At 33.0% G+C, this 63,941-nt stretch overlaps 1 protein-coding gene across 4 annotated transcripts; it reads left to right on the forward strand.

Moving 5' to 3' along the window:
- Positions 1-850: 850 nt before the first annotated feature.
- On the forward strand, positions 851-41,884 carry LOC134692703 (zinc finger protein 148-like). 4 transcript variants are annotated; one of them, XM_063553188.1, is made up of 5 exons: positions 851-951; positions 5,525-5,614; positions 21,925-22,817; positions 33,928-34,100; positions 39,716-41,884. In XM_063553188.1, the coding sequence occupies exons 2-5, from the start codon at positions 5,553-5,555 to the stop codon at positions 41,063-41,065; spliced, it is 2,478 nt and encodes an 825-aa protein (XP_063409258.1). In that variant the 5' UTR covers positions 851-951; positions 5,525-5,552; the 3' UTR covers positions 41,066-41,884. The 4 variants fall into 4 exon arrangements, with proteins under 4 accessions (XP_063409258.1, XP_063409259.1, XP_063409261.1 ...); XM_063553189.1 differs by having other exon boundaries at positions 852-947; XM_063553191.1 differs by lacking the exon at positions 851-951 and adding an exon at positions 994-1,211.
- The last annotated feature ends 22,057 nt before the right edge of the window (positions 41,885-63,941 follow it).

A 63,941-nucleotide genomic window follows, 5' to 3' on the forward strand; every position in this document is an offset into this window, starting at 1 on the left:
AATGTGTACCATAAAATCTCCACAAGCCAGTAGCACCGTCTTCTTTTATATCGAAGTTACTATAGACCGCAGGTTGATTTTACCTGTGTCGTTTCTAATGGAAATCAAATTCTGATCGAGACTCTTGTATGGCCCTGAACTATCCTGTTAAAGTTAATAGTTACTATATATAAAAGGAGTTAGGCTGACATCAAAATAATTCTCCTCATTACAAGGTTTTATTGGAAATCGAATACTACATGTTTGCCGCATAAATTATGTCGGAGTCATTTTTTTTTTAATTTCATGTCCTTCCGTATCAAGAAACATCAAGGACTTTAGCAGGTGCGGATGATCCCATTCAAGATTTTGATAGGGGTAGGGGCTGGCAAAGTTTGAAGTGGTACATACAAAAAGTCTATGAAATTTATCATACACTTAAATTTGCGGTTCACATGGGATCTACAGTTACACCTGTCTTTGCCATGATATGAGATTCCATATATTACGGGTAACAATATAAGTTATTCCTAGAATATAGAGGGGGTCAATATAGTCTAACCTTTGACGTTTTTTTTTGTAACTGGGAACTATCACTTGATCATGATGTTAATTTCAATCCGTTTGCACCCAGACTGGTCTCAGATACGCAATAACTTCAAGCGGATAATTACAGAAAAAAAATCATCAATTTTAACTTGTATAGATCTAGCCATTGTTATAAACTATTTACAGAAAAATCAGACGTATATTTAAATACTTCTTTGTGAATCAGAGATTTTCATTTGATTACGTTTTTTTTCCTAACTACAATTTTTTTAAGGTTTAAAAATTTTCACCCTTCAGTAACCTCATTGAATTTTTTTGGGACAGTCTAGGGGCGATAATCCGTTTCTTTGTAAAACAAAACGGTACTTTTTTATGCATTTCCGGCAGTAATGCCATGCAAGTGGAATGGTTAAACAAATGTAGGTAGGTTACATTGCACCTTATAATAAACGTGTGTCATGCTACAATGACTTTTGCATTGTTTACATTAAATATCACATTTCTGACGCATATCAACAAAAAGGAATGCGGTGGTCAAGATTAGACAATAAAAAAATAGTTGACCCGTTCAAGTATTGATTTTCTCAGGCTTTTTTCAGTACACATACAATGACCAGTATTTACATTTCATTGTTAACATGTTTACACAGGATGATAAAATTTATACGTGAGAATGTAAATGTGTAAGTGTTTATATTTTTTTTTATATTTTGCAACTTTTTTAACCACAGTAAAATGTGACTCAGTTACACAAGCACTTGCTGTACAGTACAATGTAAGTTTATCATGTTATTCATCCAATGGACATCTAAAAAATGTGGAATGTACATTCTTGACAAAAACGGGCATTCTAGTCCTAATTTTTTTTAACAGTAATTAACAGTCTTTTTAAGATATTTTTAATATTTGTGCATTTTAGAAAAAAGGGGGGACACATATTTACTCACCATGACTCCAGACGAAAAATATGATAAACTTACAATTTTCCTTCAAATAAGTTGAAAAGGGTAATTTTATAAAAACTGATGTTTTTCTTAAATTTTTATACAGAAGATAACATTTTATTTATCTGTGACATATCCAGGGGGAGGGGTGTTTCCAGGGGTTGGACCCCCCCTTTTTTTAAATACATTTGAATGGGGACATATACTATAGATTGACCCCTCTTTTATCATTGGTTGAGTACCCCCTTTTAAAAATGAGTAGAACAACCTCTGTTTATTTTCAATTATTTTTTTACTTGAAAAATAACTGGGTTTTATTGTCACAATTATTCTTGAAATATAGTACATTTGTACATTTTATGTGCAGACCAAATTGACCAATCAGGAATCAGCACAGTACCAAAGAGCTATGTTATTGGTCAAGGACCAGTTAACCTGTTGCCTAATATACATATAAAAAAATGCTGTAAACTTCTGCCCGTTAAGAGAAAAAATTAAGAAAGTCTCTACATTGAAGCCTGAATGATAATACATGTTATGAATTCAGTAACAGTCAATGATAATAAAAAGCTGTAAACAATTTTCTTGCAAATTCAAATCAGAAGTGCATACAGAAAAAATCTACTGTTTTTTTTATTTTTGTTATTTCAAAGTTAAAAATTCTTGAAAAAGAAATGTCCATGTCTACATTTTTTCTGCTAGAATAGAATCCTATTTTTTTTACATGCATTTAATTCCATTTAACATAGGGGTGAATGCAAAAAAATAGGTTAGTGTAGAAAACAACAGAGAAAATGACTAAAAAAAATGCTCAAAATTTAAAATCCACTGAAAAATCACAAATTTTGCCTGATATTTTTACTTGAGTTATTTCCCTTTATTGATGATATTTATTGAATTTGAATATTTTGGATATTATCTGTTGATAATTAAAAAACAATTGGTTTATAAAAAGAAAAATAATTCTGATTTTTATGAACATGATTGTAAATACATAACATGATTGCCTTGATTTTATTTGAACAAATTTGAAAAAAGCTTTGTATTTGAAAATAAAGAATACAGTTCATGCAGTTTCAGAAGAAAAAAAAATATGATTGAGATATTAGGATGAAAATGTATACAAAATGGAATGTGTTTGGCAATTAATACAATGTATGCTGTTCAGTTTGCATGAATGTTCTAATTCTTTGGGCTACAACTATTGACAACTGCCCTGGGTAATTTAAAAAAGCAGATTTTTATATTTTGAAATGCTTATATATAGGAAAATTGTGTGAATAAATCTTTACATAGTGCAAATTTAAAAGATATTAATTCCAATAAAAAGAAATTTTATGTTAATGCTCTATTACAAGGCACTAAAATGAAGTGATATTTTTGTGAAATTTAGATATTTTTGTAAAATTTCCCACTAAATTATTGTAATTTACAAATATTTTTCAGCATTTATTATCTCATGGATTGATTGAAGAATCATACATACAATTTTGTTAACTTGATTTACTGCATACAAAAAAGAACATGTACAAGTACAAGTCTACTCTTTTAGCCCTTCCAATTCAGATATCAAATCTGGGTGTTGTCAGATGCACAAAAAACTATGAAATGAATATTAATTAGGTTCTCATTGTAGGGGGTGGGGTAAAAAGAGAGGGGGGTCTAATCTCGAATTGTTTGACAAGATTCCATTATCCTGTTTATTATTGAAGTAATAACGCAAATAATTTTACGTGTCCCACCCAACTTTGTTACCCATTTTCACTCAATTATTTGACTTTTATGTGTCGCTCTTTCAAATAATCGGTCCATCCCACATCACTGTTAGCCCCTAATGATAAGTGTATCTGTTCATTGGTAATGATAATATTTTTATCTTTGATACACGTACATGTATGTATATGTATATTGTTTAACTTCTTCAATGAAATGAATCACAGCCTTACACAAAGCAATATTACATTTATTATGCAACATAATTTTGATGTGGGTAGAATATGCTTCTTGGGTAATTAAGCTGTTGCTCACATCTTATTTCTAAAAAAATGTCATTTTAGTTCAAATATGTCAATTTTAACATGTTTATGACAACACATGTACAATTGACATTTCTGCACTAAAACATTGTCATATTTTTATTTATATCATCCTTTTCATCATACCAATAAATTTTACATGCTTGAAAAATTCACTGTTTTTTTTGCAATTTCAGGGCCATATATAATACATGTAGATGAAACATATAAAATGTCTCTTACAAATGTATATATATATTATATCTCCTCCTTTAAAATATTTTTTTTAAAGATTTGTTACATGTTTGTCACATGTGGTTTTCAAATACACTTTTTTTTCAATAAGAAATTTAACCGAAAGAATTAAATTTGATGATCTTTTCTCTGTCACTTTCAGACACATTAAGGTGGTACCTAACACTACAGGGAGGTAACTCTGCAAAGCCAGCTAAACATTTTAATTACGTTGTGTTGTAAAGGGAATATCAAGCTTCCCAATGGTTAAAGTTGGTGTCTGTCAAACTGCTATATAACCAGTGTAATTTTTCTGATAAAATGGTTGGTTCAAAATTTTTGAAATTTTTAATATATTTTTGTTAAAGAGTCAAAGTAAATACATTGTCAAAATTTAATGAAAATTAAACGAGCCAAATTAATTTTAGTAAAAGTGTTGGGTACCACCTTGAAGAATAAGTGAGGGACATTTTTGTTTTCAATCTTGAGTACCTGACTGCTGACATTTTTCTTAGGGGAGACCTAACTAGATAGGGGTGGTGCTTCCTTTGCCCTCATATATCTACCCACTCTGTACGTTAGACTGACAAACTAATAAATCATAATCCAGGTTATGCGTCAAGCTAACATTGGTTTGGTTTTAGAATCAACAGAATACATTTATATGTTAAGCCCCAAAGGAGTATGTTCGACAAGGTCCTAAAATGGCCCCCTTTTTAAGCGTAAATTTCAAATTTAGATTTATTGATCACTGTCACGATAAATTAAAGCTAATACATTGACTAGATAGGATATAAGCCATTTTGTTGAAAAGTTTACGTTTCTGCGTTTCATTATGACGTCACAAGTTGTACTCATATTGATTTTTTTACGAAAAAATCAATGAAAATGGGTAAATTTCCTTAGATTATTGGACAGGAAACATAGAGCACAAACGTCGACAAGAAAGATCTTTATAAATAATGTTTGTACAGAAATTTCACATGTCTTATTTGAATATTTAGCTTGTCGCACCTGCGCTCTATGTTTCCTGGACCTTTATTTGGTTGAAATTTAGCTGATTTTGTCAAATTTCACCAAAATCTCTTATTTTGACCTGTTTGGGATGTGAAAATCATCGTGTTAAGAATTAAACTTTGACAAAAAAAGTTCTGATAAACTTTCTCTCATGTCTTTAAGGCAACTTAAAACATTTCTTGTCTTGTAACTATGAACTTTATTATTGGGGCCAAATATGGCCCTTACCGAACATACTCCTTTATGTTGCGAAAGCAGGGAACAGGAAACCTTTAATTTTGGTGTTGTCAGTAATGGCAGCAATATTTAGGTTTAATCTGTGGTAAAAGTTATTTTAAACATCATAATTTTGTCAACCCTTCATTGAAAGTAGCTTGACCAAAAGAGAGTATGATACATGTAGATATAGAGCCAAATTTTGAAATTTAAATTTAATTTTTTTTCAATATTTTACTGATAAATAGACTTCTTTAACTAAGCTAGAATTGTTAGTTTTCCTGCCAAGGGTCAGTGGGATTTTTTGGGTACTCTGGTTGCCTCAACCTTTAAAAACTATCTATCATGAGATAAGTACAACATGTAAGTGTGCTGAAAGTAGCATTAAGTGCCTTACAATCAATATTACATTCCATTTAAGTCTTATAATATAAAAAAGAAGATGTGGTATGATTGCCAATGAGACAACTGTCCACAAGAGACCAAAATAACACTCTTGTAACAAAATTAAAATAAACCAGTTGTGTATTTATTCATTCCTTGTTGTACATGTAACTCTTGTCTTTTCAGGATGAAGATACAAACCAAATAATCGGTCATGGCAGCCACAAAGAGTTTTCCATCAGAGTCCAGAAACTTTAAGCAGTCAAATGATTTAAGGTACTTTAATTGAGAGAAATAGTTAGTCCAACAGAAATTGACACTATACATAAAATATTTTGTAAACAATCACTTTGAAAAAAGGTGATTGCTAGTGAATCAGGATGATTGCTAGTGAAACAGTGATTGCTAGTGAAATGGTGATTGCTAGTGAATCAGGACGATTGCTTGTGAAACAGGGAGATTGCTGGCTAAACAGGATGATTGCTAGTGAAATAGAGTGATTGCTAGTGAAATAGAGTGATTGCTAGTAAAAAAAAGTGATTGCTAGTAATAAGGTGATTGCCAGTGAAACAGGGTGATTGCTAGTAAAACAGAGTGATTGCTATTGAAATAACGATTGTTAGTAAAAAAAGTGATTGCTAGTAATAAGGTGATTGCTAGTGAAACAAGGTGATTGCTAGTGAAACAGAGTGATTACTAGTGAAACAGGGTTATTGCTAGTGAAACAGAGTGATTGCTAGTGAAACAGGATGATTGCTATTGAAATAGAGTGATTGCTATTGAAATAGAGTGATTGCTAGTGAAAAGGTGATTGCTAGTGAAACAGAGTGATTGCTAGTGAAACAGAGTGATTGCTAGTGAAACAGAGTGATTGCTAGTGAAACTGAGTGATTGCTAGTGAATTTGAGTGATAATTGAGATCTACTAATTTTCACATATATATTTAAAGCCTGTGAAATATAATACAGAGAAATGTTTAGAATTGAAAAACCTTAATCAATATCATTCACTGTGAAAATTCACTATCAGGGGGAAGGGGGGGCACTAACTGCCTAGATGAGCTCCCTTCAGTCAAGTTTTAGCGATGTCCTAAATAATCAATCATTTTTTCCCACTGAAAAAACCTCTTCAATCCACCTCTGAATTAAGTGTCTAAAACAACTTGAAGGATGGTTTGAGCACAATGTATTGGATAAATAAACAATGTTTTGACAATAATATGTCAACTCTTACAGAAAAAAACACTACAGTGTTAAGGTTATGTAATGAAGTATTTGTCACTTACAATTTTTTGCTATATATTTAATTTGTTAAAATAACATTTGGAGGAAAAAATTGAAATGAACAAATGAAGGCATTTATGGTTGGATATTAACAAATGATGTTTTAATTATAAGACACAAAATTGTCTGAAGTGTATTTGTTTATTAGGTTATACTTTTTTTTGTTTTTTTGGGAAGTGAACATAAAAATTGATTTTTTTATACTATATAATTATATACAAAATTTTAGACAAAAATAATGTTAATGTTTTTATAAATATGATAATTGATGACCACAAGATACCCATACCTCACAGTGGGTCTCATTGGGGTCTAAGCGTGATGCGGGATTGCTGATTTTTTTGTAAGCTTGACACTTGAAAGTCAAATTATTGTGTAGTGAAAACGGGAAATGAGGTCTAACGGGACCATGGAAATGACAAAAAAAAATGAGAATTGCTTTCGTACATAGTGTAAGTGGGATACAATAATCTGACAAAACAGTAAGCGGGATTCGGGATCAGAACCCCCCCAATGAGACCCCCCTCACATCTTGTTTTATTTATAATCATTTACAGATTATTTGGATCACCCCTTGTAAATTGGTTCATTTCTTAAACTTCTTAATACTACAGTATGTTGGTGCTTATGTGGATTAATATCTGTCTTGTAAAATTCAAAACATTTTCAAATTTACTACAAGCTGTTCAAATCTGATGCAAGGAAGACAACTCCATTAAATTTTTCCAAAGTTTAATAAGTTAATCTGCACTTTTAGATCATGTCATCTATATAGCTATATCAAATGTATAAAATCTTTGAAAAAAACACTTTTTAAAGTCATTGAAAGTAGGAATAAGTATAAAGAGAAAAAATATACATGTACATTGTCTTAAAGATAAAACGCTGCTATCAATCAGTTGAGGTCCAAAAACTATGCACGTCACAGCGGAAAAGTGCATTTAAAGTATTCATTGCTACATGTAACACATCCCAGATGGTAAAAATAGCTAAATAAGTAATACAGTCAAAGCCTTCTGACCACTAAGAGAAAGTTGTTTGATTGATTGAAGATTGCTTAATGTCACATCAAGGCAAAAAAGGCTATTTACGAAAAGAAGTTAAATTTTATCTTGAGGTATATTATTTATAGGAGAAACTGATCTTTGCCTTTAGATTTTGGTAATTTCAGAACATTTCAGATACTGCAAAAAAAAATTTCTGCTTGACCAATGCATATTTGAGAAATTTTGTTACTTGTTGTTATTAGACTAACAATTTTTTTTTATTAAATTTTATTTATAAATATTTTACATAGACTGGTTCTAAATAGAGAAATTTTAGGTAGTTTAACAGTGCTTGACCAATAGTGCCTGGACTTAAGGTGTCATACCACCAATTAAAAGTCCCTATCTGTTCAACCAAATTTTGCAATTTTCACAGCTTTCTCAATATTTTACCTTAAGTTTAACTTCATAGAAACCAGGTATATCTTGAATTGTACATGTATCAGCTTTCTACATGCCAATTTTCAACAGGTGTTTAAAATCATATAAAAAAGAAAAGGTCTTCCGAATAGAGGTACCACTAAAATTAACCCCTGGTTTTCTGGAAATCTTAAATTGGTATACTATGGAGTGCATTAATCCTCAATTTTGAATGCAAACTCATATACAAGTAAATTTTAGCTCAAAATGGTCCTAATATATTTCTCTTTCACCAAAAGTTTCATTTCTGCCAATTTGTTGGTTAGTTTAGGTAAACAAGGACATCAAATGCACTATTTTTTGTCTGAGTAGGCCTACTTTCACATACGTTCTAAATTGGAGGGAGTAATTGGTGGTGTGACACCTTAAGTTGGTGTTGCCTGCCAAAGGTCTGTAGTTCTTTATGAATACATCTACTTTCTCTACCAATAAAAACTGGCCACCTCGGTGTACATGGTGTAGTAAACAGTTCTGAAAGTGGCATTAAAGATCAGCTATCAACCAACCATTATTTTGGACCATATGGTAACCTATAGATGTCCATTTAGGTTAACTCATAAGGTAGGGTTTATGTACTGTTGATGTGTAGCCTACATTTAGTTCATTGCATATTGATTGGTATTGATGACAAAAGAAGACAGCAACTTAATGTGATTTTGTATTGACATACATATAGAGGGTTGTAATGAGGGTACCTTCATGACATACATATAGAGGGTTGTAATGAGGGTACCTTCATGGTGAATAAGGATAAAAAATCTTGGCAAGTGACAAATAGGTAATTTTGGGTGCATGACAATAAAAATGGCACTTTTTTTTAGACCAATAAAGGTCAAAGCAGAGCCTTGGCTCACACATCCAGCAAGCTATAGAGGGCCCTCAAATTGACTAGTGCCAAACCATTCAAACAGACGGGGGGAATTATCCAATCTATATAAAAATAGCCAATATGTCATTATGAAAAACACTTAATATAAATCTTGCTTTAATCAAATCTATAGAAAGATTTTAATATTTCTGGTACATTGTATTGTTTTCATGAACCATTATAATTTATGAAAATGGTGTTTGTATCTTGCACTGTTATGTTATTCATGACCTACATTTTATGCACCATTGATTTTTATTTGTTCTGCTTAACAAATGGGTCAATAATGCTTTGATTTTTATACCCAGTTATTTTTATACTTTACCTGATTGTGAATAGAATTACATACCTGCCAACTTTTCAAAATGCCCTTGGGGGTTTTGCGTGCAAGATGGGTCTTATAGTCCTGATAAACCTTCAAGGGTCCTTCAAATGTCTTTTTAAGTTGTTTTTTGGCTTCTTCAAACTTTTCAATGCCTATTGCTATTGTAAAATTAACTGTTTTGTTTAAAATTGTATACAAAATTGCTCTTTCAAAATTCCCATTGTGGAGCTTTCATGGAGTAAATCCCCCGCAAATAGTGACAGTTGACAGGTATGTAATTAATTTGTTTTACTGAGTTTCTATGTCTGGTGACAACATCTATTAAATTTAGGTTACAACATAATCTGTCGAGAGTAGTTTTGTTTAGGAAATTTCTGGAAGTGTTTTGCTTTTTTAAGCTGAATCATTACATAGAAGTCATTTTGCAATGGCAGCTGTTTACTAGAATGAGGCTTTCCATAACTGCGTAGTTTATTGAAAATGAAAGGAAAAAAAACCAGGAATCTAGTTTCTCATTCTTGATTTATATAATATAACAATTTCTTCATTGCGGTACATTTGTTTCATTAAACTTTTGATACTATCTAATTTGATAAAATTTTGTTCAATATTTTTCTGCGTGAACAAATCTGTCTATAATGAAGCTTCAAAATAATTTCATCAACCTTAAAAAATGTGATGTTGATTGTCAGACTAACAAGTTTTGAAAGGTGGGTACACAATATTGTTTTTTTTAGTTCGACCTATTAGTGTATCTTAATCTAAATAAACGAAAGCATGTTGGAAAAAAAAATGAGACAGTGGATTTTACCTGTCTGATGCTAGACACAACAAAGATTTTTAGTATTAGGGATATTGTATGCAGATATTAAAAAGCTTTAGTCAGATATTAAAAATACAGTAGCAAGTTAACTCCTTGACAACAAGTACATTGCCATAGGAGGGGCACTTTCTCATAACAATTTTACATTTTTGTGGTGATATAAAATGTTAAGTGAAAAAAAAACTGAATCAGAAATTTTTGACGAAAAAAAAAAATTACATGGTAGACATCTACACTGAGTATGGCGTCCATAAAGGAGACATGATTTTCATTGATATAAGATATTTATTATTTCTGAAAAAATGACAACCAGATAATTTAATGCAGTGACACTTTTATTTACATAATTATTAAATTATCAAAATATTGTTTATGGTAACGTAATGCAGATTATGGAAAAAACAATACTGTACAAAAAAAAATCAAATTGCATTGAGGTATATGTAGGAAAGACAGGATTGACAAAGTTTTATTTCTTTTTTGATAAAAGTGTATTTTTTATGGCAAATTTCAGGGATCAACCATTTACTTTTAAAGGGGGTTGTATATTTTGTCTGAGTCAGAATTTTTTTTATGTTTACTGTCAAATAAATTTAATCCCCCATTTATGAGCATTATGTTTTTCCGTTTGTGCTTCTGGTCGTCTGTCAATCTGTCCCATTTCAGTTTAAAGTTTTTGGTCAAGGAAAAATACACATGTTCCCTATGATATGATCTTTCTAATTTTAATGCCAAATTAGAGTTATGACCCCGATTTCATGGTCAAATTATATTCAATGTTCTTGCCAAACAATAAAAATGGTCACATGATCCTATATAAGAGAACAGAGATGGTGCAGGATTTTGCTTTTATGCCCCATTTATGGGCATTACGTTTTTCCATCTGTGCATCCATACATTTTGTCAGTTTGACTTTCTTCAGCTTCAAGTTAAAGTTTTTGATAGAGGTAGTTTTTGATGAAGTTTAAGTCTAATCAACTTGACACTTAGTACACATGTTCCTTATAATAATGATCTTTCTGATTTTATTGCCAACTTAGTTTTAACCTCAATTTTATAATCCACTGAACATAGAAAATGATAGTATGAGTGGGACATCCATGTAGTATGGACACCTTCTTGTTTTAAAGTTGCTTTTCTGGAGACTGGTTGACAGTTGTCTATCTTTTCAACCAGATGAGGCCATTCATTTGTTAGCAACACCCTTAAAAAATTTACGACTTCTGAAAAAAGCTGAGCCTTTTGATATTAAATTAAAACAGATTTTAAATCTATTTTTGATAAATGTAGATTATATATGATAGGATGGGTAATCATGGACATGCCTTTAGCAGATAGCCAGGGACTAACATTTTTTAGTGACACTATAGATATTTCATGATTTCTGTTGTCTGCAGGGAGACCTTTTTTTCTATCAAGATAATACAATATTGATTGCAATCTAATTAAAAAAAGATATATGGAACTTGCATTTGTAAAAGAAAGTTAACAATGAAAAAGAAGCACCAGCCATGCCTTTTGACATCATCTTAAAACAGAATTTAACCTATTTTTGATAAATGGGGTTTGATAAAAGACTTTGTGTTGAAGGCAGTAACTTAACCTATAATGGTTTACTTTTACAAAGGAGAGTTGTCTCATTGGCACTCATATCTTATCCCTCTATATCTATTTATATTTGGTAGTATGGTTAATTATGGACATGCCTTTTAAAGCAGGGACATATTAATTTATTAGCAGCACATTTAGATATTTTTCTACTCCTCAATAAGCCGAGACTTTTGACATTATATTAAAAACAAGAAATTTAGGAGGGTTTTCTACAACAGCAAAATAAAAGGGGTGGGGGTTGGGGGGGGGGGGGGGGGGTTACAAAGTTCATATGGAAATATGAGTCAAAGTAAACTTTTAAAAATGTCAACATGGGGAACCCTCTTTAAATAGTTGGGTTAGTTTTCATCATACATTTCTTATCAATTTCCAGAATTCAAAATTATTCCAGATTCAAATAATTATTCCTTGTATAAAAAAGATTTACAACCTATTTTTGACAAATGGGGTTTATATTTGGTAGGATGGTTAACAATGCTGTGAAGATAATCATACTAATAATGTTATTCTGATCCAATGATTAATGCACACGTTACAACCCCTCGACATTTTTTCATGTCTGCACAATAATATATGCACATTTGACAACATCTTTACATATTTAATATGATATTTAGTTATAAATTGTACAAGATCATACTTGTATTTTGCTAAAGTATTAAATTACTGTTTTTCTTAACCTTATTTTAGGGGTTTAGTTACTATATTTTTTTTATGAATAATCATGTTTTATAAACTTTTCTCAATATTCTGTTTTCAAAAATGACATAGATTAAAGCCAAGAATTTAAAGAAAGTTTAAGCACTATATAACAAAAATTAGACATACTAAGAAGTTTCAAAACTATCCAAAAAGGAAAGCTGATTGTCTCAAAAAGTTAATACCAAGTTCAAAAGAAGTTTGTGAAAAGGGGGGAGGAGGGACATAAGTCTCATCCACAACCAGTCTGCACCAAAATCTTTTCTGACTAGTAGTAATAGTCCAAAGACTAATATTCTGACATTTTCTTATATGTCTTAACAAAATTTTACTTGTTGGAATAAATTTGATGGGCACTCATACCACATCTTCTTATATTTATTGTGTCAGTTTGAAAGGGTTAGTGGTATTCTGTGGCCAAGTGGTCTGTACATGTATTCTATTTATAGTAATTTATATTCTCATATAATCTCATGGTTCATTGATTAACTTTAAGTTTTTAGTAAGGTCAGTTTTCGTTAACTTCATGTTATAAGTCATGTTATAAGTCATGTTATAAGTCAACTTGACTTTATTTGGTCTGATAATTTCCTCTTGACTTTATTTGGTCTGATGATTGCCTCGTTAAATATCATTTTCATGGTTTGGTGATTAAAGCTAAGTTATTAGGATTAGTTTTGTTGTCTGCTCCTCAGTGACTTTAAGTCAAAGCTATGTAGGTGAACTAGTTTATCTTATTAGGAACTTTTATAGTTTACTGTATGGAGTTGGTTTACTTATTGCTGATCAGTCATAGTGGACGTCATTTTTTTTTAATAATTGTCTTATTGGCATTCAGTGGCAAATCCAGAGGGGTTCCTGCAATTGGAACCCCATTTTTTTTTTTACAATAAATGCATTTGAATGGGGCCAGCCCATATAATTGGAACCCCTCTTTATCCTGGGCTTGATCTGCCCTTGGCAATCATCCTTCTTTTTGATTTATAGGAGCCCAGTTAGAGGATACCAATGAACTTCCTAAATAGATAACCATCTGTGAAAAGGGATATTATATTGAGATTAACATAATGTAAAGATGCTAAAATTAGCAGTGTATCCAAATTGTTCTCATAAAACTTTAAAATTCTATAAGATTTCAATAAGGGATTCAGAAATGTATAGGGATGATGATGATTGTTTGAGTTAATGGTCCAAATTAGGAAAAATAAGGAAAAATTACCCTCTTAATACTCAAAACAGTATCCCTTGCTTTGATATGAGTCATCACCATTAGAGAATTATTCAATAAAATTTAGAAGGGGGCTAATAGTATGAAAAAGTAATTGAAATTTTAAAGTCTAATATAGGGAATATAAAATTTGTCCCTCAATTATTGAAAAATTGCACTGAAGTAATGGGGGATATGATTTGGTTCGTGATCAATCAAATGGGTGTAGTGTACTATTAAAACATTTTGGAAAGTCATAGTTAGGACAGTGGAAGATCCAGAGGGGGGATTCCAGGGGTTGAACCACCACCCCTTATTTTTTAACCATAAATGCATTTGAATGGGGACATATAGTTGGAACCCAGTGTATCCTCGGTTGGGAACCCGCTTTTAAAAATGGCTTGATATGCCCCTGTAGGAGTATTTTTAAAAGGGTAAAACAGAAACACATGAATCTATAAAAGGGAAGTGATTTTTCTCCATGTACATACTTGTCTGAGTTGGACATATTGTATACATAGAGCTAACAAAAGAATCGCACATTTTTTTACCTATATATAACAAAGACAGCTTTTGTGTTTCAGCATTGAAGACATTTTATCTTAGTTTCTTTATTAAACATGTTACTGTTATAAAAAATAATATAGCTTTTGAGACGAGATTTTGTTTAATTAAAGGTTGATTTTTTTTTCGGTCAGTTAAATATTTTCTTTTGAGTTTAAATGCCCATCTAGGAAATAAATTAGATTCTTAAAAGAAAAATCTTGTTTGTTCATAATTTATATGCCAAATCAGACATTAAAAAAATCTGTGATATTGAAAAATTTGTATTTAACTTTAAGGTATTATTTAAATTTATGAAGGTACGTTTCAAATCTGACTCATAGCTATTTACCTAAACTGAATAGAATATGCAAGAAAAAAATTATAAAGGTTATATTATTTTATGTATATTAAACTTTTTATGTGCAAGTTTTAAACATTTTTAATGGATATTCGGAAACTTGCATCACTAAACAATGTCTGCACAATGCATTAGCATATAAATGCAGAAAAAAATCATTATTGATGCAATTTTTCTAAACTAATGAAAAAGACGGTGAAAGAAACATTTTCAAATTGACATCAAGAATAAATTGGTTGTTTAAAATCAATAGAACTTTTGACTGCCTTCTGCACAATTTTTCTTCAATTAAGATGCATTTATCCTTTGTGTGGCCTCTGCCTATTTACAATTTTTCAATGTCTGCAGAAGATTTTTTATTCTCAATTTCATTGTATATTTGCATTCTTGTTGCACATCAAATAAAGAGGTACAACAAGGGGGATAATCAATATTATAAAAAGATTGGTTTATGTTTTGTTTAACTGCTGGGAGGGGGGGCAGGTGGTAAATTAACTAGGTTGTTGTGCAGAAGTTCAATCCTTTGTTTTCTTTGTGTTAAAAAAGTGCAGTGAAAATTTAAATGTTTTTTTAAAGTTTTGTTACAGAATAAATCTACATAAAAAGCTTGTATGTTCGTATATGTTTAAAATCAAGTCCTAGGTTTTGTCAAATGATTTTCAAATGACATTCAGTTTAAATGAATAATGTTGAAAAAATTATTTGAAAAAGGTAAAAATGTAAAAAATTGTCAAGTTGTTATGTAAAATGCAATAAGTCAATTTGACAACCCATTAATTTAAAGTCTACACCCAAGTAAAGAAAGAATAAATCATCACCTTTTTTTTCTGTCGAACTCCTTTTGAAGAACTATTTTTATAAACTTAATTAAAGGAGGATTATTTTTATTTCTTTAATACATGTACTAGCAAAGTATTTAAAATCTCGTAAAGCGAAGAGAAAAAAAAATCAAAGAGAAAAGTACCTTCTAATCAGTCATACCACATAAAGAACTTTTGAAAATTTGAAAAGTTGATTTCTAGAGCCTCTTGTAGGGAGATTATTTTTGCCACACTCTTTATACAAGATTCTTAGGGCTTCGTAGTTGACCTGTTGCAATGCCAGATTACTATAGCACCTCTCCAGTATACCCTCATTTTCAAGTGGCATTCCAAATTGCCTGCACTTCGTCATTGTCACCCTGTTTTTCAGGACCTACCTATTGTATTTAATGTTTTTATTCCCAACCTACAATAGTACATGTAATGGGGCATTATGTTCAGTGCTCTGTGCGTCTGTCTGTTCTTCCGTCCGTTCGTCGGTCTGTCCTGCTTCAGGTTAAAGTTTTTGGTCAAGGTAGTTTTTGATGAAGCTAAGAAGTCCAATCAACTTGAAATTTAGTACACATGTTCCTTATGATATGATCTTTCTTCTTTAAATTCCAATTTAAGTTTTGACCCTAATTTCATGGTCCACTACATACACATGGTAAATGATAGCGTGTGTGGGGCATCTGTGTACTAAGTACACATTCCTGTTATGTTCTCTTTACAAACATGCATGAAATATTTGCCACTGGAAATCAAGCACAACAAACAACTAATAATTCAATCAAAACGCCATTGGCACAATAATTTCAGCATGCAAATTTAGTTCTGTCAAAGACTAAAAAGCAAGTAGCTCCCATCATTCACATTCAATACTAAGACTTAGATTTATGTTTTTTTTTTTTATATATATATAACATTTCTTTGATCAGAATGTCCCATGGCAAATATTTCAATTTTTATGAGAACACAAATATGCTTTATATCAGGAGGCATAACTCTTACTTGGCTGTCTGAAATGGACATGTACCCGGTATATTGTTTTTTAATAGCTGACTATACGGTAAGGGCTTTGCTCATTGTTGAAGGCCGTACGGTGACCTATAGTTGTTGATTTCTGTGTCATTTTGGTCTCTTGTGGACAGTTGTCTCAATCATACCACATCTTCTTTTATATTTATAGCTAGGGCAAAGTTTGAATATCTTGTTTTATTTATAGAGGATAATTCTCAGTTATACTAAGAGTGTGTAAAAGCATGCAACTTTCACAAGCTCAAAGTTTCAATAACAGATTTTGAATTAATTTGTATACATTTTTTCTTGCTCCTGTTATACATTTTTTATTTAGGAATGTTTTTTACTGAATTTTTAAAGAAACAACTTTTTCATTAAAATCTTTTTCAATAAAGATCAAATTAATGCATAAGAATCAAGAAAGGATGTGTGCTTGTTTTTGAGACAGAAGCCAGTTGAAAAACGAATTTGTGATTGAAAACCATGGATGAATTCCACTGCAATGAATAACAAGATTTTGTTTATTTTAATCAATTGTATAAACGGTCAGGTGTTTATGTATTGGGGTATTAATGGTTATTTGTGTAATCTTATTTTTGGGATGTGGATTATTTCTTACATGTTAATTTGGGAATATATAGATATAGGAAGATGTGGTATGAGTGCCAATGAGACAATTCTACATCCAAATAACAATTTAAAAAAAGGTAAACCATTTTGATTGATATCATGGTATCCAATGCAAGAGATTTAGGGATACAATGTTTAAACTATTTTACCACATGTCCCCCCTAAAAAATAACCAAATTAGGGTATTGAACAAGATTCTATCTTTTTTAAAATTAACATGGGAAAAAGACAGTGTGAGTCAAGAGCATGCTATCTTATAGACACATCATACTCTGATTATTTTAGGTGATTAAGTATTTTGTAAGCATTGATCAATATGGTATTGTTTGCGGTATTGAAGAATGGTACTTTTTTCCCCATTTAGTGGTCAACATTGGACATGTTGTTGTGTTATTTTTTTGTCCTCGAAAGAATTTGTATTAGTTGATAGATTTTTTTTAGTTTCTGTTTAATTTCTCCTAATGTATTAGTCTATACTTTTAGTGATGAACATATACTAAAGACAATGACATGATAAAGATGAAATATGGAAGAGATGACATATGAAAAAGATGACATGTGGTATAGGCCATGACATATGATAAAGACCATGACATATGAGATAGATGGTGTATTGCCCATGGTATAGGCCATGACAAATTGTGAAGATGACATATGTTATAGATGACTTATGGTATAGGCCATGACATATAATATAGACCATGACATATGATATAGATGACTTATGGTGTAGATCATGACATATGGTATAGATGACTTATGGTGTAGATCATGACATATGATATAGATGACTTATGGTGTAGATCATGACATATGGTATAGATGACTTATGGTGTAGATCATGACATATGATATAGATGACTTATGGTGTAGATCATGACATATGGTATAGATGACTTATGGTGTAGATCATGACATATGATATAGATGACTTATGGTGTAGATCATGACATATGGTATAGATGACTTATGGTGTAGATCATGACATATGGTATAGATGACTTATGGTGTAGATCATGACATATGGTATAGATGACTTATGGTGTAGATCATGACATATGGTATAGATGACTTATGGTGTAGATCATGACATATGATATAGATGACTTATGGTGTAGATCATGACATATGGTATAGATGACTTATGGTGTAGATGACTTATGGAGTAGATCATGACATATGATATAGATGACTTATGGTGTAGATCATGACATATGGTATAGATGACTTATGGTGTAGATCATGACATATCATATAGATGACTTATGGTGTAGATCATGACATATGGTGTAGATCATGACATATGGTGTAGATCATGACATATCGTATAGATGACTTATGGTGTAGATCATGACATATGGTATAGATGACTTATGGTGTAGATCATGACATATGATATAGATGACTTATGGTGTAGATCATGACATATGGTATAGATGACTTATGGTGTAGATCATGACATATGATATAGATGACTTATGGTGTAGATCATGACATATGATATAGATGACTTATGGTGTAGATCATGACATATGGTATAGATGACTTATGGTGTAGATCATGACATATGGTATAGATGACTTATGGTGTAGATCATGACATATGATATAGATGACTTATGGTGTAGATCATGACATATGGTATAGATGACATATAGTATCAACCTTGACATATGATATAGATGACTTTTATTATAGATGGCATATGGTATATATCATGACATGGCATAGATGACTTCTGTTTTAGATCATGACATAAGGTATAGACCATGATTTATGTTATAGACAATAACATGATATAGATGGCATATGGCATATATGACTTATGGTATAGATCATAACATATGTTATAGACCATGACACATTGTATAGACTATGATTTATGTTGTAGACCATGACATATGTAATAGACCAGGACATGATATAGATGGCATATGGCATATATGACTTATCATATAGATCATGACATAGGGTATAGACAAAATTTGGTATAGATGACATATATGGTATAAATGTCATTTGGATAGACAATAAGAGATGGTATAGACCATGACAAATGATATAGACCATGACATATGATATAGAACATGACATATGATATGGACTAAAATTTATGATGTAGACAATGACATATGTTATAGACAACATATGGTACATATGACATATCCTATAGATGACATATGGTAAAGAATATGACATATGAAATCAACAACACATGGTACTGATGACATCTGGTATAGACCATGGCCATGACATATGGTATAGATGACATATAGTGAATACCATGACATATGATAAAAATGACATATGGTATAGATGACATATAGTGAATACCATGACATATGATAAAGATGACATCTGGTATAGACCATGACAAATGGTATAGATGACATATAGTGAATACCATGACGTATGATAAAGATGACATCTGGTATAGACCATGACAAATGGTATAGATGACATATAGTGAATACCATGACATATGATAAAGATGACATCTGGTATAGACCATGACAAATGGTATAGATGACATATAGTGAATACCATGACATATGATAAAGATGACATATGATACAAACATGATGTCAATGTCATATATGTCCAGGGCATCTGGTATAGATGACATATAGTGAATACCATGACATATGATAAAGATGACATCTGGTATAGACCATGACAAATGGTATAGATGACATAAAGTGAATACCATGACATATGATAAAGATGACATATGGTACAAACATGGTGACAATGTCATATATGTCCAGGGCATCTTTGTTAGAATGGTCTTAAGTTGTTCATCTACTGTATCAGTAGTCTGTCAACACTGAGCCTGTTCGTTCAACCTAGCATAGGTGCTTTGGACTCCCAATCATAATTTACTAAGGTTGGCTGGTTTCCTGCTGAAGGTCAAGGTTCTCTCCTCTCTAAGCCACCAAAATATAGCCAATACTGCTGAAAGTGGAGATTACACACAAAAATCAATCTATTGAAAATCCTATTTTCTGTGATTTCTTGAGAGGGGATAATCTTTGATTTCTTGCGAGTGGATATTGATGTTTAGAATGATTTGAATACACAGCCTTCAGTAATCGAAATCAGAAAAAAGAGAAATAGACAGTTAAAAAATCTTTGTTAGTCTTTAAAATTTGTTGAAAGAACCAGATATTAAAGAACTTTTGTCAGAATAATTTTTTCATGTAAAATTTTTCATTAATTTATTTAAAATTTCAAACTCTTAATTAAAGTTTCCCATCCATCATACGATTTCAACATGCAATTTAATGTTTTAAAATTTCATGGCATATTAATCTTTTAACTATGTTAATTAATCAAAATTATTTTTCTTATGAGATTTCTATTTTTAGAATGGCGAGTGGATTAGCTAATCCTGTAGGGTTCCCCTTTGCCTTTGTGCATTGAATTGATCACTTGGTTATCAGGGATAAAAAATGTATGAAATATTTTTCATGTGTGTAATTTAAGTAGTATTACATAAGATATTGATTTTAAGGATGGAAAGATTACATTTTTTGTCCTCCTTGGTTTCTATGACAACACTACAACTCTACCAAAAATAATATGCACTTTTTTCATCATCACTATTGTTGCAAGTATGCATTTCAATTAAGTTAAAAACCTTTTATTATGCATGTGTAGATGTTAAATCGCTTGGCAAACGGCCAGAAACTGTAAAAAAAAAAATCTGTAATTTATTCCATAGCAGTTACAACAAAATGTCATTCTAGTTCACTTAAAAAAATATAAAATGATAATGCCTAGAGGCTTAAAGGTATTGAGGACATGTTTTCATAACCACGCTTTCACCTTTTTTTCTGATATTGTTTGGTTAACACCCATTTACCCATTAAAATATTGTTTGTGCAAGATAATAGAATTGGGGACGAAAAAAGGTCAGATATTTTTATATTTTTATACAAAAATCAATTATCCAAATTTCAGAGACCTTTAATTATTATATATAAATCTATGTATCGGTTTATTAGCTACATATTTGTTTTAAGTTAAAATGATTTTAATTAAATTTTCGTAACTAACAAATGTACAATCATTATACCAGATATGAGTTATGTAATGTGGGTTTTTTTTCTGTAGTGATTCATCAAAGATTTAATTGAAAAAAAGTTTGCCCTTTATCGAACCCCAATTTTTTTCCAAGCTTCTAAATAAAACTATGTTATTGCTTTTACTTGTTCAGAATAAAAAAAATGTGATTTTTATATCTGCAGAAGTTATAGATCTGTTTTGTGGCCCTTAGGAAGACATTGGTTTTTTTCGGAAAAAGTTATTACATAATCGGATCGTCATTAAATTCAAGTCAGTTTCATTTACTCTTTTCACATTTTATTACACACCATAGAAAAATTGTAGAGGAAATTAAATGGATTTTTTTTTCATTGCAACATTAAAAGCAAGTTGCATTATTCATTTAAGCCAAAACTTTTTTAGTCTAGTTTTTAGTTGGCAATAAGTCAGCAGGCAAAATTACTTTCAGCGGTATTTTTTATTTAATGTGAAACTTTTTATTGTTGAGGATGGACAAAAAAAGTGGAATTAAAAAGTTTTATTCAAAGGAAACGTTTGTTGTGTTACAAGAATGAATGAAATCGGGATTAAATGTTTAACAGGTTAATTTTAGATGACGATAAAAATTCTTTTCTGATAGATTATTGAATACATTGGACATTTGAAGACAGGTAGAGTTAATGTTTTTATACTGTGGATATTTTTCTCAAAACAGTTTATTGCAACAGTGAGCAAGATGTTGAAGGACTAAAACAGTTGTGCCAGTATTTAATACAAGATAATTCAAGAAAAAGTAATAGTTTGAAAAATATAGGGTCAAAATGAATGGTCATTTTGATTTTGATCCTTGGTACAATAACTTTAAAATGTTTATGACTTATTGGTTTATGTCTTCTCGTCACAGGCCAGGATTGAATGGATTAGCAGACGGTCCTATGCTGCCGGAGAGAATGGGAATCGGTGAAGGAATGGAAGAGGAATTACAGAGAAGAATGAGGGGGAGAAACAATAACTTCGAAGAAGAATTACGGAGTAGATTTGGACTTAATAATATTGAAGAGGAGTTACGAAGTAGAATGGGATTAAGTAACAGGGTCGGACAAGAACTTAATGGTAAAATGGCAGGTAATGGCAGTGCTGGGGAAGGAGACCTACATAATAGACTCAGTTTTAATCGTGGTATGGAGGAGGAATTGCGTAGCAGAATGGAAGCGAGTCATAGCATCGAAGAAGAGTTACGAAAGAAAATTGGATTCAGTAGTAGTATTGAAGAGGAACTACGAAGCAGGTTGTTATATAAAAATAGTGGACCAAATTCACAGGGTGATATGTCATTTTACAATGCTGTGGATGAAATGTGTCGTCAACAAAATCACCCGCCAAACCAATCATTCCAGTCAAAAAATGGAGAACGGGACGCTGAAGAGGAAACAGAACCAAACAGCGACCATCTTGATGAGGTCATCGAAGCCGTTGCAAGAAATGATTTCGACTACAATCCAGATGATAATTTTATAAAACCCGAACACAAAAGAAGTTGTAACCAGTTTGAAGACAATTTTCCTATTAAACAAGAACCTATAGACTATGATTTAATGGCAGCAAACTTGACCGCTGGTCTGATGAATCCTGACCGGCGTCATATGTGTGCACACTGCTGTAAAGGTTTCCGGAGTAGACAACAGTTACTGCAGCATAGCCTAGTCCATACGAATCTTAGAAAATATCATTGTAATTATTGTGAACGATCTTTTAAACAGCTCTCTCATCTTCATCAACATCATAGAATTCATACAGGTAATTATAATCATTTTAACAGGTAATTTGTGGAATATTTTAATTACAGTGGCGGATCCAGAGGGGGGACCAGGGATTGGAGCATCCCCCTTTTTTGACGACATATTGGGGACATATAGTTGTAACTCCCCCTTTTAATTTTGGTTGGGAACCTCCAGGTAAAAAATGATCCACCCCTGAATTATTACCAAAAATCATTTGTATAGGGCAAAAGGAAACAGCTTAGAGCATGCAGTGCTTAGAATTAAAGTTAAGCAGACGTCTTCAAGCCCCCAGTTTTCATTGTTTACAGTGGCAAATATTACAGAAATATTACTATAATGATATTTATAACTAGAAAATTGTTAATAACATATCAATTGGCAGATTATGTAATGACTGTTGCAGACTAGCCTAGTTAGAAGTAGAATTGAAAGACAATTATGAGTGTATTGGAAAATTAGAGTCATATATATAAGGTCAGGAAGGGAGAGGGTATATGATATCATAAGAGCCATTATTTGCCTCTTAAGATTGTAGTATTTCCTTTATCATCTTTTCCAAAATACTTCAAATTCTGTTAATAAAAGAGTAGAGTGGTATAGTCTAAATATAAGAGATGTGTGGTTTATATGAACCAGGTTCTGCAAGCCTAAAGATTTAAATCGTCTATGGTCAACGTAAGCTTCTTCTAAAATGAACATATGTCATCACGGTATGTCAAGCTTGTCATTTTTAATACAGGAAATGTGTAGTTGGTTGAATTGGATTTTGTAGGCCAACTACTTCAACAATGGGCTATATCCAGCTCAAGCTCAAAAGTAAAATCACAAAAATCATGACTGAACCCCACGGAAAATTCAAAAGGGAAAGTATCTAATCAAATGGCTAAATCAAAAGCTCAAACACATCAAACGAATCAACAGCAACTATCATACTCCTGACTTGGTACAGGCATTTTTTTATGTAAAAAATGGTGGATTAAATCTGGTTTTATAGGTAGCTAAATGTCACCTTTTCAATTCAATTTCAATACAAAAGTGATGTAGTGAAGTTGGCTAAATCAGATACTGTAAATTTAGAAATTATGGAGTGCATTTTATTTATTATTGTGATTTGTGAAGAATGGACAAAACAGCAAGATAAATTACTTTCAAAATCGTTGGGGACTTAGGTGGCCAAGTGGTCTAAGTATTTCATATAACAGTAATAACTAGCTCGAAAGTAGCAAAGTAGCCTTTTTTTTTTGCATTTTGAGAATGTCAAGCCAAGTATTTCAAATAGTCATCAAATTCAGCTTCTTAGAAATTCAAATGACATGAACCAGCACCTCAGCAGAGGAAATTGGTTTTCTTATTCATTGCATCAGATACCGGAGGCGGATTAAGGGGTGGGGGGGGGGGGGGGGGTGCTAGGGGGCCCGGGCCTCCCCCCTTTTTTGGGAAAAAATTTGGTTGTTTATATAGGGAATCACTGAAGCATGACTGAAGTGGGCCCCCTCTTAGGTCAGTCAGTGGGCCCCCACTTATGAAAATTCCTGGATCCGCCACTAGATACACGATGCCATGGTGCTAAAATTCCCTTAGAACATTGTTTTGTTTTCTGTTTTTTTCTGCTATACTCTTCTCATACATGTATATTTGACCATCCTCAACATGGCATCCTTAATTTCCAGACAAAGCATTATTTTCCAAGTCCTGTTATTAAGTGTAAATTCACGATCCCCGGGAAAAATAAAGGCAGCATCCCAATATCACAAGATGACCTTCCTCCCTCTAAGATTTAAGCTGACCATTTATATCAGTATATATAGGAACAGTCCATTGATGGAACTTGATACATTTGCATACATTGTTGGTTAACCAAATTAAGTACATTTTTATAGATCTGCATCATTGTGCATCAGTTAATCATAATACATGTATTTATTTTATGTTTTCAAACTGAATGAGTTTATGGCTAATAATGGTTATAAAAAATCTATGGTAAAAAACTTGTTATTCATAGCCATAGATAAAATGGTTATTACATTTTCAATACTATTTCTAGTAATAGTGTTTAAGACCTTTTCAAACTTGAATTGTTCCAGTATAGCACCATGATCATTAATTCTTGATTTAAATCTTACAAGTCTGTAAGAAGGACTACTTGTGTTTTAATCATTCTTTACTAACTTTGTCCACTTCATACACACAATATTATAATGCTGAAAGTGGTTTTAAATATTAACGAATCAATCCTGCATAATTGGCCGTTTCAGAATCGAAAGCATCATGGGTAATTTCATTGTTCATACCCCAAAATGAAAATAACGTCAGGTCATTGGTTAAACCATTGTTTATGACATTTTTAACCAATCAGGACATTTTGGTGTACACTTTTGAAAATATTACCCAGGATGCATTAGATTCTGAAACGGCAAATTGCACATGAGGCCATTGTCAATGCTCTCCTCTGTTGCCTTTCTTGTGCCTCTCCCAAATTCACTCCCATGCTTCTCAGTTAATGTTGGTGTTAAGAGTTCACACTTACTGTTCCAAGCTGCATTTCTAGTTTCCCTATACACATTTGTAGGGACTAGGGTCATCAATATGACGTGTGTGCTTGTTCACAAAATATGAAGTTTCTTTTGGTGTGGTTTTCCCAGCACTACTTTCTTTACACAGTGAGGTTGATAGTCTTGTGTGCCTCCTTTGACATACTGGTGGTTGGAAATGGAAAATGACCTAATTCATCCTTAATAATTATTTTTTTTAAAGATACCAGAAATTATTTCCTGAGGAAGGGGTTTATAATTTGTTCTTTGAATTTTGGACATAGTATTTGTGAACTCACTTGGGTTTTCATATTTTCATTTTATATGGCAGCTGTCAGTTGTCCTTGAACTTGTTTATATGGTTCAGTGGCTGCATTTTCAAATTTTATTTTGGCCTTTTATTTCAAATATTACACTGGATGACCAGTTTTTTTATTTTTTTTAAATTTAATTATTTTGAACTTTTCAAAAGTAAGTTATTAAATCAGTATTAAAAATGAAATGTATAATATCATTATATAATTTCGAACATTAATAGCTTATTTTCACATGATTTTGAACAGTTATGATTAAATTTCTTAGAAGTTTTGGATTTTCCAGTATTTGTCATAAGGACTATAAATGCACATCCTTTAACAACAATTTTTTTCAATTTCAAAGGAGATAAATAGAAAAATATGTTTAGTTTGGAAATGACATAAAATCCACTTCAGTGGGAGGCTTTTAGTAGCTGTTACCATGGTAACATACCATGAAATAGGCATCAGTTACCATAAGGACGGTAAATTCGTAAATGTTTGCAATGTTTTGCCACATTGCAATGGAATAGGTTTTACAAACATTTAAAACTTGCAATTTCAATTTTGATTTCTTTTTTTGCATGCAGCTTTTCTTGAAATCTCAATAATTACTCTCAGGAGTGGATCCAGCCATTTTAAAAAAGGGGGGGTCCTAACCCAGGACAAAGGGGGGGTTCCAATTACATGTCCCCATTCAAATGCATTGATCGTCCAAAAAAAAAGGGGGGACCCCCCTCTGGATCCATGCCTGACTCTCAAGTTTATGTATTGAACAAGACTCACAATTATAAAGAGACCAAAAAAATTTTGATTTTGCAGTATAAACCCAGTTAGTTTTCATTGTATTATCTTTTGGATAATTTTTACTTGTTGCATTATACCCAAAGTTTAAATGCAGGGGCTGACTACATCTGTTAGTCTGGCAAAATTTCAGTCAATCTGGCTATGCCCAATAATCACAACTGTTTAACATATATAATGTTGGGCTTTAATTTGGTTAGGTTATATTGTATGAAGTAATTATAGACCTGTCAATCAAATTACATCCGTTTGTTGTTCTGGTAAATGTAATGCAAACAAAGAAAATTTTCGCCAGCATCTACACATGACAACTAGTTTATCAGTCTTATTGCTTTATCATTCAAGAGGAATAAAAAAACAAAAACTTTTTTTCTAAAAATTTGTATAATAACTACAAGTTGGCCTCAATCAATAGCATACAATGTAATGATAAATTTCTTAGGTTATAATTTTGAAGATTTTTACTTTTGTGTTCAGAAATATGAAACTCAGTTTGTGGAAAAAATACTTTTTGCATGTTTACATAATTCTGAAATTGTGAAAGAAAATTAGAAAATTAGATAAGAGAAAAAACCAAGTGAGCAATCAAAAACCAAAATAGTCCAAAAGAAACAAACTAAAAATCTAAGAAATTACAAACACCTGTCCACAAAACACTGTAAAGAGGGAATTAAAGATTGAGGAACATGAACCCTACCAAAAAAATTGTTGTGAATTTAGGTGTTCTGGAAAGGTAATCAATTCCTATGAACTCAGGTGCTCTGGAAAGGTAATCAGTTCATGTGAACTCAGATGCTCTGGAAAGGTAATCAGTTCATGTGAACTCAGGTGCTCTGTGAAGGTAATCAGGTCATATGAACTCATGTGCTCTGGATAGGTAATCAGTACATGTGAACTCAGTGCTCTGAAAAGGTAATCAGTTCCTGTGAACACATGTGCTTTGGAAATGTAATCAGATCCTGTGAACTCAGATGCTCTGGAAAGGTAATCAGGCCCTGTAAACTCTGGTGCTCTGGAAAGGAAATCAGTTCATGTGAACTCAGATGCTCTGGAAAGGTAATCAATTCCTGTGAATTTATGTGTTCTGGAAAGGTAATCAGGCCCTGTAAACTCTGGTGCTCTGGAAAGGAAATCAGTTCATGTGAACTCAGATGCTCTGGAAAGGTAATCAATTCCTGTGAATTTATGTGTTCTGGAAATGTAAGCAGTTCCTATGAACTCAGGTGATCTGGAAAGGTAATCAGAGTTCATGTGAACTCAGGTGCTCCGGAAAAGTAATCAGTTCATGTGAACTCAGGTGCTTCGGAAAAGTAATCAGTTCATGTGAACTGAGGTGCTCCAGAAAGGTAATCAGTTCCTGTGAACTCAGATGCTCTGGAAATGTAATCAGTTCATGTGAACTCAGGTGCTCCGGAAAAGTAATCAGTTCATGTGAACTCAGGTGCTCCAGAAAAGTAATCAGTTCATGTGAACTCAGGTGCTCTGGAAAGGTAATCAGTTCATGTGCACTCAGGTGCTCTGGAAAGGTAATCAGTTCATGTGAAATCAGGTGCTCTGGAAATGTAATTAGTTCCTGTGAACTGAGGTGCTCCGGATAGGTAATTAGTTCCTGTGAACTCAGATGCTCTGGAAAGGTAATCAGTTCCTGTGAACTCAGATGATCTGGAAAGGCAATCTTCTGGCTCAATTTTTGGGAACTGCCATTTCTCATTGCTTAGGAGAAAAGCCTAGATTTTGACTTTAATAAATGGATAATCAGTGATGCAGATTCTCTATCCCAGGCAACCAAATAATGAGAGGTCCATAAAACTTTTGAAGGGATGACTTGAACATTATTTTGAGACCTTTAGGTTGAATAGATATTATGTATGTAAGCAGTAACCCTATGAGAAGAAAATCTTGATCTTCATGGTCTCTGTAATCGGACTTTAAAATTTGTGTTTGAAAAAAGCATTTTAACTGGGAGAGATTATGTTTTAGAGAACTTGTAAAATCATGTTAGGGTTTCTGGAGAAGCAAAGTTCTCTTTTAGGGTGGATCGTGTAATATCTTGGGTATATTGTACATCTTGTTAATTTTTTACATTTCCATTACTTACATATATATTCTCAAATACCGTACTGTAAGAATATAAATTGTTACATATTTTTTTTTTTGAATTATGATAAAATATTCTTTTCAAGTTTCTTCAAATCTTCAAATTTTAATCTCTTGATTGAAAGTGAACAATATTTTAAAAAAGCACACATAAATATAGGTAGGTCAAAAGATTTTTGAAATAAAAAAATTATGCAGAGACTGAATTAAGCTAGGGGGTTTGGTTGGGGTTTACAGAATACATGTAGAGAATGATGGGCCAAAAAATAAATGAAAAGAATATAGAAAACTGGGCCGGAAAATAAGAATTAATGGGGTTTTAAAATATAAAGTATAGAGTTAATTGGCAAAATAAAAAGAAAAGAAGAGAGGAAAACAACAGGAAAATACTATTAGACCCTTCATCCGGACCCTCATAGAAGGTATAAAAATAACATAGATTTAATGATTTGTGATGCAATGTTGAAATATTTTATGCACTTTTAATTTTTTAATCATATTTGATTGATATGGAAACATCCAGTGCTCACTGTCAATTTAGTCTGGTCATGTTTTTCCTTTCAAAACAACTTTTTTTTAAGACAGGAAATTGGTCATTTAGGTAAATGTGAAACACACTTATTTTTTTATGTACTTTTATGAAAAGAAATTGTTCACTTGAATCTTTATAGAGTTAAATATCTTTAGAGGTTAAATCGTACAACTTCAAACACTCATGGACAATAAAAAGGTCAGAGTTTAAACCACAATAGAGAAAAAAATGTTGTCCCTTCACCTTACCATGGGACAATATTGAGAAAAAAAATTGAATGGTGAAAATTTGATTAAAAATAACTCTTTGATCAATTAAATGTAAGTTGGTAATTGGAAAAGTGAATGTGTGATTGGAAACGGATTGTCAGATCGATAAATTAATATAGTAGGTTAGCAAGGCATGTTAGATCTGCAATTATAAGAGCTCTATACGTATATAGAAACTGGGGAAGTAGTGCAGAGTGTTGCATTCAATTTGTTATTTGACTGATCATAATGGGAAGATAGTAAAAGATGGGGGTGTCAATTGTTCATCTTTTTACTTAATTAGGGCAGTTGCACTTTTGAATTTTATGATATTTTCAGTATCAATAGGTGATATATATATCCCATTGGCATTTGCTTCCAAGTCAGTCTGGGACTCTGGTTATGGGGATACTATATTCAAATAGCAAAGCATTTTACATCTTCCATATAAGAGCTCTATATATAGAAACTGGGGAAGTAGTGCAGAGTGTTGCATTCAATTTGTTATTTGACTGATCATAATGGGAAGATAGTAAAAGGTGGGGGTGTCAATTGTTCATCTTATTACTTAATTAGGGCAGTTACACTTTTGAATGTTATGATATTTCAGCAGTAAATGTATAAATGGGGGAGTTCTAAGTAGTTTTATTGGATGTATGGTGACATTTTTTTGACAAATTGTAATTGGTTCAAAAACGTCTCTCTAAACCCCTGTATAAACAGTTCAAATCAAACTTGTCCAAAGTGACTCCTATGTTATTCATTGTAAAATTGTTATTGGTTGAATTTCACTATAGCAATTAGGCTCATTGTAGCCTCTTGTTTGGCTTACTGTTTGGAATGACAGTTTATTGTTCCAATATTGCTAACCGACTTTTCAAAAATTCTTCTTGATGTTCATCTCACACTACCTTTTATTAAGTAGGCCCGGGTGTCCAAGTGGTCTAAGTAATCACTAGCAAGTCCACACTTGTGAGTTCGAACCCTGCTTGTGTGGGCGTACTGGACTTCAATCTTAATTGACTAGGATTAATTGTCAGTTTACTTATTGAAGGTTGTGGTTTTCTCCTAGCACTCTGGCTTTCTCCACTCATTAAAACTGACCGCTACATATTAGCCCAAAGTGTTGTTTAGAGTGACGTTCAAACTCCACCAATCAGTCAATCCTGATTTTTATTGTCTCGCTTTGACAGAGTCAAAAAGTGAGACATAGGTATGCTGTTTCCTGCATCGGCGGTGACGGCATCAACAATGTATTACTTTGTGATTAGGTCTAGCTTATGGTGACCCATATTGAAGTAATAGGTCAATGATATTTGGTATGCAGTTGTATAAGCATTCGCACATCTCACTTCCATGGAGATTATTTGGCCCTGCCCCCTAAGTCATGGTCTATCGACTTCGAAACTTTTGCTTATTTAAAATGTATTAGTTTGTGATTAGGTCAGTTTATGATGAACCACAAGTGGTAGCTAGGTCAATGATATTTGGTATGCAGTTGTATAAGCATTGGTTAATCTCATGTCCATTGAGATCATTTGGCTCCACCCCCTTAGTCATGGTCTATTGACTGAATTTTGACTGTGAATAGGTCAGTTCAAGTGGAACCATTAAGGTGTAATACCACTATTGATTTTCCCCTATTAGTCTTTGTTAAATTTGCACTTTTCACAAAATTGTGCAGAATTTATCTTTGTTTCAAATAAAGAAATACTTGGCATTAGTAAAGTTTTATCCTGTCCAGTTCCATAGAAAAAGTTTCACATAACATTTCATTGCATATAAGAAAATAACCATAATTGGAAGTTAACCAATCAAATTTCAATTTCAATGGTATTTGGTATGCAGTTGTATTAGCATTGGCACATCTCATTTACATGGAGATTGTTTAGCCATGTAACTCAGTCATGGTTCATTGACTTTGAATATTTGCATAACTTGTGTAAGATGTTAAAGTATTGCTTTTTTATTTCAACATTTGCATCATTAAAATTACAAAAAAGGCGAGACATATCTCTGTCAGATATTTAGCAAGTTAAAACAAATTTTACATAAAATACAAATTTTTATCTGTAGTATAAAGGAAATCTGTATTTGTAATCATCATTAAAAGCTAGAACTTTTTTTATACTTGTTTCATCCTGTTCTCATTTTTACACTGGGGAAAAAATCTGTTCCTGTTTTTAAATTATTTAACAAATTTGCTTCAAACCAGATTTTACTGTTGCTAAATGTAGATTATGGGTCAACCTTATTGAAAAAAAAAAGATCATGTGTCCACGTTTATCTAACAGGATCTGACAACACTGCATTCTATTACATTTTGTATGTGTCCTGGTAATTATTACATCAGCCAATGAAATGTCAGCTTTCAAATTTTTGAAGGTGTGTATTATCATGACAAAACGAAAAGATCCTGAAAGGTCTTCAAAACATTAAGTAGAATGAAGTGTTGTCAGAGCTCGGATCAGAGGCAGCCCCCCTTTTTGGGAAAAAAATTGGTTGCTTATATAGGGAATCACTCGAGTAGGCCCTCTCTTAGGTCAGTCAGTGGGCCCCCACTTATAAAAATGTCTGGATCCGCCACTGAGGAAAAAGGATCAGTATTACAGTGCCTCAGGTTGTTGGGTAGACTGAGTTTTTTTTATTTAGAAATATTGCAAATGCCAAAATTGAAATTGATATGAAAGAGTTAATTCCATTTTTCAAAAGTATGTTGTTTTCATGGGAAATTGATTTTGCAACAGAAATATTTTAAACATTATCTTTAAGGTTAAATGCACTAAATATGCATCTGCATTAAATATGACTTTTAGATACATGCAGGTAATGCAGTTTTGATACATGTATATGAGTGACAGGTGGTTTTATTATACATGTACATGTAATCCAGTGTGTCTTGGAAAATGGTTTACTTTATTTCATGTAGGTGTAGTCATTAATGTTAAAAAAAAAATGAAAAATATTGACAATTGTACATTGTTTTATGATAGATAAATTGAAGATGAGAATCATCTCATTTAAATAAGTAAGATTATAAGCTAAAGGTAAATTCACAAAAAATCCGAACTCTTGGAAAATTTCAAACTGTAAGTCCCTTAATTTTCAAATTGAAAACACAAAAGCTAAAACACATCAAGCAAATGGATAACAACTGTCATATTCCTGACTTGGTGCAGGCATTTTCTTATGTTAAAAATGGCAGATTGAACATGATTTTATATGTAAAAGATATATAAAAAAAGAATTTAATTTTACACTTGATAATTTCAGTGTATTTATGTATTTACATGCAGTAATTTTATGTATTTACATGCAGTAACATGTGTTTAAAAGCACACTTAGAAACAGCCATATAGCATTACTTATGACGACCTCACACATCTGAGAAAAATGCTATTGGAGCAATCCTATAGTCTTAAAACTTGTGTAGTTAATATCAGTACAAAATAAGTAAGAACTGAACAATTTAGGGAAGTGTTGGTTGGCTGTGGAAAAACTTTGTAGTTCAGAAAAAATGTGTATCTTACTCTGCTTATGTTATGAAAAAATTGTATTTCTGTTATGTTATCAACAAATTGTATAGCTGTATTATTGAATTGCCATCTATTACATTCTAATGGTGCAGTTCCCAAATAGCACAGAGTACCTAAAATGCACCTATCTAGTTAAAAGTAGCAGCCGAAATCTTACAAGTTTTCTTAGAGACTAAACACTTTGTATTTTTATGATAAGCTGAATATATTTAAATATATACACAAAAGGTTCACAGTATATATATCAATAGATGAAGTATCCACTGGATAAGTAAAATTGACAGTTACAATTCAAAATAAGATTGGTGGAACTCAATAGTAAATAAAAATACATCCACAAACTAAACACATAATGGAAACTTTTGTCTGGATCATAAATAAATGTAGATGAAAAAACTCTCAAAATAGGTGCCCTCAGGCTATACATGTATTTGTATTGTATTAAATTGAATGCACATTTCGTTAAGCGCCAATAAACTTTACTGCTTTTGGAAATAAAGTTTTTAAAAGTTTTTGGTACTGACTTCAATTTAAAGTACCCCAGATTCCAAGAACTTGTACATATGATAACAGTGGGATCTGGGGTTAAACAAAATACAATGAAACCTTACTAAACGGAATCCTGTATAAACCGAAAAACTGTATAAAATAAACATGTTCTTAAGCACCACTACCTCAAATTATGTGCGTTCTGAACCTGATAAAACTGAACATCGGTCAAAACTGAACAAAATCCTAAGTTTCGAAGAGGTTCCGTTGGAACAGGTTTCACTGTAGTAAACTTAAGTAAGTTTTTGGTACTGACTTCAATTTAAAGTACCCCAGATTCCAAGAACTTGTACATATGATAACAGTGGGATCTGGGGTTAAACAAAATACAATGAAACCTTACTAAACGGAATCCTGTATAAACCGAAAAACTGTATAAAATAAACATGTTCTTAAGCACCACTACCTCAAATTATGTGCGTTCTGAACCTGATAAAACCGAACATCGGTCAAAACCAAACAAAATCTTAAGATTCGAAGAGGTTCCGTTGGAACAGGTTTCACTGTAGTAAACTTATGCTTTTATTTTTCAGGTGAAAAGCCTTACTCATGTCCATTAGATGGATGTGACAAAGCCTTCCCACAATTGTCTAACCTGCAGCATCATATACGTAATCACGATAAGTTAGCTGAGAGTCAATACCAGTGTCACTTGTGTGATAGGGCCTATCCTAATGAAGCTACACTGAAGGCCCATAACACAAGGGTTAGTATTAGGTCATTTATAGGGCCATGTAACAGTATGATGTGGCGCTGAAGGCTCGTTCAAAAAAGCGCTAGTATAAGGTCATTAATAAGTCCACAAGAGTACAGTATGATAGGGCCTATCCCAAATCAATCTTTTTAAAGGCGGATATCACAATTGCTTATTAAAGGTTGATATCACAATTGTAAATAATAGGTTATTTATAAGGTCACATGACTACAGTATGGTAGAACCTATCCCAAATGATGCTAAACCAAAAGCTGATTTCACAAGGGTCAATAATAGATTATTTATGAGATCACATGACTACAGTATGTTAGAACTTTTTCCAAATGATGCTACCCTAAAGGCCCAAGTAATTATTTTGGTTTGTAGAGTTTCTAGGACATTGTTAACTCTCTAGACTGTCAAGAGGTATTTTTTTATGTTCTTTGTAGAAATAATCTTTAGACCTCCAACTCTTAAGAAGCTACTCTCAGATCTGTAATTTTAATAAGTGAAGGGTAAGTTCCCCTCAAACATGTTTAACCCCTCTACATTCTGTATATGCCTGTCCCTTACACCACTGTCTTAGGTTAAGTGGAGGGTGAGTTCCCCTCAAACATGTTTAACCCCACTACATTCTGTATGTGCCTGTCCCTTACACCACTGTCTTAGGTTAAGTGGAGGGTAAGTTCCCCTCAAACATGTTTAACCCCACTACATTCTGTATGTGCCTGTCCCTTACACCACTGTCTTAGGTTAAGTGGAGGGTGAGTTCCCCTCAAACATGTTTAACCCCACTACATTCTGTATATGCCTGTCCCTTACACCACTGTCTCAGGATAAGTGAAGGGTAAGTTCCCCTCAAACATGTTTAACCCCACTACATTCTGTATGTGCCTGTCCCTTACACCACTGTCTTAGGTTAAGTGAAGGGTAAGTTCCCCTCAAACATGTTTAACCCCACTACATTCTGTATATGCCTGTCCCTTACACCACTGTCTTAGGTTAAGTGGAGGGTGAGTTCCCCTCAAACATGTTTAACCCCACTACATTCTGTATGTGCCTGTCCCTTACACCACTGTCTTAGGTTAAGTGGAGGGTAAGTTCCCCTCAAACATGTTTAACCCCACTACATTCTGTATGTGCCTGTCCCTTACACCACTGTCTCAGGTTAAGTGGAGGGTAAGTTCCCCTCAAACATGTTTAACCCCACTACATTCTGTATGTGCCTGTCCCTTACACCACTGTCTTAGGTTAAGTGAAGGGTAAGTTCCCCTCAAACATGTTTAACCCCACTACATTCTGTATGTGCCTGTCCCTTACACCACTGTCTTAGGTTAAGTGAAGGGTAAGTTCCCCTCAAACATGTTTAACCCCACTACATTCTGTATGTGCCTGTCCCTTACACCACTGTCTCAGGTTAAGTGGAGGGTGAGTTCCCCTCAAACATGTTTAACCCCACTACATTCTGTATATGCCTGTCCCTTACACCACTGTCTCAGGATAAGTGAAGGGTAAGTTCCCCTCAAACATGTTTAACCCCACTACATTCTGTATATGCCTGTCCCTTACACCACTGTCTCAGGATAAGTGGAGGGTGAGTTCCCCTCAAACATGTTTAACCCCACTACATTCTGTATGTGCCTGTCCCTTACACCACTGTCTCAGGTTAAGTGGAGGGTGAGTTCCCCTCAAACATGTTTAACCCCACTACATTCTGTATATGCCTGTCCCTTACACCACTGTCTCAGGTTAAGTGGAGGGTGAGTTCCCCTCAAACATGTTTAACCCCACTACATTCTGTATGTGCCTGTCCCTTACACCACTGTCTCAGGTTAAGTGGAGGGTGAGTTCCCCTCAAACATGTTTAACCCCACTACATTCTGTATGTGCCTGTCCCTTACACCACTGTCTTAGGTTAAGTGGAGGGTGAGTTCCCCTCAAACATGTTTAACCCCACTACATTCTGTATGTGCCTGTCCCTTACACCACTGTCTCAGGTTAAGTGGAGGGTGAGTTCCCCTCAAACATGTTTAACCCCACTACATTCTGTATGTGCCTGTCCCTTACACCACTGTCTCAGGTTAAGTGGAGGGTGAGTTCCCCTCAAACATGTTTAACCCCACTACATTCTGTATGTGCCTGTCCCTTACACCACTGTCTCAGGATAAGTGGAGGGTGAGTTCCCCTCAAACATGTTTAACCCCACTACATTCTGTATGTGCCTGTCCCTTACACCACTGTCTCAGGATAAGTGGAGGGTGAGTTCCCCTCAAACATGTTTAACCCCACTACATTCTGTATGTGCCTGTCCCTTACACCACTGTCTCAGGATAAGTGAAGGGTAAGTTCCCCTCAAACATGTTTAACCCCACTACATTCTGTATATGCCTGTCCCTTACACCACTGTCTCAGGATAAGTGGAGGGTGAGTTCCCCTCAAACATGTTTAACCCCACTACATTCTGTATATGCCTGTCCCTTACACCACTGTCTCAGGATAAGTGAAGGGTAAGTTCCCCTCAAACATGTTTAACCCCACTACATTCTGTATATGCCTGTCCCTTACACCACTGTCTCAGGATAAGTGGAGGGTGAGTTCCCCTCAAACATGTTTAACCCCACTACATTCTGTATATGCCTGTCCCTTACACCACTGTCTCAGGATAAGTGGAGGGTGAGTTCCCCTCAAACATGTTTAACCCCACTACATTCTGTATGTGCCTGTCCCTTACACCACTGTCTCAGGTTAAGTGGAGGGTGAGTTCCCCTCAAACATGTTTAACCCCACTACATTCTGTATATGCCTGTCCCTTACACCACTGTCTTAGGTTAAGTGGAGGGTGAGTTCCCCTCAAACATGTTTAACCCCACTACATTCTGTATGTGCCTGTCCCTTACACCACTGTCTCAGGTTAAGTGGAGGGTGAGTTCCCCTCAAACATGTTTAACCCCACTACATTCTGTATGTGCCTGTCCCTTACACCACTGTCTCAGGTTAAGTGGAGGGTGAGTTCCCCTCAAACATGTTTAACCCCACTACATTCTGTATGTGCCTGTCCCTTACACCACTGTCTCAGGTTAAGTGGAGGGTGAGTTCCCCTCAAACATGTTTAACCCCACTACATTCTGTATATGCCTGTCCCTTACACCACTGTCTCAGGTTAAGTGGAGGGTGAATTCCCCTCAAACATGTTTAACCCCACTACATTCTGTATATGCCTGTCCCTTACACCACTGTCTTAGGTTAAGTGGAGGGTGAGTTCCCCTCAAACATGTTTAACCCCACTACATTCTGTATATGCCTGTCCCTTACACCACTGTCTCAGGTTAAGTGGAGGGTGAGTTCCCCTCAAACATGTTTAACCCCACTACATTCTGTATGTGCCTGTCCCTTACACCACTGTCTCAGGTTAAGTGGAGGGTGAGTTCCCCTCAAACATGTTTAACCCCACTACATTCTGTATGTGCCTGTCCCTTACACCACTGTCTCAGGTTAAGTGGAGGGTGAGTTCCCCTCAAACATGTTTAACCCCACTACATTCTGTATGTGCCTGTCCCTTACACCACTGTCTCAGGATAAGTGGAGGGTGAGTTCCCCTCAAACATGTTTAACCCCACTACATTCTGTATGTGCCTGTCCCTTACACCACTGTCTTAGGTTAAGTGGAGGGTGAGTTCCCCTCAAACATGTTTAACCCCACTACATTCTGTATATGCCTGTCCCAAGCCAGGAGCCTGTAATTCAGTGGTTGTCTTTTGTTGCTTTATATCATATTTGTTTTTTAGTTTATTCTTTTGCACATAAATCAGGCCTGTAGTTTTCTTCTTTGAATTGTTTTACATTTGTCATTTCAGGACCTCTTATAGCTTGCTAGGCGGTTTGGGTTTTGCTCATGTTTGAAGTCGGTACAATGACCTATAGTTTCATACTTCTTTTGGACTCTCATTGGCAATCATACTTAGTACATCTTATTTTTGTACTGTTATTCATGTTATATAATGGAATAAAATACAAAAACAAATTCACTTTGAATACAAAGTTGCAAGCTGTAACAAGCTATGTGGTAAAAAATAAAGTAATCGATATTCACACTCGAATTCATACTTATGAAAAATATATTTGAAGTGCAGAAAAGTAACACTTGGTTATGTAAGATTTTTAATATAATTTTTTTCTCAATTTTCATAAATATGTTCTGAGACGGATATTGATGATAATATGACATAATAAAAAAATCAGTTAAACATGCCTTTTAAAATGTAAGTTATATAAAAATGAACTTTCTTTTAAAATGTGGGATAAATTCAGAAAACCATATAAAAGCTATAAATTTAAAAATTAATAATCATAAATACTTCAAAGATAAAAAAATCTGTCTGGATATTTTTGTCAACATTGCACACTTTCAGTGTTAAAAGTTTACAAAACAGGATACTACATTTTAAAATGATATTTAATTAGAATAAAGAACATTGAGTGCATACTTAGTAAAGTTGGTATTTTAAATATGCATTGCACCATAATAAGATGATGTTCTGTCTAAGTCTATTCTTAATAAGAATTTTTAATCCAAAATAAATATAGATTTTAATATAAGGGAGATACCATTTGATTTTAGTTGTCATCCTGCCTTATTTTTTGCAAAGTTGCTTATTCTGCCTTTTTCACTCAAAGTCCTGTCCTGCTTATTCAATCATAGTAAAAGAGGGGGGAAAGATACCATAGGGACATTCAAACTCATAGATAAAAAAAACAAAACTGACAACACCATGTTCAAAAAGAAAAAGACAACTAATAGTACACTAGACACAACATAGAAAAATAAAGACTAGGCAACAAGAAACCCCACCATAAACTGATGGTGATCTCGGGTGCTCTGGAAGGGTAAGCAGATCCTGCTCCACATGTTGCACCCTTCATCTCGCTCATGTTATTACAAACCTGGTAAATAGTAAATGACACTGTAGAATAATTGAGGCTTACAGTGAGGATAAAACATTTGCATTTTGACATATGGGAAAATAGCCAGCTGACCAAAGGTCAATCGTACTAAATGACTTCATTTAACAATGGTCTCGTGTTGTGATGTAAAACCTCAGCATTTTGACCATGTGTTGACACAGAATTGTATAGGAAAATGTGTGAATCAGAATTGGAAAGGCCTTCATTGTACAAATTCAATCAACCAACCACAATATTGTTGCCATGCTCATTTCTAGCAGCTCTCATGTTCATCTTTTCTATCTGAACATTTTTCAAAATCTAAACTAGAGGCATCAATGGCCATAAGTGATCTTAGTAGCCAAAATACTGTATTACTAGCCTATCAACACTGAGGTTGTGAGTTAGATTCCAGAATATGGCAGATGTGCTACATTCCAATCTTAGTTGACTATATAGCTAGGATTGTCAGTTTTCCTTTCAAAGGTCTGTGGTTGTTTCTGGTCACTATGGCTTATAATTTTCCACCATTAAAAATGGACTGGCAGATAATAGAACAAAAGTGCTGAAATTTTACTTGGACACCAAACAACCAGACAAATAATGTCAATTTGATTTTTAAAATACAGTAAACTGATTCTGAAAACTTCCTTTTGCTGATAGAATTTTTTTATCTTTTATTTCAGATGCATGTTCATTCCAAGTTGATTTCCGATCTACAAAAATCACCACTGTCTCAACAACCAAACCCGTCTGTCTCACCAGAAGATACTGTCGTCTCTGATCAGCAGCCACGACAAAGAAAAAGAAAAGCATCTCGACCACAACATATCAATAATCGATCAGCAATACCATTTAACCAATCAGAAATGGAGAATCGCATTTACAATAATTATATGAACAATTATCCAAAAGAGGGTAGACCAGAAGGGTATGTGTATATCTTGGACAGTGATGATGACGAAAATGTCTCGGACATTCCATTAAAAAAATCAGACATTTCCAGCAATAATAATTGTTACAGCAGCAGTGTATCTCGTAGTGATAACTTTTACATTGCACAGAGGTCACAAGAAAGTCAGTCAAAAAATTTGTCGTCTGCAGAAGATGATGACAAACATTTTGGTAGAATTAATGATTTATCAAGTGTTCGCATGAATAATCCTAATTTTAGGTATTTAGATGAAGATATCTATAGATCACAAATGTCTGATGCCAGGAGCCACAGCTTGCCTAAACTGTCCAATGATATGCCTAAAAACAATGATCATGTGACAGAATCAGCCAATGAAATCATTAGAAACAGCAGCAGTGTTTCAGCATCATCCAATGAAATGTTTAGAAACAACTCCAGTGAGATGTTCAGAAACAACCCCAATGGTTCAATGTCATCCACTGAAATATTTGGACACAAAAATCAACAAGCAATTTCAAGAAATGGCAGTTTTTTACCTGCTTCATCTATAAACCGTCGTGATATAGTACCTACAAATGGAATATCTATAAATAGGAACCATTTGTCAACTGCATCCAATGAAATGAATAGAAATCGCGATGGAAGGTCACATTTGGCCAATGAAATGACTAGAAACAGTGGTGAAAGGTCACAATTAGCCAATGAAATGCAGCATTATAGTAGTAGCATGGGGTTAGACTTATCAATCAATAACAATGATTTTTCTAGAATGTACAATGAAAGATCTAGATTACCAAATATGTCTTCTGATAGAAGTTATGCAAACAACCATGTTTTATCCAGAATCCAAAATGGTCTAGGTGATAACCAAATAAAAATGGAAGGAAAAGAAAATCAAATATTTACAAATGGTATGGTATCAGAAACTGATACACATTTTATTCAAATGATGAACAACAATTCAAATGAATGGCGGAGACGAAATTTTGTTGGCCAAAACCGAATAGTAAATGGTGAATCAGAAGGAAGTTCTGACGAGTCTGAGGTGGATATGGGACAACAGCAGCATTTTCCGACTCCGAATTTAGGAGCAGACGTATATGATGACCCAATGAACTAAGTCAAAAAAAGATCTGTGTAACTTTTTTAAGTTGTTTATGTTTAATGATTATAATTAGTGTTGTGTGTACAATATGAGGCTAAAATCCCAGAAAAAAGGGATACTGGCCTACATGTTTTGTTAGTTTAACAGTCGCTTTTATTTGTTGTTGTTATGTAAATAAATGGAAACATTGCTTATGCTTATCAATTTTCATACTTAAGATTTTGTTTAGATTAGGCTAAAGAAGAATACACTTTTGTTTCCTGTCTTTCAACCTTTATTTGAATGCCTACCTTTACACTTTATATGTACTTTACAATGGTGTATCCAGAACTTTTCCTAAAGGGGGGGGGGCTGCTGACTGACCTAAGAGGGGTTCCCCTGCAGTCATGCTTCAATGATTCCCTATATAATCAACCAAATTTTTCCCACAAAAGGGGTGGCCTGGGCCCCCTGAATCCGCCTATGCTTTATTGTCAGATTAAGCACCATTGAAAGTCCAAAATGTTTTTGGTTAAGCACGGCTTAGGTCAAGAACATTACACTATATAGCCTATATGAAATACTTGTACAAATAAAATTATTTTAGGTACACGTAGATTTTGTCTAAGAGTCAGGAAACAGGTATACATTTTTTGGCCTTGTTTGTTTTAACAAGATAAACATTATCATAGATTTTGTTCCAGTGTGTTTCAATAAAGTGTCTTTTGAAGATTTTGTTAAGTTTAGCAATTTTTCTGTAATCTTGTATTAGAAATTTTCCTTTTCTTAAATTGAACTTCATAAAAACATCAAAATCAGAAGGAAAAATCTCCATAAATTTTATTTGTAATTAAAGGGAGATAACTCTTAATTTTAAGAAAAACCAATTGAATTTATTTGTATTATTATCAAGTTATTTGAAAAAAATGTTACTGTATATCTGCAGAGTTGTGGAATTCTTTATGAGAAATCCTTTTGTTTTTACTTGTTCTGTTGTTTTTTTTATACATGAAATTAACTTTATAACAAGTTAAAAAGGTTAATATTTTATAATTTTATATTCTTATTTTGACCAGTAAATATGTATATGTTGAAAAATATTCAATTTTCAAAGATATTTTCAAGTTTTTTCAAGAAGGATGATAGATTATATTAACCTATCCGTATTAGCATTTCATAACAACATATTTTTTGCTGTATACATGTACTAATTTTTTGTGGAATTACGTTTTATAAAGGGGAACTTCATATGTAAAAGTTGAGCAATTACAAATTTTCTTTAGTGCTGACTTTTGCAAGACTGTAAATTTAAATATCTACGTTAATGCAAGCTTTCATCAATCCACAAAAATTGTAACTCACAAAAATAGATAAAACCATAGTATATTTTTAGTTTATATGAGTTTACATTTATTGCTGCTTTTGATTGTTGATTTTAAAGGTTGTAAATATAGACTTTTGTTTGTGATATTTTATTGCTTTAAATATGTGTACTTAACATGAATTCTTGAGATGGAAGCATTCCACGTTAGCCTGATAAAATAGGTAAAAATTTTACTATGACATAATATTTGCCAAAATATTTAAATTTGAATACAAAAAACTTGCAAATTTTTATTCAAAACCCTAAATAATAATTACATTCATATCATTAAATTAGATTTTTTATTTATGAAATCATCAATCTGTTTTTTTTTATTTATTTTGTTCATGAACAAGAAGTAGCTTCATTGCACTATTTCAGAATCTAATGTATTCTGGGTAATATTTTCAAAAGATTACACCAAATGTTGTGATTGGTTCAAAATGTTCATAACAATGGAACTCAAACGAAAGACATAATGTTTATTTTTATTTTGTTGTATGAACAATGAGATTACCCATAGACGATAGTTTTTAGATTCTGAAAAGTAGAACTTACATTTTCAGAATCTAAAAGATTATTGGTGACTTTATTGTTGTAAACCAAAATGGAGATAATGTCCTGCCCTTGGTTGATTGTTAGTTGTGCTTGATTTTACGGACCAATCACCACACTTGGTGTATGCTTTTCAAATTAAAAATGAATTGTATAAGTTTCTTCAACAGTGAACTTTTGATATGATATATTATTTTCTTGCCATTAAAAAGAAAAGAGTTTGACTTTAAAAAAAAAAGTGAACTTAGTCTAGTAAGTAATCATTTTTTGGTGGTAAAATAGTTTCTCTTGCCATTTTCAAAGAAGAAAAATATTTGACTTAAAGTCTTTATTCCTTTTATTCATATTTTCTAATCAAAGAATGTCACTGATTATTTTCCATGTTTTGAATTTTGACATTTTTGATCATTACTAAATCTTCAAGCTTTTTTTTGTTGTGTTCTACTTAATCGCTTGCTATTTTATTATATTTTCCATACATAATACAAGTGATAATTGTGTTATTTTAAAACAGCATTTTTTTAAAGAGTCTACAAATATTGTGTTTTATGTGTGTATATTGTATATATATTTTTTTATAGAGTATAGAGACGTGGAGCTTTAAAGATTTTTAAACAACTATGTGATGTAGAATATTTATTGGTGTTGTGTGTCACATTATTGATGTATAGTTGTGCTTGTATTGTTTGTTATATAATTAGTCCTACATTAAGCCAAACAAAACTAATTTTCGCTTCTCAGGTGCTTCCTCAAAATTCAGATGCCACTGCGTTACCCACTGAATAGTTTTGTGTCAGACTGTTTATATACACTGTGCTTTTAAATTTATTTCACTATTAGGGTGGATCTTTGGTATATATTTCTGCAGAATTTTCATATTTTTTGCCAAAATGAAGATTTTCAAAAGCTTTTTTCATAAACATAATAAAATAATATTGGTCACTATGCATTTTTTGAAGCTTCAAGTCCTGCAAAATTGTTCAAACTTGTATATATTTTCCATGAAATTAAAGAAATCTATGAGATGGAATTTTCAAATATAATATGCGAAGATAGGTTTTTATACGACCGCAAATTTTGAAAAAAATTTCGTCGTATATTGCTATCACGTTGGCGTCGTCGTCGTCGTCGTCGTCCGAATACTTTTAGTTTTCGCACTCTAACTTTAGTAAAAGTGAATAGAAATCTATGAAATTTTAACACAAGGTTTATGACCATAAAAGGAAGGCTGGTATTGATTTTGGGAGTTTTGGTCCCAACATTTTAGGAATTAGGGGCCAAAAAGGGCCCAAATAAGCATTTTCTTGGTTTTCGCACTATAACTTAAGTTTAAGTTAATAGAAATCTATGAAATTTTGACACAAGGTTTATGACCACAAAAGAAAGGTTGGGATTGATTTTGGGAGTTTTGGTTTCCACAGTTTAGGAATTAGGGGCCAAAAAAGGGCCCAAATAAGCATTATTCTTTTTTGCACAATAACTTTAGTTAAAGTAAATAGAAATCAATGAAATTTAAACACAATGTTTATGACCCCAAAAGGAAGGTTGGTATTGATTTTGGGAGTTTCGGTCCCAACAGTTTAGGAATTAGGGGCCAAAAAGGGACCCAAAGAAGCATTTTTCTTGGTTTTCGCACCATAGCGTTAGTATAAGTAAATAGAAATCTATGAAATTTAAACACAAGGTTTATGACTATAAAAGGAAGGTTGGTATTGATTTTGGGAGTTTTTGGGTCCCTACAGTTAAGGAAAAAGGGGCCCAAAGGGTCCAAAATTAAACTTTGTTTGATTTCATCAAAATTGAATAATTGGGGTTCTTTTATATGCCGAATCTAACTGTGTATATAGATTCTTAATTTTTGGTCCAGTTTTCAAATTGGTCTACATTAAGGTCCAAAGGGTCCAAAATTAAACTTGGTTTGATTTTAACAAAAATTGAAACCTTTGGGTTCTTTGATATGCTGAATCTAAAAATGTACTTAGATTTTTGATTATTGGCCCAGTTTTCAAGTTGGCCCAAATCGAGGTCCAAAATTAAACATTGTTTGATTTCATCAAAAATTGAATAATTGGGGTTCTTTGATATGCCAAATCTAACTGTGTATGTAGATTCTTAATTTTTGGTCCAGTTTTAAAATTGGTCTAAATTAAAGTGCAAAGGGTCCAAAATTAAACTAAGTTTGATTTTAACAAAAATTAAATTCTTGGGCCTCTTTGATATGCTGAATCTAAACATGTACTTAGATTTTTGATTATGGGCCAAGTTTTCAAGTTGGTCCAAATCAGGATCTTAAATTATTGTATTAAGTATTGTGCAATAGCAAGTCTTTTCAATTGCACAGTATTGTGCAATAGCAAGAAATATCTAATTTCACAATATTGTGAAATAGCAAATTTTTTTTTAATTAAGAGTTAGCTTTCTTTGTCCAGTATAGTAGGCAAGAAATATCTGCAAGAATTTTTTTTAATTGGAGTTATCTTTCTTTGTCCAGAATCAACTTAAATCTTTGTTATATACAATATACAATGTATATTCACTTTTTACTACCAACTGATAAATTTAAATAATCTTTACCATTCAGTGATAACAAGCAGTTATTTTACATCTTAATATTTTATGATGTATTTAAATGAGTAGTAATTGTTGCAAACTCCATTAGAATATTTCAATTGAAATTAGTTTGGAATAAGGGAAAGGGGGATGTGATTAAAAAATTGGGTTCAATTTTTCTCATTTGAAATTTCATAAATAAAAAGAAAATTTCTTCAAACATTTTTTTGAGAGGATTAATATTCAAAAGCATAGTGAATTGCTCTAAGAGAAAACAAAATTTTTAAGTTCATTTGAATACATTCATTCTGTGTCAGAAACCTATGCTGTGTCAACTATTTAATCACAATCCAAATTTAGAGCGGAATCCAGCTTGAATGTTGTGTCCATACTTGCCCCAACTGTTCAGGGTTAAACCTCTGCGGTCGTATAAAGCTACGCCCTGCGGAGCATCTGGTTAGATATTCGTTAAGAAAATTGAAATAAAAAATTATGTCACAGACATTTTTTTCTTGCTATAAGTAAAATTGGGATTTTTTCTATATCATACCTTTCTCAAGATACTATTTTAATTATCTCCCCTTTAATGACCACGTTTACAATAGACCACTTTCGAGTTCATCCGTCGTTGGAAAAAACTCGTCAATTTAAGCACCTTAATGATGTCATTTACCAGATAGAGGGGGTCGCCTGTATCCCTGCACTATTTATGTTCATCAAGCGTCTTAGTTATTGCGTAGGATAAACTAGAAATAATGGTTGTTCTGTAGGTACTTAATGACAATTCCCTAATGACAGCAGTGCTGGTTGTCAATTTTGAGAATTCAATTTGCCGAATAATTCATACAATATAGAATTATAGTTTTCCAACCACTCGCTCAACATTGGAAAGGAAGTGACGATGCCCCTAAAAGCACAAATGACGGTGATAAAGGCATGTATAATTGACGAGTTTTTTCCGGTGACGGATGAACTCGAAAGTGGTCTATTTGATTCAACCAAACACAAATGAGTTTATTAAATGAATATAGGAAGATGTGGTGTGAGTGCCAATGAGACAACTCTCCATCCAAGTAACAATTTAAAAAGTAAACCATTATAGGTTAAAGTACAGCCTTCAACACGAAGCCTTGGCTCACACCGAAAAACAAGCTATAAAGGGCCCCAAAATTACTAGTGTAAAACCATTCAAACGGGAAAACCAATGGTCTAATCTATATAAACAAAACGAGAAACACGTATATATTATATAAACAAACAACAACTACTGTGCATCAGATTCCTGACTTAGGACAGGTGCAAACATTTGCAGCGGGATTAAACGTTTTAATGCATCCAAACCTTCTCTCTTTTTCTGAAACAATAGCATAACATCACAACATAGAAAAACACACGATAAAATATCAATTGGCAGAATTAACTCAATCAAAAATCTATGATTACAGAGTCTGTATAAAACAATACAAGACTTAGATAAATAGTTAAACACATTATAGCCAATCTGTCTTAAAATTTGCAGATCTGAGAATAGAACTTAATGGAATGCAATGGATCACTTAGAATAAAAGTCTAACACATAATGGCCAATCTGTTTTAAAATTTGAAATCTTACCTCATCTTGTTTTGCCTAAGGGGTTTTGGTGGCCTAATGTATTAAGTAGGTCATCTATAGTGACCCCTAACCTAACCTGCCAACACTGAGGATGTGAGGTGGTACCTGAGAAGCTGAATGTTTTTATATTTAGCCAAATAAGAATAAGTCTTCTGCTCTTTCTTTTGTATATTGCAAAGCTAGTTTATTTCAGTGAAAGTTTGTTTTTTGCCAAATAATTCATTTCTTACACTTTTGATGGTTTGTGTTTTTATTTCAATTCATGTCCACATGTAGATATTTAGCATTCATCCAAAAATAGCTTTATTTTTACCACAATTTGAGGTATTTTTTCTTTTTGTAAGTTTTTAACAATTTTGATGTAAACTGGAAATTTTCCTTCTCTGATATAATATTTAATGTAATGTACTTGTTTCCTAAAAATTTAGTTTATTATTTCTAGATGAAAACAAAAAACTTTTTATGAAATGCATAATAATATTTTTGCACAGGTCTGTTTCATACAAAAGAGTTCATGGTTGTTTTACAGTTTATACCATGTTAGAAATACTGTAAATTCATAAATTATTGTGAAAAATGCAACTGGGTGGGTACCACAATAATAAGAACTTGCATTCCAATATCTGATACATTTATCTGTGTGCATATTTCCTGCAATTGCAATAATTGATTTTGCATTTTTTATCCATTCTTCACAAATCGCAATAATATTTGAAGTATTTTGTTTTTGCATCTTTTTCTGAAATCTTCACATTTTTTTGCTATTTGCAATCATCATTTTTTGGAAATTTTCACAATTGATTTTTTTGTTGTTTGATTGCATCATTTTCAGAAATTATCTGAATAAATCTCATATGTTTGTCAATTAATTAACAAAAGCATTTAACAAATGCATGCAGCAATTTGAGAAATACTAATACTGCATAGGAAATAACATATCATATGGTTCTGGTTAATAATTACTGTGGATTCATTATTTTTCGTTGGATACAAATTTTCGTGGCTTTCGTGGCTACAGGTGAATCACGAAATTTAATGTTCAACGAATAACAAAATTTCTATAGGTTTATATGCAGACTTCGGAAAAACCACCAAATTAGATATCAACGAACATGCAAGTTTTCCGTAATCCACGAAAATTGGTACCCTCGAAAATAAATGAATTCACAGTAATTGCTTTGATTATTTTTGACAGTATGACTGTAGTGTTATTTAAGTTTAGGAGTTGTCTCCACATGTTTAGTTTTTTTTACTAAATATTCTTTGTTGAACAGGGTACAAAATGTGATTAACATTTGGGCATTTAAATATATTTTATCCAAGGGTTTTTCCAAAAGCTGACTTTTCTGTAAATTCCTAGGTGCTTTTCACTGTTTTATTATATTAAATGTCAGAATTTTTGCATTTTAGTAATATTTTTGTGCTTTATAATGTATGTATTAAATTTGAGAAAGATTTTTTTTTCCACGTTTGTATTATAAAATCTTATCTTGCCCAATTATATATCTTTTTTACATTATGTTGTTTGCGATCGTATATTTTATGTTCATGAAAAAAGCTCTGTCACAAATGTATAAAATCAAGATGTCTTTTTAAGGTTGTATTTTGTTGTTTGGATGCTGTCTCATTGACATGTAACCATTGGCAATGATGTTGATAAAAATCAGTCTTTTAACTGGTATTAATTTGAACTGTAAAAAGATTGGTTCATGTACTTTTTGAGTAACTTACTTCCCTGTCTGATAAAACCTATTTCCACTTTTGGATATAAATAGAAATATTTTTTGAGTGAATCATCTGCAATCACCAGCATTCACTGTGAAAATTCACCACTAAGAGAGATTTTTAATTATATCACAATGTCAATTAAAACACCCTGCCCATAAATATTTGATAACAATTTTTATATCCAGTTCTAGAAATAATTGGTCCTTTACAAAATTCTATGGAGAAAGCTGATGGTTTGTGGCATGTACACAGGAACAAAGAGCTTAGATTACAAATAAATTTTAACATCAAAATTAATATTTGTGCCAATAAAAATACCATATTTATATGCAAATTCTATGGAAATCCTTAGCAAATAATTAAGTTTTGCATTAAACTCGAAATAAAGAAACATATTGTATCAATTTCTGTGTGGAGTAATCAGTTTCTTTTTATAAAACTTTGAAATGTACATTGTATGTTGTTTTGATAATATATTTGATCATTATTGACATGTTTAAAACACCAATATAAACCATGTATTGGATGATATTATAGTGCTTTTAGTAGTTAATAAACATTGTTAGATTTTGACAGTTTTTGTGCCCCATTTTTATGCCACAGATATGGGCATTATGTTTTCTGGTCTGTGTGTCAGTTCCTTTCTGTGTTCGTTCATCTGTTTGTTGGTTTGTCCATTTGTTCATCTGTCTGTCCCGTTTAAAGTTTTTGGTCGAGGTAGTTTTTGATGAAGTTGATTTAATTTTAATGCCAAGTTAAGAGTTTTTACCCAATTTTTACATTCCACTGACCATAGAAAATGATAGTGCGGATGGGGCATCAGTGTACTAGGAAAACATTCTTGTTTATCTGCCCCTTGAGGTCTTGAAGGCAAGACATAGAATGGCTGTTTCCTCTGACTGTTGCTTCAAAAATGAAATAAGAAAATGTGGTATGATCAGTGTCAAGGAGACAACACTCCATTATTTTTATGCCCCACCTACGATAGTAGGGGGGCATTATGTTTTCTGGTCTGTGTGTTCGTTCTTCTGTTCGTCCGTCCCTCCATCTGTCCCGCTTCAGGTTAAAGTTTTTGGTCAAGGTAGTTTTTGATAAAGTTGAAGTCCAATTGACTTCAAACTTGGTACACATGTTCCCTATGATATGATCTTTCTAATTTTAATGCCAAATTAGAGTTTTTACCCCAATGTCACGGTCCACTGAACATGGAAAATGATAGTGCGAGTGGGGCATTCGTGTACTGGGGACACATTCTTGTTTTAATATAAAATACTCAATGGAATAAGTATAAGAAGTGTAACAGCCTTCCATCAAAACAAAAACATTATACATGTGCTTTAAACCTGTTTTGTTGTATCATGTGACTTTACTCATTTAAATAAATCTGAGTATTTTATATAAAAAAAAATTCGAAGTAACATAGGGAGCCAATGAGTAACTTTTTTGATTATTGGTCCAAAATTATGATATTCATAGTCAGAGTTGGTATATATTATACACCTATTGACTGGGTGTGAGGGTAATAGCAAGTTTGTTGTCCCTGAGATACCAACTATTGCTCGAGTCAAAGCCGAGAGCAATAGTTGGTATGGGAAGGGACAACAAACTTGCTATTACCCTCACAACCAGTCATTAGGTGTTTTATTATATTGAACAACACAACCATTAAGTGTTTTTATATACAAAATAATAATTTTAATAAAGTGTATATATATCATATGAAAGAAAAGAAACATGACACATAACTTCACATGCACATGATAAACTATACTTTTTTTTATAATTCGTTTTATATTTATAAATATTTCATTAATTTTAACCAAGACTAAAAATACTTGTGTTAAAATTTCCGTGCTTAAAATAAATTCTAGCTAAGTACACCAAACGATAATTCACATTTAAGAGGCCCCTCATGGGGGGGTCCTAGTAATCACATAATCACCATTTTTTTGCCAATATAATCACATAATCATTAAATATTTGCTTATCTTTAGTAATCAAATAATCATAAACTAAAAATACAGTCCTAGGTAATCAAATAATCATTAAAAAAAAGGCCAAGTAATCACATAATCAAAAACCCCATGAGGGCCCTCATTTAATATACAAAGAGCAAACCCATATTATGAATATGGTACTATATTTTTAATTTTGATCTTTAAAAAATTCCCGTGAAGATTTCCTTTCTCTTTTATAATTTCTTCTTGTAAGTGAAATTACAATCGACACAAACAGATTCACCAGTTTACAATACTAAAGTTTGACGTTGCAAAGCATACGTAACCAAGCAGAGTAGTCAATGACATCATTATCGTCCAATGAAAAATAAGCATGAAAAAGTACGGGAAAGGTGATTATGAAACTATTAACCGGGGCAATAGTCTTTGATACTATTGACTGGCAAATGGTTCTGTGGAATGAAATAGCACAACTATTTCATTATTTTTTATATAGAAAAACATACTGAGGTATATAATAACATACATTAACACACATGAAGAAAGAAAATATTTATTAGTAAAAATGATTTTTTAAGAATGAAAAGATTTATAGAAATCAAATGGACTATAACAAAGTCCAGAGGCTCCTGACTTGGGACAGGCGCAAAAATGCTGCTGGGTTCAACATTTTTTGTGAGATCTCAAACCTCATCCTTTACCTCTAGCCAATGTAAAATAAAGATGTACAGTGATCTGATAATATCTTGACAGTGTGTACTTTTATTTGCTGATACCTTAAAAGTTTGAATTTTTATCTGCTGGTATCTTGACTATGAACTGTTATCTGCTCAAATCTTGATAGCGTGAATTGTTATCTACTTATATCTAGACAGTTTGTACAGTTATTTGCTAATATCTTGACATTTTGTACTGTTATTTGCTGATATCTTGATATCTTGAGAGTGTGTACTGTTATTGGTTGATTTTTTGACAGTATGTACTGTTATCTGCTGATATCTTGACAGTGTGTACTGTTAGCTGCTGATATCTTGACAGTAGGTTCTGTTATTTGCTGATATCTTGAAAGTGTGTACTGATATCTTGACAGTATGTACTGTTATCTGCTGATATCTTGACAGTGTGTACTGCTATGTGCTGATATCTTGACAGTTTGTACAGTTATTTGCTGATATCTTGACAATGTGTACTGTTATCTGCTGATATCTTGACTGTGTACTGTTATCTGCTGGTATCTTGACTATGAACTGTTATCTGCTCAAATCTTGATAGCGTGAATTGTTATCTACTTATATCTAGACAGTTTGTACAGTTATTTGCTAATATCTTGACATTTTGTACTGTTATTTGCTGATATCTTGATATCTTGAGAGTGTGTACTGTTATTGGTTGATTTCTTGACAGTATGTACTGCTATGTGCTGATATTTTGACAGTTTGTACTGTTATTTGCTGATATCTTGACAGTGTGTTCTGTTATTTGCTGATATCTTGAAAGTTTGTACTGATATCTTGACAGTATGTACTGTTATCTACTTATATCTAGACAGTTTGTACAGTTATTTGCTGATATCTTGACAATGTGTACTGTTATTGGTTGATTTCTTGACAGTATGTACTGCTATGTGCTGATATGTTGACAGTTTGTACTGTTATCTGCTGATATGTTGACAGTTTGTACTGTTATTTGCTGATATGTTGACAGTTTGTACTGTTATTTGCTGATATCTTGAAAGTTTGTACTGATATCTTGACAGTGTGTACTGTTATCTGCTGATATCTTGACAGTTTGTACTGTTTTTTGCTGATATCTTGACAGTATATACTGTTATCTGCTGACATCTTGACACTGTGTACTGTTATCTGCTAATATCTTGATAGTTTGTACTGTTATTTGCTGATATCTTGACAGTATATACTGTTATTTCATATTGGTATTATTTTTGTAGGTTTCTCTATATGAATTGGATTTTGAATAAAAAAGCATATTCACCTGAGAAAATGTTATTCACTGCACTAAACGTCATGCGCTTTTACATGCAACGTTACGGTAAAATGTTTCATGTGAAATTTGTTTTGGACAGGTATATGTTTGTCATTAAATACACTTTCTTTTCTTGGAATATGGAATAAAACAATTACTGTCTTTTGTTTCGGTTAATATGGGGTTTTATGGACTTTTGAAAAACTGACATACACTTCGGCCATCGGCCTCAGTGAATATTATTTTTCAAAAGTCAATAAAACCGCATATTTACTTCATCAAGAGACAGTAATTGTATATTATCTGCTGACATCTTGACACTGTGTACTGTTATCTGCTAATATCTTGACAGTTTGTACTGTTATTTGCTGATATCTTACCAGTGTGTACTGTTATCTGCTGATATCTTGACAGTATGTACTGTTATCTGCTGGTATCTTCACAGTTTGTTCTGTTATTTGCTAATATTTATACAGTATGTTCTGTTATTTGCTGGTATCTTGACAGTTTGTACTGTTATTTGCTGATATCTTGACAGTGTGTACTGTTATTTGCTGTTTTGTTGTTTGCTGATATCTTGATAGTTTGTTCCGTTATCTGCTGATATCTCGGCAGTTTGGACTGTTACCTAGTTGAGGTCTAGACAGCTTGTACTAATGTCTTCTTATGGTCTAGACAGTTGTTCTGTTGTATTATTGTGGTCTAGATAGCCTGTTGTCTATTTATAATCTCCATAGTTTGTCTTCTTATGGTCTAGACAGTTGTTCTGTTGTATTCTTGTGGTCTAGACAGCCTGTTGTCTATTTATAATCTCCATAGTTTGTCTTCTTATGATCTAGACAGTTGTTCTGTTGTATTCTTGTGGTCTAGACAGCCTGTTGTCTATTTATAATCTCCATAGTTTGTCTTCTTATGGTCTAGACAGTTGTTCTGTTGTACTCTTGTGGTCTAGACAGCCTGTTGTCTATTTATAATCTCCATAGTTTGTCTTCTTATGGTCTAGACAGTTGTTCTGTTGTATTCTTGTGGTCTAGACAGCCTTTTGTCTATTTATAATCTCCATAGTTTGTCTTCTTATGATCTAGACAGTTGTTCTGTTGTACTCTTGTGATCTAGACAGCCTGTTGTCTATTTATAATCTACAAAGTTTGTCTTCTTATGGTCTAGACAGTTGTTCTGTTGTATTCTTGTGGTCTAGACAGCCTGTTGTCTATTTATAATCTCCATAGTTTGTCTTCTTATGGTCTAGACAGTTGTTCTGTTGTACTCTTGTGGTCTAGACAGCCTGTTGTCTATTTATAATCTCCATAGTTTGTCTTCTTATGGTCTAGACAGTTGTTCTGTTGTATTCTTGTGGTCTAGACAGCCTTTTGTCTATTTATAATCTCCATAGTTTGTCTTCTTATGATCTAGACAGTTGTTCTGTTGTATTCTTGTGATCTAGACAGCCTGTTGTCTATTTATAATCTACAAAGTTTGTCTTCTTATGGTCTAGACAGTTGTTCTGTTGTATTCTTGTGGTCTAGACAGCCTGTTGTCTATTTATAATCTACATAGTTTGTCTTGTTATGGTCTAGACAGTTGTTCTGTTGTATTCTTGCGATCTAGATAGCATGTTGTCTATATATAATCTACATAGTTTGTAATGTTGTCTTCTTATGGTCTAGACAGCTTAAATTGTTGTCTTCGTATGGTCTAGACAGCTTAAATTGTTGTCTACTTTTGGTTTAGACCGTTTGAACTGATGTCTGTTTATTGTTTATAAAAAAGAAGATGTGGCTTATTGCTCGACCAATTTCAATGGGGTTTTATTCTCGAATTCTTGGTGTTCTTAAAATATATTTATGTATTGAGTTTTTGGAATTTGGTCCCCGTTTTTAAATAGGTCCACATGAGGTTCAAAGCGTCCAAAATTAAACTTTATTTTGATTTTGACAGAAATTGAATTCTAAACCAAAACATGTGTTTACATTTTTGATTTTGGCCCCATTTTCAAGTTGGTCCAAATTTGGATCCAAAATTTAACTTTGTTTGATTTCAGCAAAAATTGAATGTATGTTTTTTTTTATATGCTAAATCTAACCATGTATTTAGATTTTTGATTTTTGGGCCCTGTTATCAAATTGGTCCACATTGAGGTCTTGAGGGTCCAAAATTAAACTTGCTTGAATACATCAAAAATTTAATTATTGGGATTTTTTTATATGCTGAATCAATCCATGGTCATGTATTTAGATTTTGGATATTGGACTATAAAAGAAAATATTTTTTAAGTACATTAGACCACATTCATTCTGTGTCAGAAACCTATGCTGTGTCAACTATTTAATCACAATCCAAATTTAGAGCTGTATCAAGCTTGAATGTTGTTTCCATACTTGTCCCAACTGTTCAGGGTTCGACCTCTTCGGTCGTATAAAGCTGCGCCCTGTGGATAATTTGGTTATGGTCTATGAAGATTGCACTGTTGTCTTTGTATGATTTAGATATATTGTATCGTTACCATGTTCTGGTAAAGGCAGCTTGTAATATTGTCTGCTTATGGTTTAAACAATGAGCTTTGTTGTTATATACAAGTCATTTTGCTTAGCTACCTATTATCTAGACAGCTTGTACTGCTATCTACGTATGGTCTCGGTCTCTTGTACCGTTATCTACGTATGATCAAGGCTGATTACACTGTTTTTGGCACTGTGTTGGTCTAGACAGCTTGCCGCACTATTGTCTACTTAATATTTATACAGTTTCTATTGTTGTCAATAGTAGACAACAATAGAAACTGTATAAATATTAAGTAGACAATAGTGCGGCAAGCTGTCTAGACCAACACAGTGCCAAAAACAGTGTAGACAGCGTGTACTATTGTCTACTTACGATGTAGACAGCGTGTACTCTTACATCTACTTATAGTGTAGTCGTCGTGTATTGTTGTCTTCTTGTGGTGTAGACAGCGTGTACTATTGTCTACTTATGATGTAGACAGAGTGTACTCTTGTATCTTCTTATGGTGTAGTCGGCGTGTATTGTTGTCTTCTCGTGTGGTGTAGACAGCGTGTACTATTGTCTACTTACGATGAAGACAGCGTATACTCTTGTATCTACTTACAGTGTAGTCGTCGTGTATTGTTGTCTTCTTGTGGTGTAGACAGCGTGTACTATTGTCTACTTATGATGTAGACAGATTGTACTCTTGTATCTACTTATAGTGTAGTCGTCGTGTATTGTTGTCTTCTTGTGGTGTAGACAGCGTGTACTATTGTCTACTTATAATGTAGACAGAGTGTACTCTTGTATCTACTTATGGTGTAGTCGGCGTGTATTGTTGTCTACTTGTGGTGTAGACAGCGTGTACTATTGTCTACTTATGATGTAGACAGAGTGTACTCTTGTCTCTACTTATGGTGAAGTCGGTGTGTATTGTTGTCTACTTGTGGTGTAGACAGCGTGTACTATTGTCTACTTATGGTGTAGACAGCGTATACTGTTGTCTACTTATGGTTTAGACAGCGTATACTGTTGTCTACTTATGGTGTAGTCGGCGTGTACTGTTTGTTGTCTACTTGTGGTGTAGACAGCGTGTACTATTGTCTACTTATTGTGTAGACTGCGTATACTGTTGTATACTTATGGTTTAGACAGCGTATACTGTTGTCTACTTATGGTGTAGACCGCGTGTACTGATCGGTACTGTTGTCTACTTATGGTGTAGATAGCGTAATCTGTTGTCTACTTATGGTGTAAACAGCGTGTACTATTGTCTTCTAAAGGTGAAGACAGTGTGTAATGTTGTCTACTAAAGGTGTAGACAGCGTATATTGTTGTCTGCTTATGGTGTAGACATCGTATACTGTTGTTTTCTTATGGTGTAGACAGCGTATACTGTTGTATACTTTTTTTTGTAAACAGCGTGTACTATTTTAAGGTGTAGACTGTGTGTAATGTTATCTACTTAAGGTGTAGTCCAGACCTTGCAATCTTAACTACACACTGAATCTAGATAATTTTTCACTGTTATATACAAGTAATCTGGACAAATTTTGTATTGTAACTGTTACAACGGAAACGATATTTGTCAAGTTGATGTATAATACACTGGGCAGCTTCTATTGTTTCACTACCAGCTTAAAACCTCTTCCGAACATTAAAAGTTCCAATTAAGTGCTGGTTACCTAAATTTCACAAACAACCATTTAAATTCCGTTTCATCTCCGAATCTAGTAAGTGTTCTACTGCTTATATTGCGGTGCTTCTTACCAACAGACTAATCTATATCAAAACGAGAAACGAGAAACACGTATGAACTCCATAAACAGACGACAACTATTATACATCAGATTTTTTACTAAGGACAGGTGTAAACATTTGCAGCGGGATTTTTCTGTAACGAAAAAGGAAAGTATGCTAGATACACTTACTAAAAATGTGAAGATATCATTGAAGCTTTATTTTTTCTCCTGTACAACATATGCACGTTTCGGCGATAACTTAGGGTATCGACATGAAGTAGGTTTTCCCAGGGGCACTATAACTGCGCCCCTTATATAGCAGATTTATTCCTGTATTTTGAATCTCATATTATAAAAAAAACCAACAGTAAACTCATGGGTACATTTGGTTGATATATTCAACAATATATACCGTTATATCGATGACATTTTTTACGTTAAATAATTCATAGTTTTCTAAATATACTACCGAAGTTTATGTCAAGGATTATACTTTAAATAAATCAAACGTAAGGCCCCAGAACACAGTTATTTCGTAGTGCATTTCTTTTAGACAATAAATTCAAATTAAAAAAATCGCACCTGCTCTTTCTCAAAAATCTTTTTACAGTGTAGTGTACTACCAGTGAGACAAATAATATCAAAATTATAGAAACTTCTACCAGCTCTAACTCAAAATATTGACAATTCTGTGTTAAGGGGGTATACAATTCAGTTTGACAGCTTCAGACGTGATAACATTTGACCTTTCAGTTGAACTGGACCAAATCACTACCTAACATACAGATTCAGCACCCAATTTTTTTTAACATGTAATTACATCCCCCTACTTAATAGTTCATGCATTTAATATCAAGAAATAAATTAGGAAAGTGTATTAAATAAAACATGCAAAAACCAAAGGACGATAACTGTGTCCTTGGACATAAACAAGAGTAGTTGTCCTTTTTTAGATTTTGACATTTCTATTTCTAAAGGGAAACTAAATACTGAAATTAACGAAAGATGTGATTTTTCATCCCTATTGTTCATTTTCCCTTTATAGACGACAATGTTCCTTTTGCTCCATCATCCGGTGTTAGATAGCCCAACTCGTTCGTTCTGCCCGAGTGTAGTGATGTCAGCGTAATCATTGCATCACTGGTAAATTAGAATGAAATTCAAAATAGTGTGGCTGTGGCCATTGATTGACACATTAAATTCATCCATTGACTAGGTCAATTTAAGTGAACGTTTGTATGTAACGACCACTGCTCACTATGCACTTTTAAAAGACTCTTAAACTATGGGGTTACCAAAGGTTCTAAACACCTAAATAAAGTAATTCGAAAAATTAATCAGAAATAACACGATGTTTCGATTTATATCAATTATATAAATCAAAACATAAAGATTATTCCTGATTAATTTTTGGAATTATTTTATAATTGAAGGGGTTTAGAAACCTCTGGTGACCCCACAGTTTAAATGTCTATCGTAGGTTCGTCGTGAACAGTGGTCGTTACATACAAAGGTTCACGTAAATTGTCCCAGTCAATGGATGAATTTAATCTGTCAATCAATAGCCACAGCCACACTGTTTCGAATTTCATTCTATTAACGGTCAGGAAGATTTGATTAGTAAATTTGGTTGTACCTGAAGAAAACTTATTAACGGTACCGTAATATTGTACTAAAAAGCGCGGAAATCACCATATGTGATCCGTGTCAACTAATTGAATCATTTAAAAAACTTATTAGTAAAGGTCCATAATATTTCGTGGTGGTCAGTTTTATTTTGTTGCCTAGGAAGCCAGAGTTCTCAGAGAGAACCACCTACATTCGGTAGGAAAACTGATCTAATCCTAGTCAAACCAAATAAGTTTGTAGTCGAGCGCACCTGCAACGCGTGGGATTCAGAACGGCCGTCACTGAGACCATTAACTACGATTTAGAAATTTGGACAAATGAAATGAGATGATTGAATGGTTTAACTTGAAGGTGTTTTAAAAATAACCATTTTCAAATCCATTTCCTTTAATATTGGCTAATATACAGCTATATATATAACAATAGACATAATAGGTCAGTATAATACTAAATACTGAGTCCTGGGAACAGTATATAAATATTTCCAAATAGTCCCAGATTAAATTAATCATTCTTTTGCCCATTATTCTTTATTCTTTATATATATTTTTTGGTTAATTGTATTTTCTGTAAACCCCTGTCTACCGTCTAATCTTCTTAATGGGCCCCGTTTAATTGCAATTTGGGATAAATAAAAAAGAAAAACCTCTTCTTGTCTTATCTTATCCTGTCTTAGCATATGCATGAATATGTTGTGTTTCACATCGTCTAAAGAAAATTCAGTCATATGAGACATTAAAACTATTTCTCTTTTTATTTTTATCAAAATTACTAATAAAACTAGCTAAAGGGAAATAACTGTTTATTATTATTTAAGCCTGGTTCCCGATAAGAGTGTTGTTCCTGATGCATCTAAATGTTTTATTGGTTACAGTTTGGCGGAGTTTGCGGATTCGAAGCTGTATCTCGAGATTTTCCAGTCTTATGTGTGAAACCCCGCTTTGAACGTCATGACAACAAAATAGATTATAATGTAAATGGAAAAAACATATTTTTATAGTACTGGTATGAATTACTACAAAGACAGTGTTCGTTGTCGTCGTCATCCGTCCTTCCATCAGTTCGTCAGAAATTTATTCTTTATATAACTTCTCTGTAAGGCAGCAACCATTTTAATTTCGGGGGGGGGGGGGGGGGGGGGGGGGGCTATGATTTTTTTTTTTTTGACATTTTTTTTTTAAGCCTACGGCGAAAGACAATCTTTTTTTTGGCGACAAGTCGAAAACATTTTTTTCTTTCAATTTTAGCATTACATATAGTACGTGGCAGCTGAGGGTAAAATCAAGGACGTATAACTAACACTAATATACGTCCTTGGTGAAACAATTTTTTTTTTCTCGGGATCAAAAACAATTTTTTTTTCTCCAAAATCTTGAAACAAACTTTTTTTCCAAAAAAATACATACCATTCATTTTTGAAGGCTGTAGGTGACCTACAGTTGTTAAGTTCTGTCTTATTTGGACTCTTCTGGAGAATTGTCTCATTGCATGGCTATCATGCCACATCTTCTTTTTCTATACATTATCTTATGAACATTCGGTCTACTCAGGGGATAGAACTGAATAGATAAAAAGTACTGAAAGAGAAACTGACTTATCTGTTTGATGTTTATGCAACTAATGCAGAGTGGTAACTCTCTAATTTACCCAAAATAGTCCTGATACAGTTGTAAATAAAGGAAACAGTAGTATACCTCTGTTCAAAAGTCATAAATCATTTGAGGGAAAACAAATCTGGGTTAACCGAGGGAAACACATCAACTATAAGAGGAAAACAATGAAACAACAGAAACACTAAAGTGCATCAAACAAACATTTCAAAGGAAACAAAAATGTAACACACACAGAAACGAATTGTTAGATAACAACTGCCATTTTTCTGACTTGGTACAGGACATTTTAAGAAAAAAATGGTTGGTTGAACCTAGTTTTGTGGCAATCCAAACCTCACACTTTTAAGGCAATGTTAGATATGATACTTAAAGAATAACATTACATAATAGGACTACAGTACAAAGAAGTGCCAGAACATTCAGGACAGAGAAATACACAAATAAACAATACAATAATACATTACAACATGCTTATAAGTCTCCTGAATGTAATTTTGTGACATTTGATTCAAAATTGTGTATTTCCTCTATCAATTTTCATTGACTTATCACAAGCATGACATTTAGCATCCTTTAAACTAACATTATTACAAAATCAAACTAATTTCTGATAGAAATTATTCCAGAGACAGCACATGCAAGTCAAGCTAGCTTTTGTAACTTTGTCAGCATAACAATAATAGCAATGATCATGATGATTATTTTATTTAAAGCCATATAAAGAAAATAATATTTGATCAACTATTTTTCAGATAATCTCCACTTGCATCAAGCCAAAAACAAGAACGCAACCTGTTGATTTGTTTCAAAGAAAGCATCCAAAAATATGAATAATGGTGGACCAAAGTCTCTTAATTAGGAGTGCCATTAATCAATCGTATCAACTATCGTTGTCAATACATCACTTTTTTACTGTGCTAGAATATAAAACTTGGTTCATACACAAACAGACTTGTCAGCAATATTGATGCAACAAGAAAAACTACCATTCCTGTTAAGGTCAACATCAAAATCAGACAAGTAAATTTAGGTTTACAATCAGTAGATGAATTCTCACTATTTTCAATTACTGAATGTGATATAAATTTAGTCATTTATCTGTAAAAATATTTTAATAATACAAACTTAAGTCATGGTTAGTAACAGGAAGGCAAGACATTTTTCTGCCAGCATTCTTTTTAGTCTCATTACTAATGTCCATTTGTCAAGTATTTTTAGCAAAGCCAACAAATCTAATAAGAGTTGTTTCCCTTCGAACATTTGAAACATTATTAGGTTATGTCAATAGCAAAAGAAAAAAGAATTGGGTTTTAAATAATCCTGAAATTTTACAATGTTTTACTATGCCTTTAAGGTGGTACCCACCACCTTCACTAAAATCAATTTGGCTCATTTAAATTTCATAAGATTTTGACAAAAATAAAAAAATTTCAAAAAATTTGAACCCGCCGTTTTTTCAGAAAAAAATCACTGGTTATACAGCAGTTTGACAAACACTCATTTTGATCATTTAGAAGCTTAATACTCCCTTAACAACACAACATAATTAAAACATTTAGCTTATCATACAGAGTTATCTCCCTGTAGTGTTAGGTACCACCTTAATGAAAGAACTATACATGTAAGAGGGACAAAAGATACCAGTGGGACATTCAAAACTCATAGGTTGAAAATAAATTGACAATTGCTGTGGCTGAAAAAAGAAAAATACAAACAGACATATATGATAGTTCACAAGACTCAACATAGAGAACTAAAGACTAAGCATACCCGTAGCCAGGGGGGTTTGGGGGGTTCGGACGACCCCCCCCTTGAAAACAAATAAGCACTGTTAAAGTCAATGTTCTGTTTGAATTATGACTTAAAGTCGAGTTTGTGAATCAAACGAACCCCCCCTAGGAAATTCCTGGCTATGGGCCTGCTAAGCAACATGATCTCAGGTATCATGGAAGGGAAAGCAGATCCTGCTCCACATGTGGCACCTAATATGTATTTGATGTAACGGTAAATGAAAACACAGGTCTCTAATTTCAGGTTTGACCAGACCCTGTATAATTTGATGAATGCTTTAAAGAAAGAAAAAAAACATATGACAATGTACCAAATAGAACTTCAAAAGGTAAACTATAATGATGTTGCCAAAAATAATTCTGAGCTACCATTGTCATCCACAAAATTTCTGCTAACAATATTAAATGTTTCAAAATTCTCAAATGATTATCTATATTATTTTTCAAGCTGTGTTTGAAAATAAAATTGAGAAAGGAAAGGGTGAATATGTCAAAGCAACAACCATCCGACCATAGAGCAAACAACAGCCGAAGGCAACCAATGGGTCTTCAATGTAGTGAGAATTGAAAATGACTGTCATGTTTGCAATTTATGTATTTGATTTAATTTAATATTTTACATTTTTAATAACAAAGACTGAGCAGAGTTCTCGAAAAGTGGTAATCCCTCGAGGGTAATCCTAGGGTTTGACCACCAAAATTTGCAAAGGAACAGCACAATTTTAGTATTTTGCAATAGAAATAATAGTGAGGACCACTATATTGTCCTGAAGGTCTACCAGGGGGTAAAAGATTTCAAGAACTCTGCAGACTAAACGATATTTATCAAAATGACTGTTTGTAAAAGAATCTGTCTATATTGAACACATTCCACAAAAGTCTCTTTTAGGGACAAATATTGAATTTCAGAAATCTGTATTTTTCAAGGATGATTAGAACATTGACCACACAAAGTTCACATTGCAAAATCAATGTTTAATCTTCAGTGCTCACCATCCATTTGATTTAATATATATTGAGGGGGGATAGGAGGGGTCCTGATCCCGAAATTCGGGGCTTAAAAACATGAAATCCCGAAATTTTGGGCTTAATAATACGAAATCCTGATGTCCCGAAATCAGAAAAAAAGAATTCCTGGATCCCGAAAGAGTAAATCCCGAAATTATGAGCTTAATAACACCCGATCCTGGAGTCCTGATAAAGGTCCTATCCCCCTCATATTTGTCATCATTTATTGTCCTGTCTCAACTTTGAAACTTTTGGTAAGTTTTCATATATATGTATATATAATTAGTTATCAAAGGTACCAGGATTATAATTTAGTACGCCAGACGCGCGTTTCGTCTACATAAGACTCATCAGTGACGCTCATATCGAAATAGTTATAAACATCTCATTATTAATGTCCAGTTAAAATTAGAAATGTTACTGTAATTACAGGTGAAGAATCGGAATCAAGAAACAAATGAATTGTATGAAAAGTTCAAGTCACTTTTGTAAGTAAATTTATTGTATTAATAAAATTAACGGTACTAATTTTCTTGCACCAGATGCGCATTTCGACAATACATGTCTCTTCAGTGATGCTCATGGCCAAAATATTTGAAATCCAAAGCTTTTATAAAAGATAAAAGATGAAGAGCTATAATCCAAAACTTGATAAAAAAGGGTTGCTTTGAGTTTTCTCTGGATTCATGATAATTGTTCTCTGGAAGGTAGATTTTTTTCATAACAAGTATGATATTTTAGCATTATATATCACATGTTACCATCAGATTGTTTGAAGGATGACTTGACAATGGAAATTAACTAAATGGGCAGTGGCGGATCCAGAACTTTTCCTAAGGGGGGGCCCGCTCCAGTCATGCTTCCCTATATAATCAACCAATTTTTTCCCACAAAAGG

This window comes from Mytilus trossulus, chromosome 12 (assembly GCF_036588685.1).
Source record: "Mytilus trossulus isolate FHL-02 chromosome 12, PNRI_Mtr1.1.1.hap1, whole genome shotgun sequence".
Taxonomy (NCBI): Eukaryota; Metazoa; Mollusca; class Bivalvia; order Mytilida; family Mytilidae; genus Mytilus; species Mytilus trossulus.

Coding starts and splice junctions, on each gene's coding strand:
- LOC134692703 (XM_063553188.1), top strand. CDS start 5,553: ATGGCAGCCACAAAGAGTTTTCCATCAGAGTCCAGAAACTTTAAGCAG. Junction 5,615..21,924: donor AAGCAGTCAAATGATTTAAG/GTACTTTAATTG, acceptor TTCTCGTCACAG/GCCAGGATTGAATGGATTAG. Junction 22,818..33,927: donor ACATCATAGAATTCATACAG/GTAATTATAATC, acceptor TTTATTTTTCAG/GTGAAAAGCCTTACTCATGT.